The sequence below is a fragment of the Nothobranchius furzeri genome, chromosome 3 (genome assembly GCF_043380555.1).
Source record: "Nothobranchius furzeri strain GRZ-AD chromosome 3, NfurGRZ-RIMD1, whole genome shotgun sequence".
In the NCBI taxonomy this organism is placed as follows: domain Eukaryota; kingdom Metazoa; phylum Chordata; class Actinopteri; order Cyprinodontiformes; family Nothobranchiidae; genus Nothobranchius; species Nothobranchius furzeri.
In genome coordinates this window covers 55,513,979-55,574,328 of record NC_091743.1, presented here as the reverse complement: position 1 = coordinate 55,574,328, position 60,350 = coordinate 55,513,979, and the positions used below count along the sequence as shown (strand labels likewise).

The 60,350-nt window shown below is 43.6% G+C and overlaps 4 protein-coding genes and 2 non-coding genes across 11 annotated transcripts; 2 read left to right on the top strand and 4 right to left on the bottom strand.

Moving 5' to 3' along the window:
- Positions 1-3,468: 3,468 nt before the first annotated feature.
- ubap2a (ubiquitin associated protein 2a) lies at positions 3,469-16,726 on the top strand. Of its 2 annotated transcripts, none has more exons than XM_070549343.1 (27): positions 3,469-3,562; positions 5,193-5,330; positions 7,117-7,194; positions 7,309-7,419; positions 7,965-8,127; positions 8,224-8,307; positions 8,392-8,455; positions 8,728-8,825; positions 8,906-8,964; positions 9,043-9,113; positions 9,227-9,389; positions 9,471-9,741; positions 9,877-10,181; positions 10,253-10,479; positions 11,051-11,333; positions 11,590-11,629; positions 11,777-11,939; positions 12,097-12,148; positions 12,319-12,637; positions 12,814-12,905; positions 14,312-14,362; positions 14,699-14,792; positions 14,930-15,340; positions 15,423-15,527; positions 15,606-15,673; positions 15,749-15,940; positions 16,023-16,726. In XM_070549343.1, exons 2-27 carry the CDS (start codon positions 5,235-5,237, stop codon positions 16,116-16,118), a joined length of 3,756 nt encoding a protein of 1,251 aa, XP_070405444.1. In that variant the 5' UTR covers positions 3,469-3,562; positions 5,193-5,234; the 3' UTR covers positions 16,119-16,726. The 2 variants fall into 2 exon arrangements, with proteins under 2 accessions (XP_070405444.1, XP_070405445.1); XM_070549344.1 differs by lacking the exon at positions 3,469-3,562 and adding an exon at positions 3,572-5,038 and having other exon boundaries at positions 14,315-14,362.
- A 650-nt stretch (positions 16,727-17,376) lies between these two features.
- nop56 (NOP56 ribonucleoprotein homolog) lies at positions 17,377-22,216 on the bottom strand. Its single transcript, XM_015959385.3, has 12 exons — positions 22,074-22,216; positions 21,398-21,487; positions 21,209-21,323; positions 20,809-20,973; positions 20,371-20,569; positions 19,833-20,020; positions 19,442-19,593; positions 19,143-19,243; positions 18,580-18,728; positions 18,272-18,393; positions 17,972-18,094; positions 17,377-17,754 (listed from the first exon to the last, which is right to left on the bottom strand). Exons 1-12 carry the CDS (start codon positions 22,074-22,076, stop codon positions 17,494-17,496), a joined length of 1,668 nt encoding a protein of 555 aa, XP_015814871.3. The 5' UTR covers positions 22,077-22,216; the 3' UTR covers positions 17,377-17,493.
- On the bottom strand, positions 18,171-18,238 carry LOC129157215 (small nucleolar RNA SNORD57). The gene has a single exon (XR_008560533.1). It is a non-coding gene; the product is annotated as a small nucleolar RNA SNORD57 (small nucleolar RNA).
- LOC129157219 (small nucleolar RNA SNORA26) lies at positions 19,666-19,784 on the bottom strand. The gene has a single exon (XR_008560536.1). It is a non-coding gene; the product is annotated as a small nucleolar RNA SNORA26 (small nucleolar RNA).
- On the top strand, positions 21,470-34,594 carry mlnl (motilin-like). Of its 4 annotated transcripts, none has more exons than XM_054751203.2 (6): positions 21,470-21,609; positions 31,403-31,581; positions 32,038-32,165; positions 34,112-34,213; positions 34,307-34,402; positions 34,495-34,594. In XM_054751203.2, the coding sequence occupies exons 3-5, from the start codon at positions 32,046-32,048 to the stop codon at positions 34,382-34,384; spliced, it is 300 nt and encodes a 99-aa protein (XP_054607178.2). In that variant the 5' UTR covers positions 21,470-21,609; positions 31,403-31,581; positions 32,038-32,045; the 3' UTR covers positions 34,385-34,402; positions 34,495-34,594. The 4 variants fall into 4 exon arrangements, with proteins under 4 accessions (XP_054607178.2, XP_054607179.2, XP_054607175.2 ...); XM_054751204.2 differs by adding an exon at positions 31,915-31,960 and having other exon boundaries at positions 34,307-34,594; XM_054751200.2 differs by having other exon boundaries at positions 34,307-34,594.
- zgc:64106 (retinol dehydrogenase 12) lies at positions 34,029-50,156 on the bottom strand. Of its 2 annotated transcripts, none has more exons than XM_015959386.3 (6): positions 49,853-50,154; positions 45,508-45,747; positions 40,004-40,093; positions 39,703-39,891; positions 38,392-38,501; positions 34,029-34,855 (listed from the first exon to the last, which is right to left on the bottom strand). In XM_015959386.3, the coding sequence occupies exons 1-6, from the start codon at positions 50,007-50,009 to the stop codon at positions 34,676-34,678; spliced, it is 966 nt and encodes a 321-aa protein (XP_015814872.1). In that variant the 5' UTR covers positions 50,010-50,154; the 3' UTR covers positions 34,029-34,675. The 2 variants fall into 2 exon arrangements, with proteins under 2 accessions (XP_015814872.1, XP_015814873.1); XM_015959387.3 differs by lacking the exon at positions 34,029-34,855 and adding an exon at positions 34,862-37,242 and having other exon boundaries at positions 49,853-50,156.
- Between the last annotated feature and the right edge of the window lie 10,194 nt (positions 50,157-60,350).

Sequence of the window (60,350 nt, the reverse complement as noted above, 5' to 3'; positions counted from 1 at the left end):
CTCTCAAGATAAAAATCACGAGGCGCTTCACAAAAACAAAAACAAAAAAAATAAAAATATAAAAAAGCATTTAGAAAATGTTTAAAAATATATTTAAAATGAGCAAAAATAGGCAATTGGGATTTAAAAGAAAAAATGTTAAGAATCAGAATCAGAATCAGAATCAGAAAAGGTTTATTGCCATTGTCAATGAACAAGCAGTTCACAAACTAGGAACTTGTTTCGGTACTAATGTGCTACATATAACATGAATAATAAATTTCAGAAATAGAATAAGTAGAAGAAAATATAATAAAACTAGCATAAAACATTCAGCTATAAAAAAGGCAGATAGTGGTAACATGGCCGATAACGTGACGTAGTGTCGAGTACAGAAGACGAGCATGGTTGTGTGATTATAAGCTATTTACAAGTCTAACGGCAGATGGAAAGAAGCTGTTCTTATGGCGGGAGGTTCTGGTCTGGATGGACCGTAACCTCCTGCCTGAGGGAAGCGGCTCGAAAAGTCTGTGTCCCGGGTGAGAAGGGTCAGCTGCAATCCGGCCTGCACGCCTCCGAGTTCTGGAGACGTACAGGTCCTGGAGAGACGGAAGGCAGCAGCCAATCACCTTCTCAGCGGAGCGCACAATGCGCTGCAGTCTATGTTTGTCCCTCACCGTGGCTCCAGCGTACCACACAGTGATGGAGGAGGTGAGGATGGACTCAATGATGGCCGCGTAAAACTGCACCATCATCTGGGCTGGCAGTTTGGCCTTTTTCACTGCCGCAGAAAGTACATCCTCTGCTGGGCATTTTTGATCAGGGAGCTGATGGATGGCTCCCACCTAAGGTCATGTGTGATGGTGGTTCCGAGGAAGCGGATGGAGTCCACAGTGGTGACGGGGGTGTCCGTCAGGACGAGGGGGAGAGATGGGGCTGTGACTTTCCTGAAGTCCACAATCATCTCCACTGTCTTCTGAGCATTGAGCTCCAGGTTGTTGCTGCTGCACCAGTACACCAGCCATTCCACCTCCCTCCTGTAGGCGGACTCATCACCGTCAGAGATGAGCCCAACGAGGGTGGTGTCGTCCGCAAACTTGATCAGTTTAACGGAGTCATGGCTCGAGGTGCAGCAGTTTGTGTACAGGGAGAAGAGCAGAGGAGAAAGTACACAGCCCTGTGGGGATCCTGTGCTAATTGTCTGAATGGTGGAGACATTCTTCCCCAGCCGCACGCACTGCCTTCAGTCCGTCAGGAAGTCAGTGATCCACCTGCAGGTGGAATTGGGTACGTTAAGCATGGAGAGCTTGTCCTGGAGCAGAGCAGGGAGGATGGTGTTGAACGCAGAGCTGAAGTCCACAAACAGGATCCTAGCGTAGGTTCCCGGGGAGTCCAGGTGCTGCAGGATGAAGTGGAGGGCCAGGTTGATGGCGTCGTCTACAGACCTATTAGCTCTGTATGCGAACTGCAGAGGGTCCAGGAGGGGGGAGGTAAAGGACTTGAGATGAGGGAGGACCAGGCGCTCAAAAGACTTCATGACTACAGACGTCAGCGCCACAGGCCTGTAATCATTCAGTCCAGTGACATGGGGTTTCTTAGGCACAGGAACAATGGTGGACAGCTTAAAGCAGGCTGGAACATGGCAGGACTCCAAGGAGATGGTAAAGATGTCCGTGAAGATTGGAGACAGTACCTCTGCGCAGTGTCTCAGGGTTGCGGGGGAGACACCGTCCGGGCCCGGGGATTTCCGAGGGTTTTGCTTACGGAAAACCCTGAGCACATCCTTTTCTTTCACTGAGATGGCAATGGAGGGGGAGGGGTGGTCAGCGGGGACTGTACTATTCACAGTGGTGAAGGTGGTGGGGGAGGCATGTGACACCAGAGTGGCTGAAGAAACCTGTGCAGTAGGGGGTGTGGGGGATGGGTGTTGCACTTCAAACCTTGCATAAAAGGAGTTGAGTCGTTCAGCCAGAAAGAGAGAGAGTGAATAGGAAAGAGGGAAATCAGTGGATCCTGAGGAAGGTGGAATAGGTGGGGAGAACAGAATAAAGAGAGAGGGGTTGAAGAAGGTCATACAAAAGCCAGCTTGAACAAGTGAGTCTTCAGCTGCCTTTTAAAGGAGATCACTGAGTCCACTGATCTCAGACTCAGGGGGAGAGAGTTCCAGAGTCTGGGGGCCACAGCAGCAAATGATCTGTCACCTTTGGTCTTTAGCCTGGTGCGCTGCACAACCAGTAGGCTTTGATCACTGGACCTCAGGGACCTGCTGGGGGTGTAGGGACTAAGAAGATCACCAGTGAGTATGTTTAAATGCAGCCAATATCCGGGTTATGATCGGGTTAAGGTTGGCATTCGGGTTTCTGAGTTGATCAGAATAACCTGTTTACAAGTACGAGTTACCCCTAACTTGCATAACCCGATGTAAATGCGGACGTTGGGGTAGCGTCAGGACGTGTGGACTACGTCCAGACGCAATATGCATAATTTCCGGTTCTTCTTGTTCCGGTATCCGTGAAAACAACAACATTTTTCCCAGTTCGGAAGAGATAGTGACCGCGTTTGTTTGCGCTTTAGTTTCCTCGTCACTCAAAGTGTGGAGCTGTGCCGCGACTCGCCATGTTGCTCCCAACTTGTTGTTTACTTTCGGTGTTCTGGCGCATACAAGTCGCCTCGCTACTCAAAAGACCAAGATTCCTTGCGAACAGAGCATGCGCAGAACACACGCTTTGATGGGGATATCCCGATATGCGTTTACACGACCAAACATTCGGGTTAGAAAAGCGTTACCCCAGGTGTAGTAACCGGGTTTTTAAAAACCCGGTTATGAGCATATCCGGGTTTCTGGCGGTGTTTACAAGGACCTGCGGAACCGGGTTATTGTGAATATTCGGGTTTTAAAAGGGTTACTGACTGCATGTAAACGCACTCAATGTAAGATGGTGCTTGTCCATGTAAGGCCCTATAACCAGGATCTTGAAATGAACCCTGAAGTTGACTGGCAATGGTTTGGCTTAATGAACTGAACTGAAGTGCCTTGAGATGACCCTTGTCGTGATTTGGCGCTATATAAACTGAACTGAATTGAATGTTGCATATATATATATATATATATATATATATATATATATATATATATATATATATATATATATATATATATATTTATATATATATATATATATATATATATATATATATATATATATATATATATATATATATATATATATATATATATATATAGGTATATAGATAGATATTTGCCCTCAAACAAGAACATCAACAAACCGAAACTAATAATAGACAAACAAAAATTATGACGGAAGACTTTTGCACTTAAATGTGTCCTGGAATGGGCCCCCGACCCTGTCATTGGGAACCCCTCTCATACTCTTAATGTCTTGCTACTGTGAGAATTATAAATATAAAAAGGCGTAATTTAAAATGTTAATGTAATGTTGATGTGAGAAGCATAAACTACTAATGAGGAGAGTTTGATTAGAAGAGGGGACCAACCGCCGCGGCAGGCAGCACGTCACGTGACCATCTTGTCTACTGCTGGCCGAGTGAAGCGCGTTAGCAGGTAATAAAAACACACATTTTCCTTATCCTGTTCAACTTTAGTCCGAGTATTTTACACCCAGTGAACTCGACACGTAACTGCGTGTTCGCTGAAGCACAATTAGTCGCTAGCTTCTTTGTTTTCGCTTGGACTGGGTTTAGAATGATGTCTTCTAAAAAATTCTGTTGTCTTGATTCCCGGCGAGCAATGTCGGGATGGGATTGTGCGCTGCGAGGCCTTTTTCCTTTATATTTGATACACCTTTGTTGTTAGCAGACTAGCCTTTACTTTAGGTATCGATTACGTCGATATCAATGTTACGGCGCTTATCGTTTAATAACCGCGTACATCTAAATATGCGTAAGACTCATACGAAACAGTTTGATAGTCGTTGGCTATCAACTTGGACTAGATTTAGATAGCATCGTTAGTTCAGTGTCAGGACTAGCATGAAGCGGCTAACTTGATGCTAGCGAGGACAAAGGGGACGGTAGTATCAACAATAGACAGTCGCTAAAGTCACTCTAGTTGAGACATTTAGAAAATTGTGTTTGTTTCAAGCTTAACCCCATTTTATACAGACTATAAATACAACTAACGCAACAACAACAAGCTAGCGTCACAGATGAGCCAAAACAAAGCTTTATTACTATAGTGATACAATTATAATTATTAATTAGGCAGCCAAAACCCGTTAAATGACACAACCCGAGCTCGTTCATTGTTGCAGTTCAACAGGCATTTTTTTTTACTCAAAATTAATCTAAATGCCAAATTTTCGCTTTAAATACCCACGGAGTTGCATTGTTTTGGTATTGTTTACGTGAAACCACGCGTTGTCGCTGCGCATTCGTGTCAGATTAAGGTTAAAATGTGCCAGTCTGTATTTATAAATAATTTAAGTTTTCATTCTAAATTGGGGTTTGGTTATTTTTCGTTAATTTAAATGCCTTCTCGTGTTGTAGCTTTGTTCAGTTGACCAGCCAATGAGGAGCTTTATATGTGCCCACGTCACTCAGCCACATAAAGCTGGACTGCCATTGTTCTCTGACACATAACAAACGGGTCTGTGGGGAAACCTGAACTTATTCTGCTCTAGGATATCACGGTTTAAGTTTACAGCTCCAGTTGTTGTCCAGATAATTTAGCATGTGTGACACTGTTCTGTAGCATAGCTTCTTGTAATCGTTTATATTCAGAGTTGGTGATAAACTAATGTAGTGTCGCTCTCCAACTGCAGCAATACATAAATTGCACGTGGCTTTTAGATTAAATACAGATTATTTTAATGGCTTAATTTTGTGTTTAGAGGACCTGTGTGAGAGCTTGTCTGGAGCAAGATCAGATGTTGGGTAGGGGTTTGTAGTGTCTGCACTGTTTGTAAGAGGACACTGGGTTGCTCTTCATCCTTGACCCAGATTTTCAGCAAAGCTGTTGCGTCACCTGACCAACTGTGCATCTTACAGCCTCTACAAGGCCTCTATTCATGATTTGGCAGTAAGGCTTTACTCTGCACGAAACATAAGTCTAGTATTGAGCACTTAATCAGTTCTGTGCGAAAGTGTTTTTGCTCATTTGCATGCATTGTTAGGAGTCAGGCGGTTGCAGGGCTTGTCAATGATTTTGTTCTTCTTTTCTTTTGCTTTTGTAGGTTTTTCTATTTTGTACATACAGAGTTTTGTATATACTGTATATGATGAGCTCACTGGGCAGCGAGAAGGCCCGGGGCCCACGGGAAAAAGTGCTGCCTGCTGTTACTCACACCTCGCAACCACAGAAACAGATACAGGTAAGACGTTTCAACCAAAACACTGAATGTTCAGTGGCTGAATCAGTATCAAACAAAGATAACCAGAGTAAATTCAAAATGCGCTTTTCTAATTAAAATTTCATCTATAAATGAAACAAAGCTGTCTAAATCCATGATGTTATATTCCAATATTTTAAATGTGTGAAGAAGTGATTGACCCCTAAACTGGATTATTGGCTGTTAACACCTTTTGTGGCAACAACTGCTGTCAAGTGCTTGAAGTGAGCAGCAAAGAGTGACTCACATCAGCCCACTTGTCTATGCAGAATTGTTTTGATTGCAAAGTGTTCCACCATAAACTGCATGTTTAAGGTCAAAGGTCAGACATTCTTCTTCAGGGTTTTCTGTTAGAGAGCATAATTCATGGTTTTATTACAGCGAACCATCCCGGGGCCTCATTTATCAAGCTTGCTTACGCACAAAACGGTGTCGGAAAACTGCGTAAGCAACTTTCCACGCAAACTTTGGGGTTTATGAAAGAAAACTTAGCGGAAAAATGTGCGCAACTTTAAGTTGACTAAGGGCCTTGCTTACGCACATTTTGGACATGGAGAGCACCTGCAGTGCTGCTGCTGAGAAGGATAAAATTATGAAATCCTGCAGCATTATCACTTGTACTGCTTCGTTTTCACACAGAACTAGACCCCCACACGCACACTCTCATGCGCGCACGCACAGTCTCACACACACACGCGCGCGCGCATGCACACACACACACAGCCTGAAGCGCAGAATATCAGCAGAGGGACAGATTGAGACAGAATGTCATGCGTCTGTGACAGTGTGTGTCATGTCACTGTGACCCAATTGATCATGCGCCCTGCCCACTTGGACAAGGGCGATCTCTGTTTGGCTGACTGGTTAGCACGAGTGACTCTCACCTGGGAGTCTGGGGATCAAATCCCGATTGGATCTTTTTTTTTTTATATCCGCCACAGATCTCTCTGAAGAATTCACAGCATGGACAGCTTCAACAACGCTGTGCCACACTGATGATTTTCTCTTATTTGTTTTGCAAAAGCACTTCCTTTCATTTCTCCCCTTCACCCACAGGTACCTCAATTTCTGCAAAATTGCGCTTCCTTGATCTGTCTTGATCTACGGTCGCCATCGTCATTGGCGGAGCGCTGCAACGTCCGGCTTATGTATATGCATGAGATCCACAAGGCACTTTGCATTGACTATTTATGGCAGTAAGTGGGCGTGGTGAGGGCAGGATGTGACTAAAAAGCAGCTGAGAACCATTCTAGATAGTTTCTGATTTATGAAGCGGAGATTGCGTGCAGCTGTGCGTACTCCATGTTTGATAGATCACAAACCTACTTGGCGTAAGTACATTTTTTTGCTGAACTTAAGTACGTTTTTTGTAAGGATTCTACGCAATGTTTGATAAATGAGACCCCAGGTCCTGAAGCAGCAAAGCAGCCCCAGACCATCACACTACCACCACCATGTCTCTTTAATTGCACTTCATTGATCTCCTGACTCTTTTTTTTGAATCGTGACATTTTTTACTGAATGAGTCCTGTAGCAGTGCTTCGGGGGGTGTTGAGTTAACTTATTCTCTAATTTCTTCAAAACAGCACAATGATGTGTTGCTTTTTGAGATCTGGTGTTGATCATGCCCAGTGTAGATGATGAAACAGAACTAAACTTTCCAGATAAGATGGTGAAATCATCGTTTGAAAACTACATATTTAGTTTACTCAGGTTATCTTTGCTTTATTCTGCTTTTTTCAAATAACTACTTGTGTTTGTGGTACAGGCTACTGCTGAGCAGATCCGACTTGCCCAGATGATCTACGACACGAATGATGCTGACTTTGAGGACAAGGTTAATCAGGTGAAAAACACTCGCAGACTCATTCATGTGTGTACGTTTTCCTGGGACTTGTACATTTAGTCATTTTGTAACTCACTAGTAATCAAATCTTATGTTTAACTGTGCTCTTTGCAGCTGATGGAAGTGACGGGGAAGAATCAAGATGAGTGTATGGTAGCTCTTCACGACTGTAATGAGGATGTTAGCAGAGCCATCAATTTCCTCCTGGAGAGCACCTCCGACATGGTACATTCTCCATTTAGTCACTCTTCAACATAAAATCCTGTCGGTTGTCTTGCTGGGATGTCACAACTTGGTGGGATTGGTGGCATTTAACATGAAATTATTCTGTTTTTATTAATGACATGCATATAATGTTCCTGTGTTCTTTTTCTTATTATATTGAAAGACCATTTAAGCCCTGTCATGTGGTCACTTCAGTGGACAGCTATTCAAAAGCAGTAAATTATGTCAATTTTTCGGGGTATTTTTGCACATTGACTGCCACGTTGGACTGCAGTGTGCCACGGTATACTCTCTAAATTACAATCATTTAAATTCAAAATGCATGGCATGAGAAATAATTAAGAATGTAATCAAGAAAATCTGCCCAACAATTTTTTATCAGTTACATTATACGCCAAACGGAGCCATTGTTGTTAAGTGTTTTGTAATGTCTGGTAGTAAATGAATCTAATCTTTAGAACTGGTGTCTTCAACTGCAATTATAATCAGTACAATAAGAGTGCTGATACAACTTAATTTAGCTTTTTTTTCCGTCCTCTGTATAGACCTCATGGGAAACAGTGGGAAAGAAGAAGCCCCTGGTGAAAGAGGGACCATCAGAAAGCAAGGAGAACAAAGAGAATAGGGAGAAGAAAGGAGAGCGTGAGGTTAGCAAGGGCCGTGCTTCTTCCAACCGTAAAGGCAAAGGGGGAAGTCGGAGAGGGCAGGGTGAGGAGTCTGATCTCAACACAAAATCACATCTAGTTTCCTGTATTGTCTCCATTCAAACACTTGTAGCTTCTAATTGAATTTGTGCACGGACAGCGCGTCCGGAGGAGAACGGTATGGAGGCGACACCAGTGGTGGATAAAGGGTCAGATCGAGGTCGGAGGCTTAAAGGTAGCAGAGGTTAGTGGATTCCTCACTGCAGCTACTGAATATGACTACTGTACCTGAGTTAGTGTTTTTGACCCTGGTGATGACGTTCTGCAGGATCAGGAGTTCGAGGTCGAGGTAGAGCACCAGCGGGGAGCAGGTTCTCAGCCCAAGGCATGGGGTAAGCTGGTCACACACACACACACACACACACACACACACACACACACACACACACACACACACACACACACACACACACACACACACACACACACACACACAGACACAGACACAGACAGACACAGACAGACACACACAGAGTAAATGTTGGGGAAAAGCTTCAAATTCTGAGATTGTTGTTCCTGATCTTAACGGACAGTTAATATAAAACTCTAAAATTTGGAAAATATTTAACTTTGAACTCCCTTCACCCTTCTGTGTCCTGAGCAGGACTTTCAACCCCGCTGACTACACCTCAGAGGCTGGAACTGGGACCACACAAACGGAGGTTTGGGACACAGCCAACAACAACAGCACAGACGGGACAGGTACGCTGCGGAGTGCACGTATGTTACTGATGATCATGATGCTCAGAGTTGAGGGTAAACGGATGTTGTTTGTCTTTCAGTTGCCTGGAGGAGCACTTTGGAGGACTGGGCTGCTGAGGAGTGGAGTGAGGACGTCAGTGTGAGTTATTAGAAGGATAACAAGTCACTTCTTCAGATGCATCTCTTTGTTTAACCAGTGGACCTTTGGTATTATCAGCTCTCAGAGACCAAAGTGTTCACCCCCTCATGTGCACCTGCTGCAGAGAACCATATCCCACCTGCGCAAAGGTACGCACCTGCCCCTCTGTGGGGTAAAATATGAATCTGTGCTCTGTCAGGCCGGGTCTAAAAGATACTTGTTTATTGGGAGCGTTCACTAAGTGTGTTTTTATTTGTCTTAGTCTGGACCTCGCCTCTCTGCTGCAGAAGCCTGGTGTTGGAGGAAGAGAACCACCCTCCTCCACCTCCACACAGAGCCTGGTCTTCACCAACTCCCACCACCACCAGCAGCCACCACCCAGCCGCAACGCGACCAGCAGCACAAGCTATGCACACGCTGCTCTGGTAAAGACATGCTTGTTTCCTTTGCATTATGTAGTGCAGATAGAACACGAAGATGGATGGTTTCTGTCTCTCTGACACCAGTCGTCGGTTCTGGGAGCTGGCTTTGGGGACTTGGGCCAGGCCAAAAGGTCTCAGCCCAGCGCTGGCGCTCAGATACTGGAACAGCTAAAGGGTCCTGGCTTAGGCCAGCTGCCCTCATCCCAGGCAGCCCCTCCTGTCAGCACCCAGGGGAGCAACACCTCCATCGGTCGACTGCCGGGTCTGGGAGCACCTGTACCTCCACCCTCCTCCTCCAGCTGGGACATGAAGGCATCAGAGTCGAACACCAGCTCTCTGTCTACACAGTTCAGCTGTAAGCAGATCTGTGTGTGTGTGTGTGTGTGTGTGTGTGTGTGTGTGTGTGTGTGTGTGTGTGTGTGTGTGTGTGTGTGTGTGTGTGTGTGTGTTTACGTGCTCTCATTCCTGTTGTGTGTTGTTCTGTCTGCAGGTGAGTTTGGCCTGCAGCCAGAACCTTCTCTTGTGCTGAGCCAGCTGGTTCAGAGACACACAGGTCCCTCCTTACCTCTGGCTCGTCAGGCTAGTCCTCCATCGCAGCAGCAAGCGCCCTCTGCTTCAGCATCGTCTGCTCCCCAGCACATCAGCACGCCAGCACAGGCCGGCCCAGTGATGGCTGCTGCTGGTGTTAAACCTCCTACTTCCGGAGCTGGGCTGGACCCCCAGGGCAGCAGTACGCCACAGCAGCAACGGGTGCAGCTCAAAGGCCCCAAACGACGGATACCTCCCACATCCAAGGTAGGGAGTCACGGTCAGGAGGTGTAAACTTGTGGGAGCTTGCGTATTTAAAAACAAACTTCTTTTGGCAGATTCCCTCTACAGCCGTGGAGATGCCAGGCTCGGCTGATGTTCCTGGACTAAACCTCCAGTTTGGAGCTCTGGACTTTGGCTCAGAGTCTGCACTACCAGAGTTTGGAGGTGTGGACAACTGTGTGAGCGCAGTGTCCCGGGATTCCACACCGGCGCCTGTTTCAGTGCCACCTGCATCAGGACCAGGGACCCAAAGCCACGCCAGCTTGTACTCTAAACCCCTCAGGTGCTTCTAAACAGAGACTCGTGTTTCACAATCAATACAAATGAAGGAATAAACAAACTTATATTAGCATTGATGTTAATGCAGTTAATGTAAATAGCATTAGAGGTCAGCGTGAGCACAGGATGGAGGCATATAAAACCATCAGCTGCTTCTCACTGGTGTTAGACCTCAGCAGATGGATCACTGATATCACTACAGCTCAGGGCAGCTGCCATGTAAACAAGGATTTATTGATCAAATGTTGTGTTTTGTTTGCTCGTTGCATGGTTGGCGAGAGCTTCTGCTGATTTTCTTACCGTTAGTCTTTTTTGATCTGTTGGAACTGCAGCAACTGGGAGGCTTGTTCTCCAAAAACAAGTCCCTGTCACTTCAGTTGTCTCTCTCCTACCCCGTGCATTAGCACACAGCAAACGGAGGAGAGAAATACAAAATGACAGCTTTGAAAAGTGGTCTTGTCTTTCTAGTACAACTAACACAAGCACTTTTAATTCAAACACAGCAGTTTCTTGTTCTTTGTTATGTCATTCTTGCTTATCATGAACACCTGTGCTCTCCTGCTGCTGTCCTGTAGCGACTCACTGGGCAGCCCTCTCTCCGTTGCTCTGCCTTCGCCACTGTCATCATCAGAACCCGTGTATCACTCCTCCGCCGTGGCCATGCCCAGCCTCACGTCTTCATTAGGTTCTGCTGGCTCTGCCAACCCTCCATCCTCCACGTCGACAACCTCAACGACCTCTTCCTCCGCGCCCTCCTCCTCCCACTTCTCCGCTGTGGGGGGGAGTTACGATGGGACGAAACCCCCCCATGCGCGACTGGCCTTTCAACAGAGCAAAGAGGCCACAGGGCCGGTGATGGTGAGGAACAGTTTTTATCTTGATTCAGTTTAAGTGGAACGATTAAATTGGTTTCCACTGAAGCCTTTTCTACTTATAAACTCCTCAAACCAGTTTGGAAACATTATTTCTCCCCCTAATAAAATTCTGTATTTTACATCACTGATGAGCCTGATTAGCAGCAGTTATAGTGATGGTGCGTTAGTGTGGGTAGTGTGTCCTGTTGGTATTCGCTGTGGTTTACTATTAACACAAAGGTGTTGTGTTTTCCCACCAGAACGGGCTGAATGGTGTAAGAACCTCCGCTGCTCTAGACAGTGAGTTACTCGTTACTACGAATTTATGTCTCATCGCATAGTCTAGAGATGAGGTCTTTGCTAATGTCGAGAACAGCTAAACCTGCATCAAACGGGGACACGATCAGCCTAAACGTGTCTGACCCGTTATTTCATTCCTTTGCTCAGCCTCATCAGCATCTTCTACACCGAAGCCAGAATCTCCGTCTGTGAACATCAACACCAGCGGTCCTCCGGCCCCCTCCTCCCACCTACCCTCACTCAGCTCCACCACGCTCCCCAACCTGGCACAGGACCTGCCACCGGCGGGTCAGCTCAACTCACTCAACAGGTCAGGACCTGAGCCTGTTTGTTGTTAGTAAGGCAGAGGAAATCAGTGATGTCCTGTAGTAATTAGGAGAAAAAGCAAGGTTACACAAACTAAAAGGCTCATATGTGTATTTATTTTTCTACTTTTACTGATGATTTTGCTCCCCTTCACCTTACAGCCATGGCAGCAGCCATTCCTCGGTTTCAGCTCTAGGATCAAGCTCTCTCACTGTAAGCACGGGTTCAGTCTGCCCCCATCACACCTCACTGACTGCATTAATATGTGTATATATTGGAGAAGCATCTTATTGTTAATAAGGGATTTGACCAATAAATTCAGTTGTTTGTATAATTTGCTGAAATGTGAAGATCCATTTGAAATAATTAATCATTTATTTCAGTACACGAGTGTTGACAGCAACAACATGAGCTCTCTGGCTCCGTCGTCCAGCTCTTACACGTCGTCTCAGCCCGCAAGCTCGTCGCTCCACTCAGCACACAACAGCAGCAACAGTAGCAGCAGCAGCATCAGCCACCTGGCCAACATGGCCAGCCTGGGCAGCAATATGAGCAGCACAGTGGGGGGGATCACGGGGGCAGGTGGACTCCACTCTGCTGCTATCATCGCCACCAGCGCCGCACTGGGACTCGGCTCCAATGGAGCTACTGCCACATCAAACCTCTCTGCACCAAGGACCACACCCCTGCTCTCCTCCACTGGTATGCGCACACACACACACACACACACACACACACACACACACACACACACACACACACACACACACACACACACACACACACACACACACACACACATTCGAGAAAGTGGAATATTTACTCATAATGAGCTGAACTTGTTGGTGAATGAAAATGATCAGACATTGTGTTGACAGGTAAAGCTCCTCCTAACTTGTCCCAGGGAGTGCCGCCTCTACTACCCAACCAGTATATTATGGGCCCAGGAGGGCTGCTGCCAGCTTACCCAGTAAGTAAACATGATCTCGAACCAAACATCTACAATCTCCTTTAAAGAGCAGGTTCCCTTAGAAACCATGTTTTACTTATTATTTTTGAAAATAATCAAGTCACTGAGTTTTTAATGCAGGCAGAACATTAAAATAGTCTCCTACACCTATCTCCTGCACTTGCTTCTGATAGAAAACAGATGGTAAACTCTAGGATTTCAAAAGCCTGACAGCTCTACTTCAAACTGTCATTTAACCCTCTGGAGGCAGGCGTTGCAGATTTGCAACGTTAAAACCTACCTACCTGGTTACTCCACATACGTATTTCATGAGCATGTTTTAACTCAGAAGTACCCCTGAAGGACTTAGTTGTTCGTCCTTTCATCAAAACTTATTTTGAGCCTGAGAGGGTTAAGATTCATGGACTCACCACTCGTCCAGGAAACGGCAGATAACGTCTAGACTAGTAGAAGCTAACTGTTAGCATTAGCAACAATACCACACACCAGAACTCCTTCAAGCTTGAGTGATTTGTGGAGATAAAACATCAGCGTTGGTGTCAGATGTAGTCATGTTGCTGTTATCCAATGTGAGGCAAGAAGACTCTTAAATCCTGTCGTCAGAAGCTACTTTCTCCTCCAGCTGACTTGTACTTTCTCAAACAGGTGCACCGGAGCTTTGTTTTCCTCAGAGGACAACTTACAAGGAGACCACTGCAGATGTATTAAAATATGAGTGAAGTTGACCTTCAGTGATCATGGGCTCTGTCCTAAACTATAGAAGTGAACTGTAGTTATAATAAATTATTATTATTTATAAAAAAACATTAGTAATATTATGAGTACATATTCAATTTACTTAATATTTAATTGAAAGTTTAAATCACTAAAAAAATCTTTTTCAAAATCACATCTACTGTTAGGCTGAGCGGATTCAAACAGCCAGTGGGGCTTCTCACATTATCATTCTGGATACTGAGGAGGAAACATGGCTCTGACTGAAGCACTGCTCACGTGCTCGGAGATGCGCTCATGACATCACTGATGTCTTGGCTCCAATTTTGTAGACGGCCCAAATGCTGATTTGTGTGCCAGGCTGGGGTGGGCTACAGGGAGCTGATGCTAGTGTGGAAGAAGCTTAAGTTTGGACAAGAAGGTGCTTGACTCTCATATTGAGGTTTCCATTAATGCCATGTGGCTCTCATGAGTCAACCATATATGGTCATGTGTTTATTCTGACTGAAAAAAAAAGTTCTGATTTTGTTTCTGAAAGTAAAGTTCTTATTACATGTTGCATAGCATTATTCGTGGATTCATGACTTATGTAAATATGTGCTTTAAAGTGTTAACTTTCCCTGTTTTCAGAGATCATAGGTGCTTTTTGAAGAAAAAGTCTTGAGTGTGTTTCTGCCCTTTGTGTCTGACAGCAGATCTATGGCTATGAGGACCTCCACATGCTCCAGTCCAGACTGCCAATGGTGAGCTATGTCATTTACTTAATAAGTGAATAAACAAAGGAATGCTGGTGGGAATTCACGTTGGAAAAATTAGAGACATCTGTTCAGAACAGCAACAAAAGAAAAAACCCCATTACAACCACCTAAAGCAACTCAAACTTCACTAGCTCCGTAGTCTGTTTGCCTGTGAGGAAGTGCTCTGCAGAAGGGTGGGCAGTTTGATGGGGCCCACCCCGAGCTCTGCACTGACTCACCATGAGAACATCATACAGCTCCACTCATAAATCCTCTGAATTCCCCTCACTGGATTTGGTTTGAAGTCATTCATGGCTTCGTTATCCTCTTCTGTCCCTTCAGCCCTCTCTGCAGGATTACTATGGTATCACATTCCCTGGCCCCACAGCAGCTCTCTCCGGCAGAGATGGGAGTTTAGCCAACAACCCCTATTCAGGTGAAGCACCTAAACCTTCAGCTCATTGTCTCCAAGACCCACTTGCAGATGTTTCCTCTCATGTAACGTGTCCTCCTGTTGATCAGGTGAAGTCACAAAATTCGGTAGAAACTGTAACGTGTCCTCCTGTTGATCAGGTGAAGTCACAAAATTCGGTAGAAACGACTCCACCTCCCCAGCACCCCCCACCAGCCTGGCTGCCCCACAGCCTCCTCAGGCCCAAAGCCAAGGACAGACCCAGGCCCAGCCTCAGCCTCCTCAGGCCCAGCCTCAGGGCCAGCCGCAGCACCACAGCAGCCAGCAGGCCTTCCTGCCTCCCGGCTACAGCTACACGGGCCTGCCGTACTACCCCGGGGTTCCCGGTGCCGTGCCCAGTGCTGCCGCCTTTCAGTATGGCCCCACCGTGTTCGTTCCTCCTGGTGGCCCGGGGCCGGCTTCGGCCAAGCAGCACAGTATGGGTCTGGGTCTGGGAAACCCCTCAGCCAGCCCGTTCCAACAGCAGGCGCAGCAGCAGCCCAGTGGTTATGGCCAGCACACTTTCAGCTCAGGTACAAAATCGCTCTACCCACATTTCACTGTCATGTTCAGTGTGCACTGGTTGGTGCTTGAGAGTCACCTGTCTTTTTGCAGGTTATGAGGAGCTGACAGCCGGGCCAGCTGGAGTAGAGTACAGTAAAGCGTACAACTCCTCCTCACAGGCACAAGCCAAATCTGCTGCTGCAGGGCCCGGGAAAGGTAGGACAACTAGAGGATTTATTTGTGTCCTGCTTCTGCATGACGGAGGTTAATCCCACTGATTCTTCCTTCTTCCAGGGGTCTCAGTGACATCCAGTAACTCCGGAGTGCCAGACATCAGTGGAAGTGTTTACAATAAGACCCAGGTGAGTTTTATGTCTTCATTACCACTTTGTTGTTGCTATTTTATGCTAACATGTTTTTTTCCTCTGCATCTTCAGTCTTTTGATAAGCAGGGTTTCCATGCAGGGACCCCCCCTCCCTTCAGCCTGCCGTCAGCCCTGGGGGGTCCAGGGCCTCTGAACCCTGGAGCAGCTCCTGGAGGCTATGCACCTGCTCCGTTCCTCCACATCCTGCCTCACCAGCAACCTCACTCACAGCTGCTGCACCACCATCTAGCTCAGGATGGACAGGTGAGTCATTCAGATGCTTCTCACGTTTATGAATTATTCTCATGTTCGTCTGAGTTTTATAAATATTTACTTTTTTCATCAGGGTGGCCTAGGCCAGCGAGGCCAGTCCAGCAGCCTGCAGCAGAAGAGCCAAGTCAACAAGTCGAGCTACGGCAGCTCGCCTTACTGGGCCAACTGAACGGCTACATCTGTGTGTGTGTGTGTGTTAACGTGCGTGCACACACCTGCAGACCTGACAAGATCAGAGGGACAAAACACACTACCACCCTCTCCCCTTTGCTCTGTATATCTCCTTTTCAAATTTATGGCTGTTGTATGTAAAATATATTTATGTATTTATACAGTATATATGTATTGGTAGGACATAAAATGTGGTTTTCTGCATTGTTTTTATTTTGAAGGACATTTTATTTCAAAAAAATTGTGGAAAGTTGTGGATAGAAATCTAAAACATGGAGATAAAGTTGGTGAATATACTTGAAGACAAGCATCTTGTGATGTGGATTTTTATTTTATGCATACATGAACGGAGAATGGTGTACATGAATTACACACATCATTTTCACGGCAAAGGCCTTTTTATTTTGGAAAACAAATGTTTTTGTAACAGTCACTCATATCTGTGAATCCTTATACTGAGGGTGACTATAGCCTGATTTTTATTTTTCCACCCTTCTATTTGTCTTTCATTCCTTATTTCTAACTAGTTGGTTGGTTGGACCAGCCTGGCCTTGGATTTGATGTCATTCTAACCCTTGTTGTCCATATTAAACACTACAAACCATTTGTTTATTTGGCACATTTTTATCCAAAACAACATACAAGTTTTAACTAGGGCATGTTGTGGTCTGTGGGGAAAACCCACGCATGCATGGGGAGAACTCAATGCAGAAAGGCCACAGATGAATTTCGAACCTGCAACCTTCTTGCTGCGAGGCAACAGTGCTAACTGCGCCACCATGCAGCCATCCCATTTCTTTAGATCGGGCATCAGTATTTACATGTAATTCAGACCCAGAACTTTCATCCATACACATTGTACATTTCCACAAGGTTTAAATGGCTCTGAAGGTAAACAAGGGCAAGAAAATGTAATGTTCAATTTTAGGCTAGAGTAAAATTTTCAAACCAGAAGTCAGAATCAATAAAATATCAGTCTTTATAGTCAGATACAGAAATACAAGTTTAAAATGTAATAAACAAAAACAAGGCATCTTGGAGGGTTTATCAGACCAAGTTAAAGCACTGCACTACTTTAGTTCGAGCTTTCAGAGGAAAACTGAGCTCCTGTGGCACTGAATCATCCTGCTGAGCTCTGAAACCACTTCAGATCGGATCATTTGACAGCATCGTGCACAGGACTTGCACATGAAGGGATTTTTAAGGCTTTTCAGGTGGAAACGTTTTACTTGATCAGACATTAATTTACAGAAGACTTGAGGGGCTATTTATAAAAGTTTAATCAGTTTAGAGGGGGCAAGAACAAAAGATACATTTATAAACTAGTCCTGAATAAAAAATATGTACAGAACGTCTGGATCAACATAAAGATCCTATTTTTTCTTCCTTTTCTTCTCAGACACAACGGGCTCTGGGGTTTCTTCCTCTGTTTCAGTCTTTTGTTTCTTTTTTTTGGCTGAAGCGTTCGCTGTCTCGGTGGCATCTGTGGCTTCCTCTGCCTCAGATTTTCGTTTCTTCTTTTTCTTGGATGGAGCCTCCTCTGCTTCGTTCCCTTCCTCAGCATGGACCTCCACCTCCTCCGCTGCTTGCTTCTTTCTCTTTTTAACAGGCGTGTCAGTGTCTTCATTCTCCACCTGGTTGGAGACAAAAACATACATTCAGAGGACTGATAAACTGCCTTTAGTGTTTAAAGTGTGTGACTCGCTTCAGTGATTAGGTCCACGGACGGGGACCAGCCAATGGTTCCGAGTCATGATCATATTGCATGTCGTACACTGAGACAAGACCACGAGTGCAGGTCAGGCCTCAAATCAAAACATGCCGAGTGCGAAACTAAAAACCAAATCTCACCTCAGCTTCACCGTTATTCGTTTCCCCATTAGCTTCAAGTTGCAACAGCTTCTTCTCACGCTTCTTGCGTTTCTTTTCTTTCTTCTCTAGTTTTCGTTTGATCTCTGTTGCAACATCCGTAGCCTGACGGAAACAGAAGGGAAGCGAGATTAAAAACAGCCATAGGACTGTCGGGTGTCCCGTCAGATCCAGCAACACTGCATCAGACTCATTAAATCAGTTTTTACCCCCATCGTGATGTCGGGGAAAGACTGGTCATCATTTACAGTAAGAAACTATTTTTCTGTCCCACCATCTTACCTCTTTCATAGCCTCCTGCATGACATCCACGTTCTTCCTCGGTACTTCACCCGTCTCATAGAACGTCAGTCGCTCTTCCACCTGTTCACGCAGCTTGTCACCAAACACACACGTTGGCACCTCTGCAATAACAAAATGCACACCATGAAAAACCAGCAGACGACCACAATAGAGCCAACTCGAGACAGCCTTGCTCAGAAAACATTATCTCAACATCAACCCGAAGGATGAATGCTGTTGACGAAAAATATGAGCATCATTGCAAATCAGACAGAAAGCTTTGGTCCTGCCCCAGCAGCTCCACTCACCAGAAAAACAGTCGATTCTTGAGGCGATGGTGCACTTGTTGGCCAGATACCTGGAGATGCGGCCTTTGTTCTTGGCGGCTGCACGCCCAATGAATGTTGAGTGGAAAATCAGACCGTACTTTGGGGTGTTGCCCCGAGTCTTCAAGGCTCTGTTTGAAAACAGAACTTCTTTCACATTCAGATCAGGAACAGTTAAATAACACGGCTACATGTCTAACATCAGCCAGATGAGCGCCCTCTAGTGGATTCTTCTACACCACTGTTACAGGTCAGCTCGTTCATTGACACTGAATCTTGACTACAGTTGACAGCATCGGTGTTCATTTTCTCTCAAAGCTAGCGGTCACCACCGACAAAGTACGGATTCATTTAAAACAGGGATTTCATCGGTTTTCTACCTCTGTGCTGTGAGTGGGTGCTCAGACTGTGGGGGTGCATTAGAGCAAGAGGGATCACTCCAGACAAGGCTTCAGCCCTCTCCAGTCACCCTGCTCTGCTCCAGCCCAGCCCTGCCATCACTGCAACCACAAGTTTCCCCAGCAGGGAGGGGGGCGCCCAAGTACCTGAACAGAGCCTTTTCTGCTCCCAGGATCTGAACCGTGGATGCAGGGTACTTGGCCAGGTTGGTTAAACTGCCGGCGTGAGAAATCAGCCGAGCTCCAACCTAAAAGCAAAAAAAAAAAAAAAAAAAGAAGTCAGGCAAGCACCACTGGCAGATCTACATTACCCTGCATGCCAGTTACACACATCAGGGACCATCAGCACCAGAAGAGTTTCTCAGCACATCAAATCAGTGGATTGACAGATTTAGGCATGACATCATTGGTCCACATAAAACTAGATTAAATAAACTTGTGCTCACCACTTCTCCGATTAAGGCCGCCAGGTTTGGTGCCACCTGGCTCATCTTGGAGCGCAGGTACTCCTGCAGCCCCAGCCGATAAGCAGCCAGAGAAACGACACGATTGGAAAACCTCTCAATGTTGATGAGGTCGATGGGAGAGATGTCCATACCTAAAATAGAAACAACCCGGAAGTGGTGAGCAGAAGGAAATTCATGATTCTGTTTGGTTATCTGAACCATGAGCTTGTTTCTCCCGACAGGATCCGCAGTGAGGGTTTGTGCCTTCACTACAGGTTTATGAGAGAGTTTCTTTACCCCCCTGTGTTAGACACCAAGGACATTTAGAGGTCCAGGTGGGCAAAAAAGGGGCACAAGTTAAAGCAGGAACACATTAGCACATGTTACTCACCCATTGAGGAGCGAGATGCATCCAGGATGGCCTGGGCCTTGGTGCTGTCCATCACCACTTCCTCCAGGCTCTCCAAACTCTCCTCAGACAGCTCCTTTCTGTTACCAATCAGCTGCGCCAGGCGACAGTACATGGAGTTTTCAGGGACAATCTTAATCAGCTCTGGAAAGTGGTAACCATACCACTCACTGGAAATAAAACCAAAACCCTTGTGTAAAAACAGGTGGTACAAGCTTAGGGTTTTTGGTGATTGTGACAAATCTCAATACAACCTGTCTCACCCAACAGTGTTGCCCTACTAGACTAAAGCTAGCACAGCACAAGCGTTAGGAGAGGTTCCTGTACCTCCTGTTTCTATACAGACAGCTCTCTGTGGTACGCTGCCTGTGGTAAGCATTAGGAGGAGTGCTCAAGAAAACATTTCACTTATGAAATTAAAGAAAAATGAGCTGAAACGCTCAGCAGAAACATTTCTTACAGATTCTAACCAGTATACCCCACATATGATCAAATATAAACCTTCAGATCAGAATCCTACCGGACACGCATAGAGAATGTGTTGATGTCTTTGTCGAGCTGATCCAACAGAGCGATGGACTGGATGATCATGTTGTCAGCCCTGTTGACGTTAAATTTGACTTTAGCTCTGGAGTAGCTGTGACCGAGACCCAGCTGTGCCTTGGATGCGGCCTGGGCAGTCAGACCCTTCACCAATGAGTGGAAGTGCAAACGCAGGCCTGTTTGAATCAGAGAAATGGCTAGGTGTGTTAGTTCGTACTGGGAGGGAATAGTGAAAGAATGCTGTTTTTTGATGGCTGTTCAGATTTTCAGTATGAGCCTTCATGAGCATCAGGATCACAAGATCACATCACAACAGCTTTGAAATGTTCAGAAGACGTGAAGTCAAAATCCATCTGTAAGTGACCTGATTGTTATGGCTTCTTAGATCGAGCCATTAATAAAACTTAATTCTCACCTCTTGTTATTTCAGCCACCACGCCACCAGTCTGGATGGAAATATTAAATTCTTCTTGAAGAGCAGCTCCAATTTTGGCATCAGAAACTCCCAAAACAGCCTTCTTTTTTGCTGATTGGGGTAGGTTTGTCTCCAAAAACAGCTTGAGATCTGCATGAACCACACCTACAAACAAATAATCATAATTACCATATAAATATTTTTAAGGTAATTTATTTAATCCACATAAACAGAAGTTGGGTTAACAACTGGAGGCTTAATCCAGACCACATGGAGATCCTCAGATGTTCAGAGTTCACATTAGGCTGTCATCATATTAACTCAGTGGATTGACAGATTATAACACATCATTACTACTGAGGATGATTTAATCTCAGTGAGACAAAAACTGAACACTAACCTTCAGAAATCGCGTTCATATTCTCCAAGGCTGTCTGGGCCGACTTAAAGGGGAAGAAGGCGGCCAGGTTCACTATGCTGTTGAACTTTGCGACGCTTAGCACGCTCTCCTCTACCTGTCAGACATAAACAGTGAGCGATCTCAGCTCCGGCAGGCGAGAATCTGGGGTTTGATAAATCCTGCACTCACCTGTGGCAGCAGCATTCCGATCTCCTCCACCTCTCTGACGGCGAACAGCGCGTAGCCCGCCGCGTGCTCGAACAACACACGGAGCACAACCTGCACAAGATAAATCAGAAACAGGGTTTGACACAACTTAAGGCGTCGGAGGGAAGCTTCCTGCTCGACGGAAGTGTTAACACTAGACTGCACGTGGTCACCAGGAGGCAGCCCTAATTTAGGTATGTTGCATTCAGCTTACTGTCCTGTGTTCACTTTACGTGTCCACTTTTAAAGTTCAACAAACTAACACAACTATTTACCCGTAACCACGTCGCCTTGAAGAACCCACGTGTTGACCCGGGCCCACGTGAGCGCGCTAATAACCTAGCGTGCTAACAGCCTAGCAAAAACGTGTTGCTTTTAGACAGTAAAATTCAGTTGCAATCCTCTTGAATACGACCAACTTATTCAGGTGTGTGATTTCTGTTCAAACATTTAACCGTGAAATATAATAATATTCCCACTAACGTCAACCAAAGACGGTTTCCTGCTCCTCTGATGCTAGCAGGCCTTCGACGTGACTTTAGTAACGCCTCTAAAACTAACAATGTCTTTTTAAAAGTTCACTAGTATAAAAGAGTAACTAACAGTAACGAAGAAAACTTTGGAGCAAGGTTTGGATAGTTAGATTACCGTTTCTTACCATGTTTGTTAAATCTCTGCAGCAGCACGCGCCGCGTGTCTGCTAGTTCTGCTTTACCTTTCGAGAAAGACGTTTCACTGAGCTGGAGCGTGCCCCAAGTACCGCGTTATCTTCCTATCACCGCGAGATCTGAAACTGCTGCAGACCTCACATCTGCAAAATCTGCTTATAATCAATCACACTGAAGTTTAATTGGCGTCTCAGGCTAATTAATATGGAAGCGTATGTGTTACAGAAATAATATTATGCAGTAGCAGAAATGATATTTCATTTTCATATTACCACTGCCAAATTTGACTCATAAATAAAATTAACAAGCAATCCTCTGCTTTTTAACTTTCTTCTTCATCATTGCTTATTCTGTGACTTAATGAAAAGAATAAAGAAAAACACATTTAAGATTTAATTTTTAAATAACACTCCAGCAAAAATGTAACAAAATTAAATTTGAAATGTCAAATTTGAAAATTAAACTGCATTAGAAGAAATGCTATTTCATATTCACAACACAACTGCATAGTGTGATTCACAATCAAAATGAAAAAGCATTTCTCAAAACTGCTTTTTAAGTTTCTTATTCATCATTGCTTATTCTATGACTTCATGAAAAATGATAAAGAAAAAGGCATTTGAGAACTAGTTTTCAAATAACACGCCAGCAAATGTGTAACAAAATTCAATTTGAAATGACAAATCTGAAAATGAAAATGCATTTGCAGAAATGCATTTTCATTTTCACTTTACAACTGCTTAGTGTGACTCACAATTAAAATGATATAGCAATCCTCTTTTCAACTTTCTTCTTCATCACTGCCCATTCTGTGACTCAATGAAAAGGATAAAGAAAGAGGAACTGGTTTGTCTTTTTCATGCCCGCCCTGCATTAAGTTCCATAATTCAAATTTTTTTTATTATTTTTTTTTATTTCTGCTTTTAAGATCTTACAAAAACATTCCTGAACATTTTGGATTAATATACAACGTTATTGACTAACAGCACGTACACATCAAACAATATAGCAAAAGAGAGAGAGAGAGAGAGAGAGAGAGAGAGAGAAGGAAAAGATATAAATAAAAATACAGAGAAGAAAAATAAACAAAACAATGCTCTGAATGGCTGAAGAACAACAAAATGAAGACTTTGGAGTGGCCTAGTCAAAGTCCTGACCTGAATCCGATTGAGATGCTACTACATGACCTTAAAAATGACAAGACGACAATGGCGGCGGCGGCAGTAGCACGCAGCGGCCACTCCGGAGCCAAATGGTGCAACGTTGTTTATGTTTGTGCATTGTGGTTTTTATTTTTTACTCCATGTATGAATATTGTATGATTCTACCTACATACTAAATAAGTTTACGGTTTTTCTTTTTTTCCTTTGTACTACCTACTTAGAGAGGACATGTCATGTTAGGTCAGTCTGTTCTGTCCTTAGATAGTGTGATCTCCCTGTTATTTTTATGTTGTAAATTTATGTTGCATGTAGCGCCTTGGTCCTGGAGGAACGTTGTTTCGCCTCACTGTGTACAAACCGTATATGGCTGAAGTCAAATTCAAAGTCATTTTATTGTCATTTCTACTACATGTGCAGGACATACAGAGAAACGAAATTGAGTTTCAGTGCACACAATTCAAAGATCAGACATACATGGGTAAGACACATGACAAGAATTGGTGACTGCGATCATTCGGAACATGAGTCGCGCTACCTTAGTAACAATAAAGTCTAATTGATTGATTGATTGATTGATTGAAAAGGCGGTTCATGCTAGAAAACCCTCAAATAAAGCTGAATTACAACAATTCTGCAAAGATGAGTGGGCCAAAATTCCTCCAGAGCGCTGTAAAAGACTCGTAGCAAGTTATCGCAAAAGCTTGATTGCAGTTATTGCTACTAAGGGAGGCCCAACCAGTTATTAGGTTCAGGGGGCAATTACTTTTCACACAGGGCAATGTAGGTTTGGATTTTGTTCTCTCCCTAAGTAATAAAAACCATCATTTCAAAACTGCATTTTGTGTTTACTTGTGTTATCTTTGACTAATGGTTAAATGTGTTTGATGATCAGAAACATTTTGTGTGACAAACATGCAAAAGAATAAGAAATCAGGAAGGGGGCAAATAGTTTTTCACACCACTGTAAGTATGCCTGTCGGAATTGCATGAAGTACAATGCTGTATTCATTTAAGGTTACTGAAATTTTATATTTCATTAGAAATTCTGAATAAGTAAAAACAGCCTTCATTGTTAAGTAATTGGGAAACATTCAGAATAGCATTGCTAAACCAGTTATGGAAAAAGGATTTGTTTTTGTACAAAATATTGCAGTTATTCCAAATAAAGCATCTGTGTGGAGAAAAGTTGTTTTTATGCAAGGGGCCGTGCTAATAATACTTGCTGGTGGAAATTAGATAGCTTGATTGGTATTTTAGAGATATTGTTGCATAGGAGGGTGAATTCTAGGCCACCTAGGTGTGAGAAAACTAATGGGCCATTCCCATCTGTACCGGGTCGGCCCGGGCCGGGTAGCCCCAGTCGGCCCCTGCCTGGCCCGGTTGATTCCACACATCCTTGTCTTAAGCCCATGTGGGCTGATTCTACCCACCAATCAGAGGCTTGCTCTAATAGAAGGTGTGAATTTGCTGTCAGCAGTGGGTGTGTTGGCCCTGGTTGGCCTGAAGCAGACCCCCTCGAGAAGAGGGCTGAGAATGAGCCTTGGTTGACCTGGAAAAATACCAGGCCACCCAGATATGTAAACAACCTACGCTACCCGGCCCAGGCCGACCCGGTACAGATGGGAATGGCCCAATAGGTTGAGATAAAATTCCATATAGAGTTTGGATTTTTAAGATGGGCTCTAATCCACTTAAATTTAAATGTATTATTGAGAGAGTCAAAGTCTATAGCGTTTAGACCACCTTCCTTATTGTTATTTAAGACAATAGATTTACGTAAATAATGAGTTCTGTTCTTCCATATAAAATCCGATAACATTCGATCTGCAGATTTAATTATAGATTTGTCTACATATAAGGACTGGGAGGCATAAATTTACCTAGACAAGCCTTCGGCTTTAGTGAGCAACACTCTACCTTTCAAGGAAAGATCTCTTTGTAACCAACTATTGAATATTTTTCTGGATTTGTTAATTGGTGAAAAGTTATCGATACTTCTATTCTTACCATTTTTAGAAATATTAATACCAAGGTATCAGAGTCTTTGACCGGGATGCCACAGATTGAAGAGTAGGGGCATTCTTTGATTGACATCAGCTCACATTTGTTTATATTAAGAGACAGACCTGAGGCTTTAGTGAAAGATGCAATAGTATTGATTGCAGGGGAGATTTGTGAAATATTTTTAAAAAATAAAGCTGTATCATCAGCCAATTGACTTATAGAAATTGTTCGATTTGCAATGGTGATTCCTTGTACAGTTCTGTTCTTAATTTGTATATTTAGAAACTCAGCTGCTAATAAGAAAAGGTATACAGAAAGTGGGCATCCCTGCCTAAGTCCTCGCTGAAGATTAAATTTAGGGGATGTACCTGTTGGGAGTTTTACTGAACTATTTCCACCTGCGTATAAAGTTGTAACACAATTCGAGAAAAATATCACCAAAACCAAATTTTTTAAGAGTAGTGAATATAAATTCATACTCTATAGTATCAAATGCTTTATGAAAGTCCAAAAAGAGAATGAAACTGTTATCCTCTATAAATTCTGAGTAATCTAGTATATCTATAATCAGCCTAAGATTATTAGAAATGTGACAATTTTTCATAAAACCAGATTGACATTCGTCAATAATTGAGTCAATTACTATTTTAATTCTGTTAGCTAAGACCAGAGCAAGTATTTTGCAATCACTGTTAAGTAAGGAGATTGGACGCCAATTGTCTAACAGTAGAGTCTTTATTTGGCTTAGGGACAAGAGTAATGACTGCTTGACGCAACGTAGGGGGAAGTGTTTGCTTTTGAATGCTTTCCGTATAAACTGCCAGTAAAAATGGAGTTAAACTTTCAGAAAATCTTTTGTAAAATTCACTTGTAAGTCCATCAGATCCTGGCGATTTATTTGCTTTTAGTTGGCTTAAGGCCTTACTTACTTCACTTAAGGTTATTGAACTGTCACAGAAGCCAGTATCACTTGCTGTCAGTTTTCTTTTACTAGGAAGTGAGTTGAAAAATTGACTAGTTGAGTGCCTGCAAAAACTAGGTGTATATAGATTACTATAAATTCAGAGCAGTAATTAACAATTTTTTGGGGGTTTTCTACAACCAAACCATCTATTTTCAGTTGTCTTATGGAGTTATTTTTAGAATGTTGTCTTTCGAGTCTAAAAAAATAGGCAGAGTTTTGTTCACCTTCTTCTATCCATTGTTTACGTGATCGGATATATGCTCCTTCTGCTCTCTTTTTTACATCTCATCTAGTTTAGATTGCATTTCCTCAAGCACCGTTTTTTCACTTGTGGTTAAAGAAGCAGAAGGTTTCGAATATAAAAAAGTAATTTTTTTTTGCACAGTTTCACTTTCTTCCTTTTTCCTTTTCTTTGCCAAGTCACTACGACATTTTCTAAGCAACTTTGAGACTTCATGTTTAAATAGCTCCCAATTAAGGCTAAAAGAACTTTCTGCCAAGGCCTTTTCCCAAAAACTCCCAATGAGACTCTCCACTGCCAAACAGATTTCCGTATTTTTAAGAAGACTGCTATTAAATTTTCAATATGAATGATTAACATTATTAGGTGCTGTTATTAAGGGAACAGAAATATATATGTTTTATGATCAGTTAAAGGACAAGGTAGAATATTTGTAACTACATTGTTGAAGTCCTTGGAACTGAGCCAATAGTCAATTCTTGAACAGTATGATAAAGATTTATTTCCCCACGTATACTCCCTTTGAAACTTGTGTGTTTCTCTCCATGTGTATATTAGTTTATATCTATCAATAAAATAAGCTAGAAAGTTATTTCGATATTTATTATTGTTTTTAGGTGGCCATCTGTCCATGAAATTATTTAGAACAATATTGAAATCTCCTCCTATAACTATGTTGCCATTTGGATATTTAGTTAAACAATAAAGTAAGCGTTCTTCCAGTTTATCTATAAAAACAGAGTTCTCTAACCATTTGTTGTAACCGTAAATATTTGCTAGGATTAAAATTATATCTGTCAATTCTACCACAAGTCGTATGTAGTGTTCTGCTTTGTCAGTTTCAGAAGTTAAGACAGATCCATTAAAACGATTCTTTAAGATAGACACTCCAGCAGATTGTTCTGTTCCATGTGACATCCAAATATCAGAACCCCACTGCGAACGCCAGAAATTTAAATCTGATGAAACCGAATGGGAATCTTGAAGAAAACAAAAGTCTGTATTCTGTTGTCTACAGTAAAGGAAAATGGCTTTTTGTTTCAAATGATTCCTAGGACCTCTCGCATTTAACGAAATGATAGACAAAGACATAAAAAAAAAGAAAAAAGGTATAAAAGACAAGAGTTAGAACAAAATTTAACTTTTAGAGAGAGTCTTCTACGACTAACAAAACAATGTGAGATCTGGCAACCTGCTGACCTAAAACATTCTAAACAGTTTGGTCTGGGGTAAGTTTAAGTGTAATGAGACAAATATTTTACGATTGAACAGTGAGTACAGCAACTGTCTACACTACACAACACATTTAACGCCCACCCACAGATAATGTAAGAGTAGCTTATAATAACAATCATCTTCATCATCATGAGCATTGGCTTATGGTAATAGCAGAGTTTTGTGAACAAAAGCTCCTTCTTATCAATGTGTATGGGTACAATAATAGGTCTCTAAATAGAAACATGATGACAAATTTAAGTAAATTAATTAAACAGATGGAGGCGGGAGCCTTGGCGGTCCGGTTCCCCGGACAAGGAAACTGGTTTTTGGGACATGGAACGTCACCTCGCTGGCGGGGAAGGAGCAGGAGCTTGTGGCAGAGGTTGAGCGGTACTGGCTAGATATAGTTGGACTCACCTCAACACATAGCATTGGCTCTGGAACCCAAGTCCTTGAGAGGGGTTGGACACTCTCCTTTGCTGGAGTTGCTCTGGGTGAGAGGCGGAGGGCTGGGGTTGGCTTTTTGTTAGCCCCAAGACTCTCTGCCTGTGTGTTGGGGTTTACCCCAGGGGACGAGAGGGTAGCTTCCCTGTGACTTTGGGTCGAGGAACTGGTCCTGACTGTTTTGTGCTTATGGGCCAAATATCAGTTCAGAGTACCCACCCTTTTTGGATTTCCTGGGATGAGTGCTAGATAGTGCTCCATCAGGGGACTCCACTGTCCTGCTGGGGGACTTCAGTACTCACGTGGGCAATGACAGCATGACCTGGAGGGGTGTGATTGGGAGGAACGGCCCGCCTGATCTGAACTCGAGTGGTGTTTCGTTATTGGACTTCTGTGCAAGCCACAGTTTGGCCATAACGAACACCATGTTCGAACATAAGGATGCCCATCGGTATACTTGGTACCAGGGCAGCCTTGGTCGCAGGTCAATGATAGACTTTATAGTCATATCATCTGACCTGCGGCCGTATGTTTTGGACACCCGAGTGAAGAGAGGAGCGGAGCTGTCAACTGATCACCACCTGGTGGTGAGTTGGATCAGATGGCAGGGGAAGATGCCGCGTTGACCTGGCAGACCCAAACGCATAGTGAGGGTTTGCTGGGAACGCCTGGCAGAAGAACCTGTCAATACGGTCTTCAACTCCCACCTCCGGCAGAGCTTTGACCATGTCGTGAGAGCAGTGGGGGACATTGACCCCGAGTGGGCCTTGTTCCACTCTGCGATTGTTGAGGCGGCTGTTGCTAGCTGTGGTCGCAAGGTGGCCGGTGCCAGTCGTGGTGGTAACCCCCGTACCCGCTGGTGGACACCAGAGGTTTGGGGAGCCGTGAGGCTGAAGAAGGAGGCCTACAGGGCGTGGCTGGTCTGTGGGTCTCCGCAGACAGGTACCAGATAGCCAAGCGGGGTGCAGCAGTGGCAGTTGCCGAGGCAAAATCTCGGGTGTGGGAGGAGTCTGGTGAGGCCATGGAGAAAGACTATCGATCGGCTCCAAAGAGGTTCTGGCAAACTGTCCGGCGCCTCAAGAGAGGAAGGCAGCAACTCGCTCACACTGTTTACAGTGGGGATGGGGAGCAGCTGACGTCAACTGGGGCTATAGTCGGACGGTGGAGGGAATACTTTGAGGAGCTCCTCAATCTCACCTACACACATTCCGAGGAGAAACCAGAGCCGGGAGACCTGGGGATGGACTGTCTAATCTCGGGGGCAAAAGTTGCTGAGGTAGTCAAACAACTACACAGCGGCGGAGCCCCGGGGGCAGATGAGATTCATCCTGGGTATCTCAAGGCTATGGATGTTGTAGGGCTGTCATGGTTGACACGTCTCTGCAACATTGCATGGTCATCGGGGGCAGTTCCTGTGTGGTGGTCCCCATCCTTAAGAAGGGTGACCTGAGGGTGTGTTCCAACTACAGGGGGATCACACTCCTCAGCCTCCCTGGAAAGGTCTACTCCAAGGTACTGGAGAGGAGGGTCTGATCGATAGTTGAATCTCAGATTGAGGAGGAGCAATGTGGTTTTCGTCCTGGCCGTGGAACGGTGGACCAGCTCTATACCCTTGCAAGGGTGATGGGGGGGCATGAGAGTTTGCCCAACCAATCCACTTGTGTTTTGTGGATTTGGAGAATGCTTATGACCGTGTCCCCAGGGGCACCCTGTGGGGGACGCTCCAGGAGTATGGGGTGAGTGGCTTTTTGTTAAGGGCCATCCAGTCCCTTTACCAGAGGAGCGTGAGTTTGGTCCGCATAGCAGGTAGTAAGTCGGACCTGTTCCCTGTGAGGGTTGGACTCCGCCAGGGCTGCCCTTTGTCACCGGTTCTGTTCATTACCTTTATGGACAGAATTTCTAGGCACAGCCGTGGTGTGGAGTGTGTCGAGTTTGGTGGCAGGAGAATCTCGTCTCTGCTTTTTGCGGATGATGTGGTCCTCCTAGCTTCATCCAGTTCTGACCTTCAGCTCTTGCTGGGCAGGTTCGCGGCCGAGTGTGAAGCGGCTGGGATGAGGATCAGCACCTCCAAATCTGAGATCATGGTTCTTGACCGGAAAAGGGTGGCTTGCCAACTCTGGGTCGGGAGAGAGGTCCTACCTCAAGTGGAGGAGTTTAAGTATCTCGGGGTCTTGTTCACGAGTGAGGGTAGGAGGGATCGGGAGATCGACAGGCGGACTGGTTCAGCGTCTGCAGTGATGCGGATGCTGAGCCGATCTGTCGTGACTAAGAGGGAGCTGAGCCAGAAAGCCAGGCTCTCGATTTACCGGTTGATCTACGTCCCAATCCTCACCTATGGTCATGAGCTTTAGGTAATGACCGAAAGAACGAGATCGCGGATACAAGCGGCCGAAATTAGTTTCCTCCGTAGGGTGGCCGGGCTCAGCCTTAGAGATAGGGTGAGGAGCTCGGACATTTGGAAGGGACTCGGAGTAGAACCGCTGCTCCTCTGGATCAAAAGGAGTCATCTGGTCAGGATGCCTCCTGGACGCCTCCATGGGGAGGTGTTTCGGGCATGTCCTGCCGGCAGAAGGCCCCCTGGGTCGACCCAGGACACGTTGGTGAGGTTACATCTCCAATCTGGTCCAGGAATGCCTTGCAGATGTGTATGAGTAGAAAAAAATATCCATGTGTGGAACACATCCCTAAAATCAACATATCTAAGTAACAGAAATATGTCAGGATCTTTGGTGCTGCAGCAGAAACACAAAGCTGCATCACTCATCTACTCGACTTACCAAACAGAACGATGGGGACATTCTAAAATACCCACTTCTGCAGAGTGTTATGGCAGCAATAAACACATCTGAGCTGCAGTCACATTTCAGCATCATGCAGGAAAACAGTCATATTTAGGAAAACACCCATAAAGCTCTTGAGAGCCATGAAACTCCAGCACGTGTATGAGGGTCTGAATGTCCCTGGCAGCTTATGAACATCACTTTGTGTTAAATAATAATGTAGAAGAGAGAATTTGTGACCCATTTGCACACTTTGGTCTTATTTGGATTATTTGAAAACTTTTTTTGTATTTAAAGTGTGTTCTGAATTAGTGTCATTGTTCTCCAGAGCCTCATTTGAGGAGTGAAAAAAAAAAATAATAAAAAAATCTCAGTAATTTTGTGACCACAAACTCTACAGTTTCTCATCAGTTTGTTCATATTTTCAGTTCCTGCATGCATAGCAAAGTCTTTGCCCCTCCAATAAAAAGACAGCCAGATTCCAGAGTGATGTCTGTGTTTCCAGGAGCATGGAGCAGCGTTCCTGAAGGAGCCTCTTAAGGAGCGGATGTGAGGGAGGACAGAGCCCAGCCTTGACACTAGAAGGTCTGATATAAAGACCGACTGGGACAGGCTGACTCTCAGACCGCCGGAGTCCTCCTCGTTTACAGGAACGCTTCCACAAACAGCTGGCCGACGCAGCACGTGAGCAACATATGGTTTCCTCTGTATCTCCGTGTCAGTCCCAGGCCACCTCTCTATTGTCTCTGTGTTCTTCAACATCCTCCTTGTGTCCATGCACTGTCCTCTTGTTGTTGTAAGTGTGGCTTGCTGTCTTCAGCCTCTCCTCTCTCTTATCTTGTTGTTCTTCGCCACAGAAACTCCACTCTCCTCCGTCCCTTTTCCCTCCTTATGTTTTCCCTATGAGTCAACCTCTCTCTTACATAAACACAAGATCCTTTGCGTCCTTCTTTCGACCTTTTATCAGCTTTCCTTGCACCTCCTGTCAAACATTGACCTGTTTTCACGTATCTTAAGACAACATTTCTGCTGTGACTCCCCCGACTCAAGTCACACTCACACGGTACTGGACGTTTAGTGTGTGCACAGTCTGCTCCGAATGGACCAATGGACAGGCTTAAAGTATGTCTATGTGTACAGGTGACAGGATGAGCATGCGTGGAACGGTGGCAGGTTGCATGGTGCTGGTGTTCATGCTGGTGTTCCTGGCTGAGAGGACAAAGGGACACATTACGTTCTTCAGCCCAAAGGAGATACAGCTGATGAAGGTGAGCAGCACTGATAACAGAATACAATCAGAGCTTTGGATTTAGTTCTTCTTCATTTGCAGGACTATTTTATTTTCCATCTTCTTACACAGAATGTTTTCAAATTGATAAACCTTTCTTAAATTGTGAAGACATATTCATAATAAACACTTCTGGTTTCTAATTGAGTCATTTTGCAAATAAAAAGCTGGTTATAAAACATAAAAGCAGATTCATTTGATCTGGGTTTATCTCAGCCTGAGGATCAACAGGAATTAAGGATATCTTCTGTTCACAATGAGACGTGTTGTCTGGCGTGGTTCCACCAAAGGGGTCTGGTGATGAATTGGGGGATTTTCTGGTAATGAGATGAATGAGTTGACTCACAGCCCAGTGAACCTCGGGACAAAAACATTTGCAAATAGACAGATCAAAACTGAGTCTGTTCTTGAATTAATCATTTTTATTTAGCTATATAAATAAAATTTGAAAATTTGATTTTGGTTTCCCAATGAAAACAACTTGCTGTTTGTATTTTGTAACAGTAAATTTAACCTTTGAATGTGTTTTCTCAGCTTAACTCCATCTGTGGCTCTAAAACATTTAAACACACACATAATTAGTACAGGGTGTCTGTCAATACTTAAAAAGTCTTAAAGCTGCTGTCCGGAGTTTTCCCCTTTCAGGAATTATGTATGAAATACATACAAGTGATTGTCTTCTCAATCATGTACTGTGATATGATGTAGACAATATGTTTGTTTGTTTTTGCTAAGCCCGCCACCTTTCCTGTAGAGCTTCATGCAATATGAACTGAGTGCCGGTCAGGACTAACCAATAGCGTAAGACTACCGCTTACATACAGACGTCAATCACAGAGCATGCTTGAGCATTTAAGGACGTACCTCGGTTGATGCAGGTTGGCGACCTTTCTCGTGGACGAGTAAGTCTTTAAAATATGAATATATGAAAACACAACATAACACGAGCATAATAATTGTAAAACAAGGTGTTTTGGCTCTAATTTGCTGGCTAGAGGAGTGTGTTCATGAAAAGGCGTTGCTTTTGAAAGTAGATCAATATGTGATACACTTGTCAGCCACTAGATGGTGCCACCAGATAAAAGAAAACATACAGACAGCAGCTATTAGTGTATTACTTTTTTTAACTCAGGAAAAGTATTGTTTTACTTTTTTGCTGATGTTTTGACCAGTATTGCGGTCTTTGCCAGACGCTGCCGGTGTCGCGACACTTCCTTCTCTATTTATCAGTGCGCAGCAGAGGACGATGTCGCCCTCTGCTGCGCACGCTTTCCTCGCAGATGACGCAGTCCCATGCGTAGGCCCCATCGTCTCTGTTCATGGCTGTGTGGAAACACCAACAGTCATTTGCACGCTTTATTTAGGTGTCTGACTGAGCAGTTCACAAAGTTAAGATTTAATAGTTAAAGTCAGTTAAAAAATTTGTGCATCATCTGATGTTATTAGTGACATTTTACCACGAAAATAAGGTTGAAAACGTCCGGATGTAGGCCATGAAAATCGTCCCCAAAAAATCAGCAGCGCTTATCGGCCACCGGCTGACCAAGACTCCTACATATCAACATCGGTATCGATATTGATACGATATTGGTCGACCTCTAATTCTGACTGTAATGGAGCGGCCAGCACGGACTTCAGAGATTCTCCAGATTTACCTTGAAGCACCAACAGCTGGGTCTGCGAGGATGGAGCAGAAGTGTTTTATGATAAAAGCAAAGCTGGAAGAAAACTTTCAACGTTTCCATGAAAATCTGGATTTCTAACTGATAATTTCTGCATTTTATGCGAAGATCTCATAAAAAACAAAAACATTTGCAAAAGATCTTAAACTTCTCAGTTATAGTGTAGATCCTTGTTGATAAAATTATTTTATTTTTACCTGTGTGTGTGTGTGTGTGTGTGCTACATCCTAATGTGTGTGTTCAGGAGCGAGAAGGTAAGAAGGACACGGGGCCTCGGTCAGACGACGGTCCGTTTGCGGATGTCACTGTTCGGCAAGCTCCTCGGATGGAGCGTGATCCCAATCCCGTGAGCTTGACCCCAACACCAGCTCCATCGTTAGTCAGGTTCTGAACCGGCCCGTCCAACACTAACACCTGATCCGTGTGTGTTTGTGTTCAGGAAAACTCGTTGGATTTAGATGTCCGTCTATCACCCAAACAGCTGGTTCGTGTGGCTCCGGTGCTCGAGGAGAAATAGTGGAGGGGCTTCAGAAAGGTATTATGATATCAGTGTGTGGCACATTCTTCAGTTTTTACAATAAAGATGAGTGGAAACCTGCAAGGAATGACCAATGTCTGTCTCTGCAGCCAAGTTGCAAGGCCAAGGGCACAAGAGGACCAACGCTGTAGAAATATAAGCATTTTGTTGTGTTTGAATGAAATAAGCCAATAAATTAAAGTGATTGTATCATTCTTTTGAGCTTCTGTAATTTATGAAAAATGTGAGAACATGGGCTTTCTCCTGTCATCAGTTGTTGCCGCACGTGTTTCACAGCTTCGATGTGAGCCTCTCACAGAACTCAAAATCCTTCACTGCCAGGGCAGCGTCTCGAGCTTGTGGAGCAGGAAGAACCATCAAGCAGTCGCTGTCAAAGTACTTCCCAGTTACTCCTTCTAGCTCTTCGGCCACGGCGCAATAGATGGAGCTGACTGCACCCTCTTCTGGTGACTGAGAGGGAGACAGAAATTGTGGAGAGTATGCAATCAGACTTGCATATATACGTATATACAATTTTTTCAAGGTTATATGCAAGTTTGCATAAAAAACATCTACGATGAGTGAAATCATAAACTTTGAAGTAAATAAAATGAAAATATATGATCCTGTGAATAACCAAGAGTTTGGGTTTTACTTGATTTTCTTGCAGTGGTGGCGCTATTTCTCAGTTGTGGAACAGTGCCAAAACAAAATTAAAACACACATAAATAAACAGTGAAGTGAACCAAGTCTGGACCTACAGCCCAGAAAACTGCCAAAAGACGTAAAACACAAGCCCAGTCATTCTCCTGACCCAGCGATATTCCTTTTGCTTTAGCTTAGCATAAAACACAGTAAATGAATGGATCCAACTAGCATTGTGAAAGAGTTTTCCTCTCCATTGTCGCTGCATGCTTGCTTAGTATGAGGATTGCTGTATAGTCACTGACACTAGTCAGTGACTTGATGCAATTTGCTGGGTTCCTTATATAGGAAACATTATTTCTGATTGGCTTAATGAACTGTGAATTGGAATGTTTATTATGTGAAGTGCCTTGAGACGACTCTTGTCGTGATTTGGCGCTATATAAAAAAAAGTTCATAAAATCACTCAGTAGTGATCTCAATTCTGCTTGGTGACCTAAATAATCAGACTGACTACAAGTGAAAATAAGTAACATAAAGGAATCACAGGTGCTATTTTAGACTTGGGACTACTTTAGCATTCAGTAAACAGCTCTGAATGCTAAAGTAAACCCACAGTTTCCTGAGGACAGTTTCCTGAGGACATTGTTCTCAGGAAACAGCAGAGAACATCTTGACTAGTTTAAGCTAACCGTTACCATTAGCATCTTCAACACATGGCAGAACTCCTCCAGGCTTGTGTTATTTGTGGAGATAAAAATCAGCGTCGCAACTCAGTGGTGGAGTTACATCGCTGTAATCCAATCCAAGGCAAGATGTCCAAATATCAGGAAATAAGACTCCGAATCCTGTCGTCTGAACCGCGGCTGTGATGCGGCTCACTTCTAGTTCCTAGAAACGATGCAACGGCATAAACACCCCCGAGAACAACTTACAAGGCATTCATTCCTACTAGGGACCACTACAAATGTAGTGATCAAACAAGTGTTCCACACCTTTAAATGGAAAATAGAACAAAAATAACATGTTTATTTATAATGAGTGGCATTTTTGAGAGAAAAAACAAACTAGCACAATTTCTTCAAAGACAGGGCTGAGGGTTTGGGAACCTTGCAGCCACTGAACTCCTCTGGATACCAAATGATCCTAGATTCAGCTGACTAAATGACCAAAGCTGGGCCTAAGTGGTGTTATATAACAGCACAATCCTTCCCAAATCTGCAACCAATCAAAGTCGTACAATGACCCAGTGAAGGTCTGGATTAGGCGGGAGGTCTGAGCTAAGGCTGTTCCAAAGCGCTAAATTCATACTAAACAGATCATGTTTTTATTTTATCCTGTGTTTACTTCATTGGTCAAATGTGTCGTCATTCAGCTGGGGGTGATTTTCCTAAACTTATATAAAAAGAAAAGTAAGGACCAGCTATCTTTTAAAATCTTATCCTGGTGTGTAAAATCCTACTTAGGGAACAAAAAAGAAAACTGAGAGTGCAACCCTTCATGCTTTATGGGGTTGACAGGAAGTGCATGATGAGTACGCTTGAAGGCGCTCATTTAGCAGGAACGTGACTCCACCACACGGTCAGCAGTGGCAGACCAAACTGGATTCTTAACATTGTTGTTATGGTTTGTTAAGCTCTATATATGGAAAATGTTTAACTGCTGTCAAAGATACTTTCCTTCATCTTTAGAAAACTTCTTTGAACTCAGAGTTTAAATCTTGGCCGCCGGATTAGTTTTGACTGTCAGATGCTGTCACTAAATGACCACAGTCTGTTTCACGTCCTCCTGCTGAACTTCTCCAGCCGCAACACCATCCGGGTTGCAACCAAATTCTAAAAGTGTTCAGATCTGATTTCCCAAATATATTTTCTTGAGTTTTTAACATGTTTGCAATTGGAAAATACAATTAATTGTCTGTGGTGACAGAAGTGCTGATAAAGAAGACGAATTACAAAAAGCAAATAAATGATTCCACTATCTGAGGTCTTTTGGTGATGTTTCACGTATGCAGCACACACAGACAGGCTGGTTAATGTGTGGGTTCAAAACTCAGCTTGTTTATTTAAGTCATTTTGTTTGAATGCGCTGCGTTTGTCATGGGAGCAGAGACCACAGCAGAGTGGAAGGGCAGAATCATCACGTGTCCAAGGTCTGGTTTGTGAGAGACCAAATTACATCCAGGTGGTGTTTTTCCAGCTGCAGCATAAATCCTGCATTCATTCGACAAGTAAAAAAGCTCAAATATTAAATCCAGTGACAAGGAAGGGAAGAAAAGACCAGGAAGCTTCCTTATGAACTCAGAGTTAGATTCATTCAGCAGCAACACCCGTGCAACAGCTGCTTCCACCTTTATCTCATACTGAGTAGAGAGCTTGTGTGTGTGTGTGTGAGTTTGTGTGCATTTGTGAGTGTGTGTTTGTTTGCGTGCACGTGTCTGCTAGTATGTGCATGCTTGTGTTTATGTAAGTGTGTGTAAGTGAGTGTGTTTGTGTAAATGTCTGTGTGTGCATTTGTGTGTTATTGTGTGTTTTTTGTTAATATGAGCGTGCATGTGTGTGTGTGTGTGTGTGTGTGTATAAACAAAAGCACCGTTAGATGGTTTATATCAGTGTCCTCAACTCTCTTTCCTGAGGGCAGTTATCAAGCATGTTTTAGTTGTTTCCCTGAACTGGCCCACTTGACTCACCAGTTCAGCAGCTCATTAAACTCTGCAGAAGCCTGTTAATCACTTGCAGATTAAAAATTTGTATTTAAGCAGGGAAATCAGTAGAACATGGTGGATATCGGTCTTCGGGAAAGGCAGTTGGGGATCACTGGTTTTTGTTGTGACTTTTGTAACATCTCATGCAAAAAAATGTATTCCAAAGTAACAACAAGGCAATTCCAAACCTTTAAAGTTTGCTTCTCTGCTCACCTAAATCCACTAATCTCATACATTTAAGTCGTGTAAATACAGCTCATAAACAGCAGCTTTACAACCAGTCAAAGTTCTGTTTCTGTTATCTTTGATCATCGTCTGGTGACCTTGAACTCTTCCCAGAAACCTTGAGCCAAGAAAACATCGAGCTCTGAGTTTAGGCATAAAACAGGAACTTATTTTTACAGCAGATTTGGTTTCTCATCACGGGGCTGGGACAAGGGCTTCACAAATCTGATACTGCGTGACGTTCTTTGTTTGATCTAGCTTTAGCTCAATAGGACCTCACGTCTTTAATTATGAGTGTTAGATTCAAGTCCTGTCTCACTTGTGGACAGCAATCATACAGAAAAAGACTGCTGAACAACAAGAATGGGGGACAAAACTACAGATTTCTGTTGAAAATGCATGTGGATGTAGCCAAATATTTGATTTAACTCACTTTGAAGAAGAAAAGCCCGATGAGGTTAAAAGGATAACGGATCCAGAACGGGTAATGTCTCATCACTTCTGTCATGACAACACCAGGGTGGACAGAGTTAGCAGTGACACCTGCGAGGACAAAAGGACACAAATAGCACTCCTCACAGAATAAAAACCAACAAAGTGTTTTACAATAAAAACACAAAAAAGATCAACAAACAAGAGATAAAATCGAGGAATTGAGCAAAATAAATTAGATACAAACATGCAATCACACAACCCACATCTAGGTTAAGAGTCTAAATAAGAGTATTCTGCTGCTGTTAAAGGCACGCTGATTCTCTGTGGTCAAACTGAAACCAAAACCTTAATCTAACTGCTGAAACGTCTCTCAGCCGTCCTTAGTGTCTACAGGAGCGATTCATCACTAAATTAAACAAATTCGCTGTGTTCATGACAACATGCAGAAAATGTGATGGAAGCATACTGCAGCACCAGGTGTGTCAGCTCCTGTGTGATTCTGGCCACAGGGAGCAGTAGGGGTCTGAGTGACATATCATTAACCTTGTAAAGGGTCATTTTAGCACATGCTGGCTCAAGATAATGGTTTAAAAATATGAAAAAGTTGCAAAGTATGGCTCCAAGGGAATAAATATGTCAAAGCAACATAAGGATGGAAACAATGCGTCCCATTTAGCTTGCAGGATTCACATCAGCACCTTTTATTTTGTTGTCCTTTGTAAAAACGTGACAATGACAAATATTTATTTGTTCCTTTGCTTTATCTGTCATCAGCAGTAACATGATCAGTTCACCAACTCACTCACTCACTCACTCACTCACTCACTCACTCACTCACTCACTCACTCACTCACTCACTCACTCACTAATTCCTAACTCCTTATTCCCCCTCAGAGTCACAGGGAGCTGTAACTATACTATAACTGTAACTGTACTTGATATTTTGGGACAATGTCCAGTTACTTCTTCTGTTTTATCTGTTGTAAACCCAACATATTTTGTTGCTTTCAATTTTATTTCTTTTAACTTAAAAATAAAAAATTCCAAGTTTTAAATCTTTGATAAGAATCTTTATTGATGTGAGCCAAACTCACGGCAAAATTTAGACAACGTTTGTCTCAGATTATGTAATCCACTGCTGCAATTAAAGTTTAAGACTTGTTTAATCAATATATTTATGGCTCTCTGCAGCAGGAATCAATGCCTTGCAAGCTGCACTCTGGGGAAACAAAGCTCCGCTGCACTAGGTCCAGGAAATAGGAGTGAGCCACATATATTCTCATAGATGAAAGGAATAATGTCAGCCCACCTGTGCCTTGTAATCTGCGCGCCAGCTCATTGGTGCAGATGATGTTGTGCAGCTTGGTGTGATTGTAGACTTGATCCATGTGATGAACCAGGTTCTTTCCATGGAAGTGATCGAAGTCCACCTGACCTCTCTTATGGTTGACTGAGCTAAGGTTGACGATTCGAGCAGGAGCTGATTGCTTAATCAGGTCTAATGAAAACATAAACACAAAAGGCGTTACAATAGAAAAAGAGAGGTGTTACACTTGTAGTCTCGATGCAAAAGAGTTGAGGATTTAATCTTGCTGGGGGTTGAGTCTTACCCAGCAGAAGGCTGGTGAGCAGAAACGGTCCCAGATGGTTGGTGGCAAAAGAAGCCTCAAACCCGTCTTTGGTGATTTGTCTGGGTAAACCTGTAAGCACCATCAGGTGTAAACGTGTGCACATAAAACACTAAAAACTTCTTATTCTAAGTTTAATCTCTCATAAATCAAACAGTTCTTAAAGAAATGCATATCACCCACCATCTTTCTACCAGTTTAAAACCAAGGTGGAGTTACAGGGGTGAGTGTGGCAGAGGAGTTATGTGCCTGCCCTGTAACTGGAGGGTTGCAGGTTCGAGCCTTGTTTGTTGCAGTCGTTGTTCTTGAGCAAGACATTTCAGTCACCTTGCCTGCTGGTAGTGGTTGGAGGGGCCGGTGACGGCAGCTTCCCTACTGCCAGTGGGTCCCAGGGCAGCTGTGGCTACAATGCAGCTCATTATCACTAGCACGTGAATGTGTGTGTGCATGGGTGAATGACTAGTTGCTTTGTAAAGTGCCTTGGGGGGGTTGTAGAATAAAAGGCTCTATACAAAATACAGACCATTTGCAGCTGTTTTGGATTCACTCCGGTTCACAAAGTCTCATAAAATAATTTTAACATTCAGAAGTGATGTGTCTGACTCAGAGCTGCTGCATCACCAAATTTAATCCCAGTATCTGTTTTGTGTTGAGGGTGACCCTCAGCTACCCTGTCACCAAAACACCATAGCTCCAAGGCCAGATTACAATACAGGCAAGCTGGGCACAGGCCCAGGGGCCCACAGCCACAAGGGGGCCCACACGAGCAGCAGTCTTAACATTGGAGAAAAAAAGTTGACAAGTAATTAAACTTGCGCCCACATTTTCTAAGTTAACACACATTTCTTTTAACAATGGTAGTTTTTGCATCTTTACTGCCTGCTTCAGCCCTCTCCCCCCTCCCCCTGCGCAGCAGCCGCAAACTCATGCGCCTGCAGCCTCTCAGAGTTCCTGCTGATCTAAACATTGAAAGAATAATTTCATTTTCTGTTCCTCACTTCTGATTACCTTCAATGGTGTCTGTTTGTTGCAACCACCAGGTACAAAAACAAACTTGTTTTTATTTGACTATTTTTCTGTCCTGTCTGTTTATTATCTTCCTGCATCTCCTCTCTATCCTGAAGAAAAACTGCTACCTGGCTTCACATTTTCACCTCATGAACTACGTTTGAACCGCAGTTCTAAAATATCAACCGACCGCAAATATAGCGGAGTGTGCGCCGAGCGCCGGCCGCACCAGCCACACCGGTGCGGAGAAGTCCCCAGAGGATGAAACAGGTGATGCGCTCGCTCTGCAGCAGCGAAACGCATCAGACACAAATAAAAGACAGAAAGCATGAAAGGATATGAGCCGACATGAACGATCGCGTGTTAAATTTGTTTTTGAGGAGGCGACACTTTGATAATGTTACTGTGGCCGTGCTCAGGATGCAGCTAACTGGAGCGCATCAACGATCAGACCTCTGCGCCTCTCAGCTTAAAACAATCCCCAGAGAGTCCACATAGATAATTTAATATAAGCAGTACCATGATTGTTTTCGGACAAAAAAATAGTCTACAGTCGATCTTCCCTAATGTGTTTGTGGCCCTGCGGATTTTTCTAACTCTACCAGTTACAAATTGTGAAGGGGAACGATCATTTTCACAAATGGCAAGAATAAAAAATGAACTGAGAACAACACAAACTCAACAGCGCCTCAGTGCACTGTCACTGATGGCTATTGAATCTCAGCTTGTCAGGAATCTGGACTTTGATGACATTGTAAATGAATTTACTAATAGAAAGGCCAGAAAGCAGTTTTTCTGAAGGACACCTACAAGAGGAGGAATGAGACAGGAGTCAAGAGGAGGAAGGAGACAGGAGACACGAGGAGGAAGGAGACAGGAGACACGAGGAGGAAGGAGACAGGAGACAAGAGGAGGAAGGAAACAGGAGACAAGAAGAGGAAGGAGACAAACAAAAACATGCAGATATTTTATCTTTGCAAACTTTTCAATAACTGTATAATATTTTAAACAATCCTGCGTTACTTTCTGTTGTAGTGTGACAGTGGGATCTCTTTTACAGCAGACTCACTTGCCCCCCACTGTCCCACAGATTGACCACATTTTTGTTATTACAGACAGAAGAGAAGACAGGAGCGCTGTGAGGAAGAGAGAGAGACAGAAAAAGAGGAGAAAAGAGAGAGGACAGAGGAAGAATGACATATGAGTGAGGCACAATAGGAAAGTCATCAGGTATGAGTGTTTGTGATTAGGTTATAAAACTATTTTGACCTGGAGGTAAATGCTTTTGTATCAACATAAGTAAGCGATTTTTAATATTGATGATGTTATGAAATGTCTAAAACGTGCTACTGGGTGACAGTAATGTTGGGTATAGGCCGGGTGGGGTGGGGGCGGTGCCCTAGGCTGTAGATTGATGAATGAAACACAACCTTTAAACTACTGATTCACCTCTGCTGTAATCTGGCTTCTAAGTAACTCAGTGTTATTTCTAACATTACTTATCTACTGGAGATAGATAGAGAGAGAGTTCTCCTTCCTAATCCTCAATAAGAACACATGAGAACAAAATGTATAACCTTTTAATGACAAGGCTGTTGTGTCTGTGAAAAAGCTTGCGACATCCTTGATAATAGTAAACTGAGCTTTGGCTGTCATGGTGATGCGCCTGAATGCCCAACCTTTTGTAGCTTTATGTTAATAATATGGAAACACATTCCTCAGCAGCCTCTCCCATCAGGCTGTAGAAATGAAACAGACTAACCTCTCATTCACCTCTGCTGTAATCTGGCTTGTAAGGAACTCGGTGTTATGTCTAACATTACTTACTCTGTTTATGTTTAATTGGCATTTGCCCTAATGACTGTTGGCACCGACTATAGGTTTGACTGCTACTGATTAGATTGTTTGAACTTTCTACAGCTGAATGAAGATAAGACTGAGATCCTCATCCGTGACCCAGACAAGCTGGTTCCCAAAGTCAGAGACTCTCTTGGTCAGCTTGCTTCTCACACCAAACCCTCTGTCAGGAATTTTGGTGTGACCTTTGACCCAGCTCAACTCTAGCTACTCAATTTAGAAATATTTTCATACTTTAATTTTTCTTTTTTTTTGTGAAGCGCCTAGTGATTTTTATCTTGAGAGGTGCTACATAAAAGATCGTCTTCTTCAACTTAAATAACCTCACACACTTCCTGTGTCGGGAAAATGAGTACAACTTTCCTTCCTCCTCATTTCGATGAAAGAAAATGAACTTGTTCCACTTCAGGGAGTCAAGTATAAACAACAAGTGTGAGATGTTCATTTGTGGGTTAGGAAACCACATCTCGTTGTCTTTTTTGTGAACAACAAATGGGACTCGATGAGCAGAACATTCTTTTGGCACAGTTGGTGTCCCCACATCACTCCACAAGTTGAACTATTTACAGTTGGTGTTTGTGAGATTGGAGTGTTGATGTTTCTGGTTTCTAAAAACGCAATCAGATGTTGATTAAATGGTTTTACCCTTTTGTTAAAGAAGGAAAAACCCACAAGAGTAAATGAAATACCAGAAACTTACGAAATGAATAACTGACAATTACTGAAGCCACCTAATAAAAACCAGATGTTTACGGTCAGTGGGACTGTAGGAAATCCTTCTGGATGTAGGCCAAGGTTGTTCAGACAACAGGTCTGAGTGGTATAGAGAAGCCCAGGAAACTGTCCTAATAAAGATGGAGTCCAGCGTCAGGGTAAATCACTTTCTGATCGCATCATCTGTCACATTTGGACTGTAATGGGCTTCAAGGCAGAGGGTTTCCATAAAAGCCAACTAACGATACAGCAGAGGTGGGAACTGTGGCATCAACAAGTCATCTCCATGATTTTGTTCTGCTCAGCAACTGAACCAGATTCATTCACTGTACTGATTGAAATCACCTAGCTTAGTTGCTGAGTTGAAGAAAAACATGGCAAGGAGATGACTTGTTAATGCCATAATTCCCCATCACTGCAATACAATAAAACACACGCTGATGAGCCCCAAAGCTTCTAGGAGAACATCATTTAGACAAATGCGACAAAACGGGAGCACAGCTCTACGTTCACAGATGCAATATTAAAGCAAAAAAAGAACACTGTCAACCATTAGGGTTGGATTTTGTATCGGAGCTGCTTCACTGCATGGGACAGGCAAGCCTGGACCCTCCAAAGAGCTTCAACCCAAGACCCCACCCTCCTAGATGTAGGGTTAGATGTACTGTTGTTATTTTGAATCAATGTTTTATAAATGCCTTATTTGACATATTTCTGACAGCTTTTACTTAAAAGGTGTGACTTTTAAAATGAATTTGATTGCTGTGGACTCTAGTAAGTCGTTCTCAGGGGGAAAAAATATACACCAGTGCACCAATACTTGGACCTAAATGTTGCCCACATCACAGATGAGCTACAGACGGCAGGTTTTGAGTCTTATTTCCTGATATTTGAAAATCTCACCCCAGATTGATCACCAGCAATGCGACTCTACCACTGACTTGCAACATGGATTTTTTATCTCCACAAATATCACAAGACTGGAGGAGCTCTGCTGTGTGGTGGAGTTGCTAATGCTAAAGGTTAGCGTCAACTAGCTGAGATGTCTGCTGCTGATTCCCAGATGTTAAACCAACAACAGGTTTTCATGTCGTGAGTCAAGATGGGTGAGTTCATGAACGTTAAGTCAGTGTGACGTGTAGATGTGTGAGGTAGAGTTTCAACGTCTATTTTCTATCAGAAGCTAATGCAGGAAATAGGTGTAGGAGACTATTCTCATGTTCAGCCTACATGAATAACTCAGAGTGACTGATTATCAAAAAAAAAAAACATAAAAAATATTTTTCAGTCAACCACATCTGTCCTAAATCTCAACATCTAAACATGTCAGAAAACGTTTTCTTCCTCACCAGGTCTGCACGTTTCCTATCAGATTTTTTGCAACTCGTTTTAGAACCAAAACTCTGCAAATGTACGTTTCTTGTTGATTTTGCAGCATTACGAAAAGGTTATTGTACAGTTATTTTGACTTTTTCTTTATCATGAATATTCAGAACTATTCGGTTAATAAACAACAGTGTTTCTGATTTTAAATTTTTACTGGCCGAACCTATGGGCCGAACGCATGAAGTATGATTTATTCTCTCATCATTACGTGATTTAGACTTCAGATACATTGAGGCTGAGTGTGAGCAGCTCCACTTTATGTGGAAGAACCCCTGGTTTATGAGAATGTAATCACTGCTGTAACTTCTGTGCAAGAACCATAATAAAACAATGTTTATCATGTAAATTTTGTCACAACGGGTTTCTGATTTGTATTTGTTGGTTTTCAGTAATTTTGTGGTCAGATTGAAGATTTTGAGTGACTATTGTGGGTTTTTCTTTATTTGAAGGAACATAACCAAAACCTGAACATAAAAGTTGCCGCTTTGAGTCCCTGCCTGTTTTTAGGCATGCTGTGTCACCTGATACTGCAGCATTGTTTACGAGGATGTGGAGCACCTTCTCTTCCTTCACAATCCTCTTTGCAAATTCTCTGACAGAGTCCATAGAGGACAGATCCACCAGATGTAGATGGACATCGGGGTTTCCTGTCATCTGCTTGATTTCGTCCAGCGCTGCCTTGCCCCGGGACTCGCTTCGACACGCCAGGATAACGCGCGCCCCGCGGCGTGCAAAGTCCAGGGCAATGAACTTCCCGATCCCTAAAAAAGAGAAGACAGAAAGAATATTAAAACTTTCCAGCTTGTTGTAGGAGATCAATCAGTGTGTGAATGTTTGAAACTGACAAACCAGATTTTTCACCAGACCTGTTATAGTGAATTTAATCTAATTCATTTCAAGATATAAAATATCTTTTTTCAGCTCTTTCTTTGTGCCAGCGTACATTTTATATAAAAATATTACTTTCTAACTAGGCTGCGCAGTGGCGCAGTGGTTAGAGCTGTTGCCTTGCAGCAAGAAGGTCCTGGGTTTGCTTCCCAGCCTGGGATCTTTCTGCATGGAGTTTGCATGTTCTCCCTGTGCATGCGTGGGGTCTCTCCGGGTACTCCAGCTTCCTCCCACAGTCCAAAAACATGACTGTTAGGTTAATTGTTCTGTCTAAATTGTCCTTAGGTGTGTGTGTGTGATTGTTTGTCCTGTGTGTCTCTGTGTTGTCCTGCGATGGACTGGCTCTCTGTCCAGGCAGTACCCTGCCTGATTGCCCGTTGACTGCTGGAGATAGGCACCAGACCCCCCCCCCCCACCCCCCACCCCACCCCCCACCCCCATGACCCTGCGTGGACAAAGCGGGTTCAGAAGATGGATGGATGGACTTTCTAACTACAAAGGGCAGTGTTGTGATAAATCTGTACATTCCTGCTTTAATTCAGTTCAATTCAGTTTATTTAAATAGCGCCAAATCACAACAGGAGTCATCTCAAGGCACTTCACAGGTAAACACTCCAGTTGAACCTACTTATCAGTGCATTGAATTCAGTTTATTATGCCAATTAGTCAAGTTTCCTTCATATGGAAACCCAGCTGATTACACTGAGTCACTGACTTGTTGTGTCAGAGACTTTACAGCAAGAGGAAAACTCCCCTCATACAGGAAGAAACCTCCAACACGACCTGGCTTTAGTATGACCAGCCATCCGTCGTGAGTCACTGGGGGGTTTGAGAAGACAGAACAGAAACATTGATCCCATTCCCTGACTCAGATGACAAATGATAAATGACCCGCACTTGTATAGTGCCTCTCAGAGTAAAGACTCCAAAGCGCTTTACACTACAGTGTATCATTCATCCATTTACACACACAGGTGTGAGCTACGGTGTAGCCACGGCTGCCTTGGGGCGCACTGACAGAGGCGAGGCTGCCGAGCACAGGCGGGTTAAGTGTCTTGCCCAAAGACACAACAGCAGAATTCTCTGTCCGGAGCTGGGATTGAACCTGCAACCTTCCGATTACTAGACAACCCACTCAACCTGTTGAGCTACTGCTGCCCCCTCAAGCTCAAGCTCTAATATAAAACTGCCTCCTGTGTGTGTGTGTGTGTGTGTGTGTGTGTGTGTGTGTGTGTGTGTGTGTGTGTGTGTGTGTGTGTGTGTGTGTGTGTGTGTGTGTGTGTGTGTGTGTGTGTGTGTGTGTGTGTGTGTGTGTGTGTGTGTGTGTGTGTGTGTGTGTGTGTGTGTGTGTGTGTGTGTGTGTGTGTGTGTGTGTGTGTGTGTGTGTGTGTGTGTGTGTGTGTGTGTGTGTGTGTGTGTGTGTGTGTGTGTGTGTGTGTGTGTGTGTGTGTGTGTGTGTGTGTGTGTGTGTGTTCTCGATCCCCAGTGAGTCGTGGTGGATGGCTGCTTATACTGAGCCAGGATCTTCTGGAGGTTTCTACCTGTTAAAAGGGAGTTTTCCTCTCCACAGTCGCTACATGCTTGCTTAGCATGAGGATTGCTGTGAAGTCACTGACCCTAGTCAGTGACTTGATGCAATCTGCAGAGTTCCTTATATAGGAACCTTTTTACTGATTGGCTTAATCAACTGACCTGTATTTGAATGTTTGCATTGAGAAGTGCCTTGAGACAACTCTTGAGCTGTTCTTCATTTATTTATGTGAGTTTGTCCTAAAGACCTTTAAACACTTTTTCCAGATCAAAGAAAATTATAAATCAATCACAATACCAGTCAGAAAAATAAATAAATAAGAAGACGCAGCTGCCATGTGTCTTATTATCTCTCTGAGTCGTGATGAGTGTGGAAGAGTCTGACCCATAATTCTCCCACTGTGTTTAATGTATAACTACATTTATCTTCAGACCTCCTATAATAAACACTTCGTTAGAACTCAACTTAAATGTTTCGGATCCTAAAGCTGCATTTGAAAACAGACCCAACCCTTGGTTAGCTTCAGGAGCTGTTATTGTTTTCTTTTTCTGAAAACTGGTGATGCTGTAACCTGATCAAAACTATCATATCACTAGGGCTAGTCCGTGGGCCTCTGTGGATTTCTTTGCCTCCAGAGAAATGGGAAAATTACCCAAAAAAATGTAGATTTTATTTTTTTTAAGAGTGAATCAAAGCTATTTACACCTGCTCAACTTTTTATAAACAATATTAAATGCAGAGATAGGTCATTTCTTTCCTGGAAAAGATCTATTTAAAAGTTTTCTTTTAAATATTTTGGTTTTTCAAACACGGAATGTGACTACTCCCTGTGACACAAATGAATGTTTACACCTTAGACACATTGATCTCTAAATAGTTTTGATCAGTCACAGAAGCGGTTCGACCTGAAGGTAACTAAATATTCCGGTTCCATGCTATTCAGATTTTTTTCCCACCAAATTTCAGGATACATTTCTTCAGGTTTTGCTCTTTAGTCACATTTAAATGTTTCAGCTCAGGAAACACGTTTAAAATAACCTGAGTTTAAAAGATGCAGTTTTCAAGTGTTACTAAGGGAACAAAATATCAAAAACCAACCAGAAGTGAACAGTCTCATGTTGGATCATTAATGAACTGTTATTGACCTAATTATAAAGCTAGGTTTAGTTCCATTTGCCACATCCAGGCCTGACAGAATTACAAAATCCTTTAGATAGAAAAAATCCTTTAGATAGAATCTGTCTGGCAATGTCGCTTACTAATAAAGAGCAAAATAACCAAGAACAACATGTAATGAACTGCAGGGCTCACTGCGTTAGGGTTAAACTCAGAGGTCATTATTCAACACTGTAAAGAGATGGCACAGAAATGACAGGACAGACCCGAGGTAAAACATTCGCTAACTAAAAAGAACACAAAGTCCTGTCATATTTGGCAAAAAAGTCTCAACTAACCCCAAAGCTATAAAACATATTATTTGGGCTGCAACAAAGGTACAAAGGTGTGTGTTTGTCTGCAGTAAAACTAACATTTGCAGGGTGGTGGCAGTGTGATGGTCTGGGGCTGCATTGCTGATTCAGGACATGGATGATTTGCTGTAACTGAGGGAACTTTGCATGCCCTCTAACAGAACATCCTGAGTGATAATATCTGACTTTGATCTTAAACTGGACATGCATACTGGAACACTCCCACCCTCCCACCCACCACCCACCCCATTGTGGCTGAATTAAAACAAGTCTACAAAGAGTAACTCCTTACCAGTTATCACAAATGTTATTAACATTAACTATTTATAAAGCTTATGAGGTTTAGTGCTCATGGGACCAGGCTAGTTTAGAAACATTAATTTAATAAAATAATTAATTTAAAAACGGCTTATTAACTAGTTTGATGATCTGTAACATTTAAATAGACAAATGATGAAAGGTCAAATCAAAGAAATCTGTAAGGAAAAAAACTTTAATCAATACGTTTCTGACACCAAAAATCCAGTAACCATTAGTGAATTTGAATCATCGTGCCTTTTTTAGGACTACACGTTTTCAACAGCTTTTATTTAAAACATGTTGTGACAATCAGAATACCAAAGCAATAATATTATTAATAATCTTTTACCACGTTGCTGCTTTCACAGAGGGATGTTTAGGTCTCCATGTCTTACAAAGTAGGCTTTTATTGTTCAAATTATATATATATATATATATATATATATATATATATATATATATATATATATATATATATATATATATATATATATATATATACACCCGACTTGGAAGTGGACATTCTTTAAATATAGCCTAGGTCAAAGCTTCCAAAAGAACTAAGACATCTGGGAACACGTGGCTGAAGACCTCCGGACAATGCTGAATTTGGGTTGTGGAGGTAAAAACACAACCAGAGATATAATTTACATCTAAGTAAATAAGTTTTGCACCGACCTGTATTGGCTCCTGTCACAATAGCGGTCTTCCCGGTGAGGCGCACGGCGCAGGCTTGGGGATCCCAGCGGGCTCTCCGCTGGAGACGCACAACCACAGCCAGCACCAACGTGGAAGCGATCCACACAGGATGGGAAAACAGATCCAGCAAAGCCATTTGTCCTCCGGGGAGAGGCTGTATGTCAGACAGAAGCTGATCTGGTTCTAGCGGTGCGTCTCCACCAGAAGGAGGCTTGACCAGAATAGCGCCGACACTTTCAGATCGTAGGGGCTGTGCTTCTGAAGCACAATCTGGGAAAACAATCAGCCTCCAAAGCTTTGTGTTTTGATGTTATCTCTCTACTGAAGAACTCACAAAAAATTCAGAAACCCCTTTTATTCAAAATATACAATAAACAACAGTCAATCATTCAGGCAAATTCGGGAACAGATTTTCTATCCTGAATCCTCAATTTTTTCCTTTTCAAAACGTTAGAAGGATTTAGAGAAGTTCACTTCTGTTGCTCAAGATGTGAATCACACACTGAACTAACAAAGAGGTCATGGTGAGACAGCAGGGTTTAAGTTTCAACATTTCTACCAAAATCTCTCTCTGGGTTTTAATTTATAGCTTTCATAGCCAAACAATCCTGCAGTTTGAGAAGTCAGAACACTAAAGAATCACCTTTGAAATATTTTAAATTGATTTATTTTAATGGAAACAAACAAAATATCTTTACTAACTATACATACCGTATCCAATGCACCCTACAACATCCAACTGAAAATTTTCACTATTACAGTTTAGAACATTTTTTCAAAAATAAAAAAAAGACAAGAAATACTGAAATTATAAAAGGATTATCCCAAATGTAAATATTTTGTTGAGCCATCTTTAGCTTTAGCAACAGCTGTGAATCTGTTGGAGATGCACATCTGGACTAAGCAATATTTGTCTTTACACAACCATTCAAATTTAATCAATCAATCAATCAATCAATCAATCAATCAATCAATCAATCAATCAATCAATCAATCAATCAATCAAGCAACAAGCAATCAAGCAACAAGCAAGTACTTTACACACATGGAGTGACCTAAGTGCTGTATATAGTATAACCAAATAAATAAAAACACAATGCCAACAAAAATAAATAATAAAATACAAATTCTGAATAAATAAATGAATAAATAAATAAACAAACAAACAAATATACAAACAAAAAAATATACAAACAAACAAACAAACAAACAAACAAACAAACAAACAAACAAACAAATAGTTGTTTCAAACTGGATGGTAGGCATTGGCTGCTATGGGGTGCCATTTATCAAGTCAAACTGTCATAATTTAACAGCAGTTTTTTGGGTTATTGGGTTATTATCATAAAAGTAAAAAAAAAGGGAGTTAATTTGTCGATTCCATATTTTCACATAGTTTCGTCTTTGTCTTCGTCTTCCTCCGCTTATCCGGGTCCGGGTCGCGGGGGCAGCATCCAAACTAGGGAGCTCCAGGCCGTTCTCTCCCCGGCCTTGTCCACCAGCTCCTCCGGCAGGACCCCAAGGCGTTCCCGGACCAGATTGGAGATGTAACCTCTCCAACGTGTCCTGGGTCGACCCGTGGGCCTTCTGCCGGCAGGACATGCCCGAAACACCTCCCCGGGGAGGCGTCCAGGAGGCATCCTGACCAGATGCCCAAACCACCTCAACTGGCTCCTTTCGATCCGGAGGAGCAGCGGTTCTACTCCGAGTCCCTCCCGAATGTCCGAGCTCCTCACCCTATCTCTAAGGTTGAGCCCGGCCACCCTACGGAGGAAACTCATTTCGGCCGCTTGTATCCGCGATCTCGTTCTTTCGGTCATTACCCAAAGCTCATGACCATAGGTGAGGATTGGGACGTAGATCGACCGGTAAATCGAGAGCCTGGCTTTCTGGCTCAGCTCCCTCTTCCCCACGACAGATCAACTCAGCGTCCGCATCACTGCAGACGCCGAACCAATCCGCCTGTCGATCTCCCGATCCCTCCTACCCTCACTCGTGAACAAGACCCCGAGATACTTAAACTCCTCCACTTGAGGTAGGACCTCTCCCCCGACCCAGAGGTGGCAAGCCACCCTTTTCCGGTCGAGAACCATGGTCTCAGATTTGGAGGTGCTGATCCTCATCCCAGCCGCTTCACATTCGGCCGCGAACCTACCCAGCAAGAGCTGAAGGTCAGAGCTGGATGAAGCTAGGAGGACCACATCATCCGCAAAAAGCAGAGACGAGATTCTCCTGCCACCAAACTCGACACACTCCACACCACGGCTGCGTCTAGAAATTCTGTCCATAAAAGTGATGAACAGAACCGGTGACAAAGGGCAGCCCTGGCAGAGTCCAACCCTCACTGGGAACAGGTCCGACTTACTACCGGCTATGCGGACCAAACTCACGCTCCTCTGGTAAAGGGACTGAATGGCCCTTAACAGAAAGCCACCCACCCCATACTCCTGGAGCGTCCCCCACAGGGTGCCCCTGGGGACACGGTCACAAGCCTTCTCCAAATCCACAAAGCACATGTGGATTGGTTGGGCAAACTCCCATGCCCCCTCCATCACCCTTGCAAGGGTATAGAGCTGGTCCACAGTTCCACGGCCAGGACGAAAACCACATTGCTCCTCCTCTATCTGAGATTCAACTATCGATCGGACCCTCCTCTCCAGTACCTTGGAGTAGACCTTTCCAGGGAGGCTGAGGAGTGTGATCCCCCTATAGTTGGAACACACCCTCAGGTCACCCTTCTTAAAGATGGGGACCACCACCCCGGTCTGCCACTCCCTAGGAACTGCCCCCGATGACCACGCAATGTTGTAGAGACGTGTCAACCATGACAGCCCTACAACATCCATAGCCTTGAGATACCCAGGACGAACCTCATCTGCCCCCGGGGCTCCGCCGCTGTGTAGTTGTTTGACTACCTCAGCAACTTCTGCCCCCGAGATCGGACAGTCCATCCCCAGGCCTCCCAGCTCTGGTTCCTCCTCGGAATGCGCATTGGTGGGATTGAGGAGCTCCTCAAAGTATTCCTTCCACCGTCCGACTATAGCCTCAGTTGACGTCAGCAGCTCCCCATCCCCACTGTAAACAGTGTGAGCGAGTTGCTGCCTTCCTCTCCTGAGGCGCCGGACAGTTTGCCAGAACCTCTTTGGAGCCGATCGATAGTCTTTCTCCATGGCCTCACCAAACTCCTCCCACGCCCGAGATTTTGCCTCGGCAACTGCCACTGCTGCACCCCGCTTGGCTATCCGGTACCTGTCTGCTGCCTCCGGAGACCCACAGACCAGCCACGCCCTGTAGGCCTCCTTCTTCAGCCTGACGGCTCCCCGAACCTCTGGTGTCCACCAGCGGGTACGGGGTTGCCACCACGACTGGCACCGGCCACCTTACGACCACAGCTAGCAACAGCCGCCTCGACAATCGCAGAGTGGAACAAGGCCCACTCGGACTCAATGTCTCCCACTGCTTTCGGGACGTGGTCAAAGCTCTGCCGGAGGTGGGAGTTGAAGACCGTCTTGACAGGTTCTTCTGCCAGGCGTTCCCAGCAGACCCTCACTATGCATTTGGGTCTGCCAGGTCTACGCGGCATGTTCCCTTGCCATCTGATCCAACTCACCACCAGGTGGTGATCAGTTGACAGCTCCGCCCCTCTCTTCACTCGGTTGTCCAAAACATACGGCCGCAGGTCAGATGATACGACTACAAAATCTATCATCGACCTGTGACCTAGGCTGCCCTGGTACCAAGTGTACCGGTGGGCATCCTTATGTTCGAACATGGTGTTCGTTATGGCCAAACTGTGGCTTGCACAGAAGTCCAATAACAAAACACCGCTCGAGTTCTGATTAGGTGGGCCGTTCCTCCCAATCACACCCCTCCAGGTCAAGCTGTCATTGCCCACGTGAGCATTGAAGTCCCCCAGCAGGACAATGGAGTCCCCTGATGGAGCACTATCTAGCACTCGTCCCAGGGACTCCAAAAAGGGTGGGTACTCTGAACTGATATTTGGCCCATAAGCACAAACAACAGTCAGGACCCGTTCCCCGACCCGAAGGCGCAAGGAAGCTACCCTCTTGTCCCCCGGGGTAAACCCCAACACACAGGCAGAGAGTCTCGGTGCTAACAAAAAGCCAACCCCAGCCCTCCGCCTCTCACCCGGAGCAACTCCAGCAAAGTAGAGTGTCCAACCCCTCTCCAGGTCTCGGGTTCCAGAGCCAATGCAATGTGTCGAGGTGAGTCCGACTATATCTAGCCGGTACCGCTCAACCTCTGCCACAAACTCTGGCTCTTTCCCCGCCAGCGAGGTGACGTTCCATGTCCCAAAAACTAGTTTTCTTGTCCGGGGATTGGACCGCCAAGGCTCCCGCCTTGGTCTGCCACCCGATTCGCATTGCACCGGACCCTTCATGTTCCTCCTGCGGGTGGTGGGTCCACAGTTGGACGAGCCCATGTATCCGGTTCGGGCTGGGCCCGGCCGGGCCCCATGGGCGAAAGCCCGGCCACCAGGCGCTCGCTCACGGGCCCCAACCCCAGGCCTGGCTCCAGGGTGGGACCCCGGTAACCCTCCGGGCCGGGTACTCCGACTCTTCGTTTTAACCGCCATGAAAGATCCTTAGTTATTCATACATTTATAAATGTCAAAGTTCACAACTAAATATGTAGTTAGCAAGCAAAATATTCTATTTAATGATACATATCTATTTTGCCAACAAAATATTTGGGTCATGTCTAAATATTAACTTTGTTAAATAAATATTTAATTTACTAACTTTACTTACCTTCAGGACTCTAGAAGGAGCTGTATCAAATACAGACCATTGTGCAAATATGGAATCGACAAATGGTCTCCCATTATTTTTACTTTCATGATGACAGCGATATTATATCGATATTCAAAAGCCATGTGTCTAATTTTTGGTAGAATTTACATGCAAACAATTGCATATTTTCTTTTCTTTTGGTGCAATTCAAACGCCGACCTCTAGTTGAAAGCAGTGTGCAATGGTTTTTGTTTCCACCACTGAAATGTAAATCCCTCTATTGTGGTTCAGATACCTCATGTTAAACATGTTAAGTATCGGTTTGGGCTGTTTATTGAATTTTCCTACAATAATTTCAGTCTAAAAAATTGCTAATACCGTTTGGCTGAATGTATCGCAATATATCGTGATACGTATCGTATCGCCAGGCTTTCACCAATCCATATCCCTACTACTGAGTGTGTTTAGGCCTAAATGTTGAGAATATTACTTAGAGAAGATTAATGAACTTATTTTATTTCTCAATAACAGTTGTTGAAAATCTGCAGATACAATTTGTCTGCAGCAGGAATGACAAGATTTTCTGCAGGGTTTGGTGGTGATGTTATCATTCTCATTCATTCCTTTAAACCCCACTCTGGAATCTGGATTTGGTTGAAGTTTGTCTCAAAATAAAAATAGTTTTCAAACTGATGAGAGACTTTTAGAGAAATCTGATGTAAAGCTAATATATTGAGACCATGAGCGTTCTATATAAAAAAGTGAAACAGAAAGTCTAAATGAAACATTTAAATGAAGTTGGTTTTATTTGTAAACTAGAACTATACACTAAAATGTCCCACACAGTCAGAACACCTAATTTTCACAAGAATATGAGGGTTAGGGTATGAAAATTGTATGCGTACCATGCATATTATCCATGAGGTGGCTGTTTTGATCTGAACATAATGAACTGTACTGCTTGCTGAGTTTCACTGAAAAGTTGAGACATGTTATGGTTAACAAGCCGGAGAAGCTGGAGTTTGATCTCTGAAAAGGTTATGTTAGCTCAACCAGCTGATAACCCATTGTGCAATCTGGGCTTTCAAATACAGCAGCATGTGTGCTTATTTTTACATGGCAACACAACATTAATGAAGTATTCACGTTTATGTGCAAATCAAATAAAAAGAAATGGCAAAAAGTTTAATGAACATTTTTAAATTAATTAAAATGTTTGTGAAACATATTTTTAAGCCTCTGTTTTAAATTGTAAGGGTCAACAGGAGTGAAATAATGAAATCATATGAGGAGTATGTGGCTTTATTTATGGATAGATTTTGACCAGCTATGTTAACATCACGCTTGATGTCATCAGTACCAATTGTTCAGCTTACATGCAAATTCAATATTTCAATAAATTCAAATCAATAATTTTTTTGATTATTATTATTGTTTTTTCCAATTATTTGTATTTGTTTTATTCTTGTTTTTACTATTTATAGTATACAGTACTCAGGATAAATGAGCACACCCCCTTTAAAACGTGTGAATTTAATCAGCAGCTCAATGAACAAAAGAACAATTTCCAGAATTTTCACAAGGCTGGTTTTTATTGAAGGCTGTTTAACTCCATAACATGAAATTAAGGTTAATAATATAACTTAGATCCCAAAATTGGCATCCATCCATCCATCCATCCATCCATTTTCAGCCGCTTATCCGGAGTCGGGTCACGAGAACAGCAGCCGAGAGGTCCAGGCTTCCCTCTCCCCAGCTACTTGGGCCAGCTCTTCCGGGGAAATCCCAAGGCATTCCATGGCCTGCCGAGAGACATAGTCCCTCCAGCATGTCCTGGCTCTTCCCTTGAGTCTCCTCCAAGTTGGACGTGCCTGGACCACTTGAGGCAGGACCTCATCCCTGATCCGGAGAAGGAATTCTACCCTTTTTCAGTTCAAGACCATGTTCTTGGATTTAGAGCTGATTCTCACCCCAGCCGCTTCACACTCTTTTTTTTTTATTCTTTAAGAATAATCTCTTTAGAGTCTGGATGCTGGATGGAGAGTGATGCTCAACTTGCCACTTCAGAAATCCCCACAGGTGTTCGATTGGGTTCAGATCAGGAGAAATACTTGACCATTCAATCACCTTCACCCTGTTCTCCTTCACAAATGCAACAGTAGCTTTAGTTGTGTTTTTTGAGTCATTGTCGTGTTGGAAAAGTGATGGCAGCATCTTCTCCTTCAGTATAGAGCAGTACATTGTTGAGTTCATGATACCATCAATGAAATGCAGCTCCCCAACACCAGCAGCACTCATGCAGTCCCGCATAAGGACACCGCCACCACCATGTTTCACTGTAGGCACCATGCTTTTCTCTTTGAAATCCTAAACTTTACGACACCATACAGTTTTGAAACCAAATTATTCCCTTTCTCGGATTTTGTGACATTTCTCTTCCATGTGGAGCCATTGCTGACAGCATGAAATGGGAAGGGCTTTTCTTTGTTAAGAAATGCCCTTTTACAGTTACCTGTATAGACACCTGTTAAAGTGGTTGAAGGTTACAATAATAGCTTATTGTCTTTGCATGTTGCCCTGTAATCCTGTTACTATTTTTCATTATTTTTCTCTAAGTGCATGTGCTTCTGTAGCAAGTCAATTTCCCCACTGTGGAGTTAATAAAGTCTATTCTATTCTTCTATTCTATCACACACACACACACACACACACACACACACACACACACACACACACACACACACACACACACACACACACACACACACACACACACACACACACACACACACACACACACACACCTTTTTTTTATTATTGTGCAATTCTTAGAAAGAAATTCCAGACCCCCGCCTCTAGGGGGCATTAGAGGAAAAGTAATCAGACATTCACTTGGCAAAGAGAACCAGGGTTTGTTTATTGTTTGAATGTTGTAAAGCATTCAAAGTATTGTTTTACTGTTTCTCTTTAACGTTTATTATTCTGCTTCCGTACATTTTTTGGCATTAACTACTTCCACATTTCTTCAGCTATTTACACAATTTTGGTATCAATACGTTCAGCTTGTTCAGCAATGACTTTTGGTATTAAAATATTTGTACTTTTTGATATAGTCAGCTTTTTCTGCGATTTTTTCCCCATTGAAATGAATGGGATTGCTCAATTTTCAGTAAAATCCTATCACTTTTTTGAACTCTTACTCTTATAGGTTAACTTTAACTTAGAGACTTCATTCAAGTTTCAACAAACTCACAAGACTTTCAGCTATTACTGGTTAAAAGAAATCCTCTTGACATCTTTTACGGTTTTTCTAAAATCACAGGTAGAAGTTGAGGTACGGCTTGAGATTGCCAGAAATTTTCACAAAAATTATAATGGGAAGAGATAGGAGCAATGACCCTCCTTTGCTCCATTTCTGGCATTGACCTGAGAGAATCGTAGGTCAGATTGAAATGAGACACAGGCTGACTTGCAGCTAACGGATATACCTTTGTTGTGAGCTATAAATCATGAATGTACTCCAAACACTGTGGTCGTAGGGTTCATTTCTTTGAGAATGTTCAAAATTAAAAAAAAGTTTCTTACCACTCCAATCTGAAGATTCCACACTAACTGTTGAACTTCACATTTTCTGGACACAGCTCTTTCCAACACCCAGACCGTTTGGACTATACCGAAATAAATTATATCTCAAAAAGTAGGAATTTTTGTCAGCTTTTCAGATTGGGTTTCATTTTGTCCTTAAGTGTTACGGTTCTTTCTCTATGTGCCTAAGAATGAGTAGAGACCATCGACGTATACATATATGGACAATGGGTTTCCATGGGCTCCAATAACACGTTTTTGAAGAAAAATGGGAGGTGGCCACCACCGCCATTTTGACTGTGTCACAGGTTCCGTCAAGCCCAGACAATTCCACAAAAGGGAAGAGAGGTGGAGCTGAGGGTGGGGCTGTAAGGCTGGGATCAACTGACAACACCCGGTCGAACTAGCTACAAGCTAACCTGAAGCTAACCCAAAGCTAACGCGGAGGTGGGAGCTAAGGTAACGGAGGTAGCAACCTAGCTACCGGAGTTAACTGTGCACAACACCAGAGCTTCTGAGTCAGAAATATGCCGGGCTGACCGCTGGGTAAAACCGGGTGGAACACAGAGGTCTCCCGAGAGCTCCACAAGCTGGCAGCCGCACAGCAGACAAACGCCGCTGCGATCTGAGATGCGCAGAGTTGCCGCTGGGGAGAACCGGGTGGAAAGGTTTCCATCCCAGAGCTCCACAAGCCGTCAGCCTGCCGCAGCACACAGAAACCGCGATCAGACAGAGATGCGCCGAGCTGCCGGGAGGGGAGGACCGTGTGGAAAACATCAGTTTCCATCCAGAGCTCCACAAGCCGGCAGCCCGCGCAGCAGGCAGAAGCCGCGATCAGACAGAGATGCGCCAAGCTGCGGGGAGGGGAGAAACGGGTGGAAAACATCAGTCTCCCGAGAGCTCCACAAGCCGATAGTCGGAACCCAGCTCCACCAACATGTTATATTTCAACCCATTTTCTAAAGTGCAGCATTATGTTAAATGCACTGGGTTTTACCCTATTACATTTAAATTTCACGGTTAAACAGTACATGTTAAAATCTAAGCTCAGCTCGGCAGCGACCTAAAATACATAAATATAATTTTACTTACCGAAAAAAAATGAAGTGGAGACTCCTTGGACGCTCTATTAGTGCAATTAATGCCACAGCAAGTCATTTTGTCCAACAATTGCACAAATAATATCCAAAAAAGAATACACAAACACAGAGACTCAAAATCCCGGAACAGTTTCCAAGCCAGACCGAGGCTGTACTGAGGCCTTCCACGGAGCTAGCTCTGCGGTCACGTGGGTCTGATGCTCATTAATTATACAGAATTTTAGGCTTTTAATACACTCAAACAGAAGAGTGAGAAAAAATTCACCCCCTCAGAGTTGTCATGAGTGTAAACTAGATAATTTAAACAAAAAACATGTTTTGGTACCAGGCTGTAAACATGTTTATTTTTGCTGTGAAATTGGTATTTTTAACATGGGAGTCAGTGAGGATTTGCTCGCTTCTGACACCAGCCCCTAGCGGATGAGGGTGGAACTGCAATTTTTGTCACTTCCGCGTTGGCCTCAATTTTTCACCCGCATTGTAGGGGCTTGGTAGGGACAGTGGTTTTGTCTCCGATCGGCTTCAGACAGCTAAAATTTTCTCGTGTGTGTGTGTGGGTGTGGGCGCGCACGGGTGTGTGTGTAATTGTGTTTAAGTAAGCTTGTCCTCTCTCTCTCTCCCTCTCTCCCTCTCTCTCTCTCTCTCTCTCTCTCTGTGTGTGTGTGGGTGTGTGTGTATGTGTGTGTGTGTGTTTCTTTCTGTATTTTAGCTGCATTGTGTGCGATCTGCAGCTTTTCCTGTTTATTTCAATACAGCTTCAGAACTCCAACATTACAGAAAAAGGTGGGAAAACAGTGCTGCTCACTGATTGGCTGAGAGTGTTCAACCATCTTCTGCCCAAACAGGACTAAGCACCCACACATATGATACATCAAATCGACCGGCTTGGTCTCCAGAAACTTGTATTAACTTTTAAATACGTTATCAGTTACAATGGCAACAGGCTTAGCAACAACTTTTTGTAAACTTTTAGACACTACTGTATCAACATACTTTAAAATACAAACATTATTTAAATTTTAAAATGGTCAAGGGACA

Excerpts from the sequence above, each read along its gene's own strand:
- ubap2a (XM_070549343.1), top strand. The coding sequence starts at position 5,235 with ATGATGAGCTCACTGGGCAGCGAGAAGGCCCGGGGCCCACGGGAAAAA. Across the intron at positions 10,182-10,252 it reads GGATACCTCCCACATCCAAG|ATTCCCTCTACAGCCGTGGA; the intron begins GTAGGGAGTCAC and ends TTCTTTTGGCAG. Across the intron at positions 15,341-15,422 it reads CCAGCACACTTTCAGCTCAG|GTTATGAGGAGCTGACAGCC; the intron begins GTACAAAATCGC and ends GTCTTTTTGCAG.
- zgc:64106 (XM_015959386.3), bottom strand. The coding sequence starts at position 50,009 with ATGGCTTTGCTGGATCTGTTTTCCCATCCTGTGTGGATCGCTTCCACG. Across the intron at positions 45,748-49,852 it reads TGTGACAGGAGCCAATACAG|GGATCGGGAAGTTCATTGCC; the intron begins GTCGGTGCAAAA and ends TCTCTTTTTTAG. Across the intron at positions 39,892-40,003 it reads GCTCACCAGCCTTCTGCTGG|ACCTGATTAAGCAATCAGCT; the intron begins GTAAGACTCAAC and ends TGTTTTCATTAG.
- mlnl (XM_054751203.2), top strand. The coding sequence starts at position 32,046 with ATGAGCATGCGTGGAACGGTGGCAGGTTGCATGGTGCTGGTGTTCATG. Across the intron at positions 32,166-34,111 it reads AGGAGATACAGCTGATGAAG|GAGCGAGAAGGTAAGAAGGA; the intron begins GTGAGCAGCACT and ends GTGTGTGTTCAG. Across the intron at positions 34,214-34,306 it reads TGGAGCGTGATCCCAATCCC|GAAAACTCGTTGGATTTAGA; the intron begins GTGAGCTTGACC and ends GTTTGTGTTCAG.
- nop56 (XM_015959385.3), bottom strand. Across the intron at positions 18,729-19,142 it reads GCAGAAAAGGCTCTGTTCAG|AGCCTTGAAGACTCGGGGCA; the intron begins GTACTTGGGCGC and ends GTTTTCAAACAG. Across the intron at positions 18,394-18,579 it reads AAGAATCGACTGTTTTTCTG|AGGTGCCAACGTGTGTGTTT; the intron begins GTGAGTGGAGCT and ends TTGTTATTGCAG.